At 38.4% G+C, this 72089-nt stretch overlaps 1 protein-coding gene across 1 annotated transcript; it reads left to right on the plus strand.

Annotated features, from left to right (window-relative positions):
- Positions 1-1585: 1585 nt before the first annotated feature.
- Positions 1586-53182, plus strand: Znf182 (zinc finger protein 182). The gene is made up of 4 exons (XM_059250371.1): positions 1586-1848; positions 42412-42538; positions 42715-42849; positions 50419-53182. Exons 1-4 carry the CDS (start codon positions 1810-1812, stop codon positions 52059-52061), a joined length of 1944 nt encoding a protein of 647 aa, XP_059106354.1. The 5' UTR covers positions 1586-1809; the 3' UTR covers positions 52062-53182.
- The last annotated feature ends 18907 nt before the right edge of the window (positions 53183-72089 follow it).

The following is a 72089-nucleotide window of genomic DNA, read 5'->3' on the forward strand; positions in this document are numbered from 1 at the left end:
AAGGTGCCTGTCGTCTTAGAAATGCTGATCTCTGCACACACACACACACACACACACACACACGCACACACGCGCGCACACACAAAGGTGCCTGTCGTCTTAGAAATGCTGATCTCTGCAAAATAAACACCAACTCTGCTACGGCGCCGGGGAGGGTAGTTGAGACAACGGATGCAGACCATTTTCTTCCGTCAGTTACGTCACCGACGCTGCCCGCTACACTCTGCGCCTGCGTAGGGCCTGCTCGTCTTCGCGGTGCCATGTTGACTATTGGCGGATGCGGTCTCAAGGCATCCCTGAGCATGCGTAGAACAAGCTGCCGTCCCAGCGGCAGGGACAGCTAGTAGGTCCCAGACGGAAGTGTTTTTCTGGGCCGTTCTCCTAACGGTCTACTCAACATCCCGCAGAAAATCTGGTTGAGTAAGGTTGAGGGTCTAGCACCTGGGGTCGTGAGCTGAATGGTGGGGAATTCTAAAGGATGAATGAAGGGAGGTTTGTGAGTGTCATTGATTTGAGAGACTGGGAGGTGGAATGATGGGGGTTTGAGAGAGCAGTTGAATCGGGGTCTGCAGACTTAATAGCGGACAAAGTTATGAAGCTAGTTAGGATTAAGTAAGCCTTATTAAACTTTGGCTTTTACACATTTTCCAGCACAGTGGTCTCCCCTCTTTAGGCGTGCCCCCACGTCTCTGTATGCCAGTGTAACCCTCGCGGGAGTTGCAGGGAAGGGTGCTGGATTGAATCAGTATCTAAAGACTTTTTTGCAGCGCCTGAACTAGAAGGCCCCAGTGAGGTGAGGGAAAAGAAAAAGCATCTATAGAGCCTTAGCAGGCTTTGGACAGTTTGAAGTCTGAGATGGATAGACAGGCATTAAAGTATGTGAATTGAGGTACCATTCAGCTAATAGGTAGTTTTTAGTGTCTAATAAGTGACATTTGAGTTATAAATTAATTGAAAAATAGAGGGGAAGAAAACAAGGACTAATTTTATCCCTCAAACAAATGTTCATTCTTAGACATACAAGAGCTATGTCTCACTTAATAGTTGACATTTATTTTGTACATTTAAAATATATTCCTGTGGTTTTATAAACCTTTTTCATTTAGAAATTTAATTGGACTTAAGTTATTTTTTCTATAACATTTATTAAACTTTGATTGAGCTTCATGTACCACAAAACATGTAGATAATAAGTGCACAGTTCCATATATTATTTGAACAACTATGTAGCATTTCATCCCGAAATTTCTACTTATTGTAATATTATAAGTCATATAGATAAAGGTTTCTTAAAGTTGGCATTATTAAATTCAGTTCTATGCATCTCAGTGGTAGAGTGCTGGCTTAGCATGCACAAGGCCCTAGGACTAGGTCTATCCTCAGTACTATAAGGATATATATATATATATATATATATATATATATATATATATATACATATATATACATATATATACATATATATACATATACATATATATGCCTTTTTGCTCAGAGTTCACATAATATAATGAAAAACTTGTTATTAAAACTTGTAATTGCTGCTGGACATGATGATGAACCCCTTTAATTCTAGCACTCAGGATGCAGAGGCAGGCAGATCTCTGTGAGTTCAAGGCCAGCCAGGCCTATATAAAGAGACCCTGTCATTAAAAATAAAGAACCTTATAATTGCCCATACTCTTCCCAAGAGTAGCCTTCTGGCCAGCTCATGTAAGGGGATTTCTGGGCAGGTGATTCTGAGCACTGTAAATCTAACGATGTCTACTCTAATAATCTACTCTGCTCATTCCAGCTCAACTTTCATATATGTTTTCCCAAGAAAAGAAGGAAATGGCCAAACCCCAGGTAAGTATGTTGTCTATCTGTTTCTAGATTTTATCATAGATGTGATGAGTTATATAGGAATCAGTACCACAAACTAGGAAACTATAAATTACTGGAATCAGAGAAAATGAGGAATAGCCACTTAAGGTCATTAGATCGTTGGTGCATTGAGTATTTAAAGGTAATAGATACAGATGCTTCTTAAGTTATGATGATGTTATGTCCTGGAGTTATGTCAACTCAAAGTTGAAAATTCATTTAATACCCCTATCCCACTAAACATCATGGCAACATGAACATGGTATACAGTGGTATGTATAGGTTGTTTCCTAGCAATGACATTGCTTACTGGGAGCTGTTGCTCAATGCTGCTGCCTCACATCATGAGAAATTAGAGTATCACTTATCTTTAGCCCAGGAGAAATCAAAATTCAAAGTATGGTTTCCATTTAATGTATACTATTTTTTCACCATTATAAAGTTTTTTTAAAAAAAGATTAATTCTTTAATTCTTTCATTAAGATTATCTGTGAATTTCCAGTTTATCTTTGAGCCTTCTGGCACTATATGAAATTGTAATGATAAATGATATTAAATATTTTTTCACATATCTATTGGCCATTTGTGTGTCTTTTGCAGACAGTGTCCCAGACTAGCATTGAACTTGCTATGTAGCTTAGACTTGACTCCCAAGTGCTGATTTTCAGGTGCATGTCACCATGCTTGCCTGTGTCTTTACCTTAGAAATATATGTTCAGATTACTTGCTCATTTTCAAATGGAGTTGTTTGCTTGCTATTGAGTTGAATTCCTTATTTTTTATTATTAATACCTTATCAGAAATAACTCCTTTTAAATAATTTAAATATAGTTTTAAATATTTTCCCCCAATCCACAGGTTTGCCTATTCACTCGGTTAACTATTTCTTTCCTAATAAAGAAGTTTTTTGTTTAATCCTACTTACCTATTATTATTTTTGTTGTTGAGCCTTAGGGGTCAAATCCCAAAGCAATTATTGCCCAGACTGATGTTGTGTAGTTTTACACCTGTGCTTCTTAATTTTTTTTTAATTTTTAAGGTCTTGATATGTAACCCAGTGTGGTAGTTTGAATGAAAATGGCCCCATAGGCTCATAGGGACTGGTACTATTAGGAGATGTGGCCTTGTTGGAGGAAATGTGGCCATCTTGGAGGAAGTGTGTCACTGAGGGCAGGCTTTGAGGTCTCAGAAACCCAAGCCAGGCCTAGTGTTTCTCAGTCTCTTCCTGATGCTTGTGGATACAAATGTAGAACTCTCAGCTCCTTCTCCAGCATCATGTCTGCCTGTATACAACCATGCTTCACACTATTATGATACTGGTCTATAAACCTCTGAAATTGCAAAGCATCCCCAGTTAATGAGTTTATGACAACTCCCTTATGAGTTGCCATGATTCATGTTATCTCTTCAGAGCAATAGAGACCCTGACTAAGACCCCCAGGTTGATCTGAAACTGACTGTATTGTCCTATCTGGCCAGAAATCTTGATCCTCCTGCCTCTCAGCATTTGAGTGTTGTGATGACAGACATGCACCACCAAGGCCAGTTCCTGTGTTTTCTTCTAAGAGTTGTTTGTCTATATTCTTCCGTTGATTTGTGTATCTGTCTTCCATTAGTACTATAGTGCCTTCATTAATGAAGCTTTATAATAATGTGAAGTCTCTAACTTTATTCTACCTTGCCAAAATTGTTTGGCTATGTGTGTTCCTTTCCTTTTGTCTTTATGCATAGATTTTAGGTTAATCTTGATATATGTTTTAAAATATCTTGCTAGGACTGTGATAGGAATTAAGTAACACTGAAAGTCATTTTAGGAGAATTGATATCCCTGAATACAGTATACCTCTCCATTTATTTGGATCTTTAATTATCTCATTGATGTTTTGTTGTTTTCAGCATACAGATCCTATGTATGTATTTTGATCTGCCTAGGCTATGATGAGAAGATACCACAGTTTAATAAAGGTATAGTTCAGTCATCAGTACCACTAAAAGTGATTAAAACAAAAACAAAACACCTCGTCTTGGGTGGCTTAAACAATATACACTTATCTTCTCACAGCTCTAGAGACTGGAAGTACAAGATCAGGTGCCAATATAGGTGTCTTCCTGACTTGTGGGTGGCTGCATTTTTGCTTGCCCTTAGATGGCCTTTCTTGTGTCTACACTCTAGAAGGAAATGAGGGCAGGGAACTTCATTTGCTGTCCTTCTGTGGGCTCACTCCTATCAGGTGAAAAACCTACCCTTCTGACTTCATTTTACCCTAATGATCACCTTAATCCACCCCCCAAACCCTATCAAGTTGGGGATTAGGAGTTAAATATATAATTTTTGAAGGATACAGTTTCAGTCCATAATGATGCTTCTTTTTATAGTTTTACTAGCACATATTATACATTGTAATGAATTTGATTATGATCTTTTCATATCTGTATATGATGTATTTTGATCATTTTCACTCTCCTTTGTCATCTCTTGTCCCCTTCCCACAATGCTCTTACTTTTGTCAGATAGTTCCCCCTATTTTGATGTCTTTTTTTTTTTTTTTTGGACACCCAATGAGTTTCATTAGGGTTATTTACAGGAGCGTAGGTGAGAGGTTATTTACTGCAGCATGATGAACACCTTACCAGTAGCTACCCCACGAAGAAAATACCTCTCCCTTCCCACCAGAAACCATTACCTGCCTACAGAGGAGTGGGTCTTATTAGTCCCTCCCCCTAGAAAACCATTTAAAAATTCTCAGAGAAGAATGACCACATGATTATGTCAGCAGATGAAGAAAAGGCTTTGAAAAATTCAAGAGTGTTTCATAATAAAAATCCTCAGAAAAATAGAAAAAGAAGAAATTTTCTGGGCTTGATTTAAGAAAAAAAATCTTTTAAATTTCTAGAGAAAATGTCACATTTCATGATCCAAACAGAGATTCAAACACAAGGCCCACATGTTTGCTACTAAACAGGCTAGGAAAGTGAGCCAGTGCAAATATGCAGGAAACAGAAATAAAAGGCATCATGACTAAAAAGAAAAAAAGAGCATCTCTATTCAAGGAAGACATGATTAGACTATGTTGAAAACTCCAAAGACTCTACCAAGGAAAAAAATCTAAGGCTAGTAAGGGTGCTCAGCCAAATCACAGGATATAAGGTTAAAAAACAAAAATCAATCACAATTCTATAGGCTGATGGTGACTACTAGAAACATTTAAAAACAAAACCATTACAATAACTTAAAACTGAAACACACACCTATATATCTAAGAAAACACATCATTATGTGGTATTATTAACCCACCCAAAAGCCTATGGCTGGGGATGTCATGGGCGTTGAAGGTAAACTGCAGCAATATTGCTAAATGAACTTGATATGTCTGTCAAATTGACTTCTAAATAGTTATGTTTATCTCCATAAATTAGTTCTGCTGTCAGTTTTGGTCAGAGATGCTTCTTTTTACAGTGGGCAACAATTGTATAATTCTACTGATTAAATTTTAAATATAGAACCATCTTTGGGTACCTGAAATGAATCCTACTTGGTTGTGGTATATTATTCTTTTTACATATTTTTAAGTCCAAATTGCTAATATTTTAATAGTCCCTGTTGTTCTCATGAGAGATGTGACATTGTTTTTTGTTTGTTTGTTCATTTTTGAAATAGGGCTTCTCTGTGTAGCCCTGGCTGTCCTGAAACTCTGAGCCATCTCTCCAACCCCTTACGCTTTAAAATTATCATCCTTTCTTTATTGATTTGTCTATGTTGTTTTTCTGTTTTAAATTTCATTTGTTTCCTTTTTTATTATTTATTACTACTTCTTCAGTTTGTTTTGGGTTAATGTCTTCTCTTTTTACTTTCTTAAGGAATAAGCTTAGATTATTGATTTAAATTTTTTTTCAAGGATGGGCTGGTAAAATGGCTCAGTGGGTATAGGCACCTCTTGCCAAGCCTGATAACTTGAGTTCAGTTCCTAAGACTTGCATAAGGGAAGTAGAGAACTGACTCAAATAATATTTTTAAGTATGAATTTTTTTTCAGGGTGCTGGAGATAGTTCAGTGTGGTAAGCCCTTCAGTGACAGACATCTCCCCAGCTCTGCTTCACACATTGTAAAGGTCTCTTAATAGACACATACACTTTCAGGAGCAGGGCTGGTGGTGGTATTTTTTTTGTTTTTTTGTTTTTTGTTTTGTTTTGTTTAGATAAGGTTTTACTATGTAACTTCAGCTAGCCTCACACTCTCTGTGTCCTTCAAGCAGGACATGATATCATAGTCCTTCTGCCTCTGCTTTCCTAGCACTAGGATTACAGGAATGTGCAAATACTTCTGCCTTTGGGAGTGATAGTTTTTTTTTTTGTTTGGTTAGTTGGTTGGTTGATTGGATTTTTATTTTGGGGGATTTTTTGGCCTTATTATCCTTATGTAGTGTCAGACACTCTCCTGAGTAATTCTTTTCTTTGTTTCTCAAAGTTTTAATTCGGCTGTTATGAATATGATCACTCTAATTTTTCTTTGATTAGTATTTCAATAATATACCTTTTTCCATCATTTTTATTTTATTCATTTACTTATTTTGTGTGTACAGATGTTTTATATGCATCTATGACTGTGCACCATGTGTGTACCTTGTGCCCATGGAGGCCAGAATAGGGCATCAGATTTCTTGGAAGTGGAGTTACAAATGGTTGTGTGTGTTGGGAATTTAACCCAGGTCCTCTTGAAGTGCAGGCCATGCTCTTAACTGCTGAGCCATCTCTTCAGATGTCATCATCCCTTTTTGTTGACATAGACTCTCTATATCCAGTCCTGTCTGACCTCAAACTCACTATTTAACCCAGGCTAGCCTCAAACTCAAAATCCTCCTGTCTCCAACAACCAAATACTGCAATTGTAGGTGTACACCACCTCACCAAACTCGTCCTTACTTTATATACAACTAGTATTATTACATTTGAAGTGTGTTCTTGTAGATAACATGTAGTTGGGTTCATTAGTCTGTTGGAGCTATCATAACAAAATACCACAGACTAGGTGGCTTAAACAACAAAAGTTTCTCTTTCAACAGGTCTAGAGACTAAGAATTCCAAGATAAAAGTTCTCCTGATTTATTGTTTGGTTAGGGCCTCCTTTCTACTTGCAGGTGGCCTACTTGTTGTGACCTTGCTCTTCTCTTCTTCACACTGTTCCTCTTCTTATAGCAGTTCTTTATTGGCTCTGCTTTCTTACCTTCCTTTAACTTTCTTTTCTACTTTTATGGCAGTGCTTGGGATTAAACCCAGGGCTTTGTGCCTGCTAGGTAAGCACTCTACCACTGCCCTGTAGCCCCAGCCCTTCATTTAATTACCTCTATAAATATCCTATCTCCAAAGAGAGTATATGAATTAGGCTCCAATATATGAACTGGGTAGGATACAGTTCAGTCCCTAATAATTGGTAATATTTTTAATCCATTTGGGAATTTTCATTTAATTGGTATATTTTAGTTTTTTAACCTTTAATGTAATTATTGATACCCTTGGGTTTAATTGTACCGTTTCATTATTCATTCACTGCTTTTTTCCATTTTATTTAGTAGTGGTTCTTCTTGCTGCCTTTAAAATTTTTTTAAACATTTTTTGTATTACATAGTTATTATCTATCTGTATGTGCTGAGAATTGAACCCAGAACTCTGGTATGCCAAACATACTTCACCACTGAGTACCCTGTGCTATTTTTTGAGTCAGGGTCTTACTATATAGCCCAGTGATTTCAATTATATTAAGTTTGCCAAAGCTTGTTTCCCAATTCATACATACTTAAAAAATGTATGCTCTGCTTTTTAGTGGGGTATTCTCTATATGTTAGCAAATAATTAGTTGGTAGTATTATTTAGTTTTATATTCTTTTGTTTGGTTGGTTAGGTTTTATTTATTTTGAGACAGTCTCACTATGTAGCCCTTGGTTGGCCTTGAACTCACAGAGATCTGCCTGCTCTGCTTCCTGGCTACTGGGATTAAAGTCCTGTGTTGATTTTCTATCTACTGATTCTTTGAATTTCAGGCTGTTTTGAAACTTGAGATACAGTCCAGGCTGACCTCAAGCTTGTGATCGATCCTCCTGCCTCCTCTGCTTCCTAAGCATTGAGATTGCAGCTAAGTACCACCACACCTGGCCCTTGGTTGTATGTTGGACTATGTCTATTTACCTAGTTTGTTTTGTGTTTGCTCTGAAGATTATTATGTGTACTTAACTTTATACAATACGATTAATGGGAATATTTTTACCTCTTTAGCTAGATGTGTGAACTTGGCTATTGTAGAAGTTGCCTTACCTGGTCCCCTTTCTGTTTTAGTTGTCATATATCTACATGTATTGAAAATTATACTGAACACTATTACATTGTTTTTGTCTCTTTGTTTGTTTGGGGGTGTTGTTTTTATGTAGATTTTCACTATGTTTCCTATCAGGTCCCAAATTCCTAGGTTCATTTGATTCTCCTGCCTCGGCCTCCTGAGTAGGCAACACAGACAAATGCTACTACATCTGTCTTTACATTGTTATAATTAGCACTTTCAATATCTTCATATTTTAGAAGACTGAAAAGAAATGATGTTTTTATATTTATCTTTTTAAAAAAACAAGTCTGGTGTTCTTCCTTCATTGTTGATAATTCAGATTTCCCTCTGTGATCAGTTGCCTGTCTGTAAACTGCTTTTAGTAATTATTTTCATATTTGGTCTACTGGCAATGTATTTTTTCTTTATTTGAATATCTTTATTTCACTTTTATTTCTAGAGGAAATTTCCACATAACATATATATTTTTCAGTATACCATCATTTCTCATATTTATTTATGTTTTTGCTTGTGCATACATTGTGCTTGTGGAGGCCAGAACACAACTTACAGAAGTTAGTCCTCTCTTTCTACCATGTAGGTTTCAGGGGTTGAAACTCAGGCTGTCAGGCTTGGAGGCAAGCATGCTTACCTGCTGAGCCATCTCACTGTACTAAACTATCATTCTTTTTGGCACTTCAACAATGTTGTTCTACATCCCTCTGCACTCTGTGACTTCTGATGAGAAATAGAGTCATTAGAGTAGTTAATTCCCCTATATGTATTATTTTTCCTTTGTCTTTAGTTTACAGGAGTTTTATGATAATGTTTCTGGGTTTGGAATCCTTTGTTTTTTTATCCTGTTTCAGATTTGCTCTACCTCCTGAACCTACAGACCCCTGTCTTTTGTCACGTTTGAGACATAATGAGGAATTATTTCTTCAAATACTTTTCTGAATTACCCCCTTTCTCCTCTGCTTCTGGAACTCTGATAATCTGAAATTAGTACTGTCCTTCAGGGTCCTAGAGATGCTGTTCTTTCCTTTGCCCACCCTGGTGCTTCCTCCCCATTTTCCGCATTGGACAATTTCTATTTACCTGGAAGCTTTGTTACTCTTCTCTGTTTTCTACTGTCTTCATTGTACTATTGTGTCCTTCCAGTGGGAGCTTACTTTAGTTGTTGTCCTTTTCCATTTTCAAATGTCTATTTTGTTTTTCATTAGATCTTTTGTTTCTTTGGTGAGACCCTGGTGGCTCCTTGAGCATTTATCTTTCTTAGATGTTTTTAATAATAGATGCTATAAAGACTTTTTCAAATAATTTTAACGGCTGGGCGGTGGTGGCGCACGCCTTTAATCCCAGCACTCGGGAGGCAAAGGCAGGTGGATCTCTGTGAGTTTGAGGCCAGCCTGGTTTCCAAAGCAAGTTCCAGGAAAGGCGCAAAGCTACACAGAGAAACCCTGTCTCAAAAAACCAAAAATAATAATAATAATAATAATAATAATAATAATAATAATAATAATTTTAACATCTACATTAATTCCACATTGGAGTCAGTTCTTTGTCTTCTCATGTGAGTTAAGATTTTCCTGGTTCCTTGTATATGTACTATGTAATTTGGGGTTGTGTTCATGAGTTTTATGAAATACCAGGGTTTTTGTGAATCCTAAGGAGAATGTTGATTTTTCTGTTTATGATAGGCAGTTAACACAATTGAGTTCAGACTGCAAGTTGTAATCTGCCCTCTGTGGTTCAGTTTTCAAACCTTAGCAATTTCATTTGTACCTGTCATGTATGCCTAATAGCCTATTCTGGCATGTGGCTGTTCCTTCTTAGTTCAGTTCTCAAAATGTTTGTTTTTCTGTTTCAGATTAGCTGCACACAAGCACAGCTTGATGGTGAACCCAGGAGCTGATAGTGATTTTATAGGGTTATGTTCCTAAATTCCTTCTCTCTGTAATTTCCCATGTTCTTTTTAGTCCCTTGCAGCACCTCTTTACTATCTTCTGTGGAACAATGGGAACTCTCTGGCACTGTAGTATCTCCAGAGAGGGAGATTCTCTTCCCTCTTTTACATTTAGTTGGGGTGAAGGGAGAAGCACATGTGCCATGGCACTTGTGCCAAGGTAAGAGGACAACTTGTAGGAATCTCTTCTCTTCTTAAATCGTGTAGTACTGGGCTTGAATTCAAGTTGTCAGGCAAGTGCCTTTTCCTGCTGAGCCATCTTACTGGCTCCTTCTCTGGGTTTTTAGGTGACTATGCCAGATTCCACTGCTGCTGTGTGTTCTGTTTTTTGCAAGTGAAACTGCTGGGTTTTCTGCTATTTGATGTATGAGAAAAAGGATGGAGAGAAATGAATGGATGAACATTAAATGTTCCCTTCTCTTAAAGCCAGACAAGAAGATCACTTTTAGAGATCTTTGTTTGTGTCCATACCATCTTCTTGGCTATGCTACCTTTATCCTGGGCCAGAGAATACCAGAGAAAAGTGGAAAGTCACAATCCCCTGAGTTCTGGCCTTTCCCGTAATCTTCCTGGTACATATTTACTTTTAAATTTTCTAACTGCTGTTTCCTGCCTTCTGTCCAGGTTTCATGCCTGTACTAAGTGGGAGACACAGTGGGAATATGCTCACTCCATCTTACTTGGAAGCACAGATCCCAGTGTTATGCTGCACTGGGCTGTCCACTGTTCCTGGGTACATACTTATATATTTCAAGTGCATAAATCAACCAGATGGGACTTTGTCATGTACCATCCTCAGCTGTTGTGTTGCTGAGCTGCTAGGCAGATGTGGAAAGGGGTGGGAGTATTTGTATTGTCTGTTTCATTCTAATTTCAGTTGTGAGAGATCTCTGATCCTAGGCATTTTCTCTTTAAAAGAGATAGAAATCTTTGTCATTATAAATGCAAGAGAAGAACCATACAAAAAAAATCTAAACTACTCAGGAAAGCAAAAGGGAGGTGAATATCAAAAGGCATGATTGATAAAATTACCCTCTAGAGAAGCCTTCTCTTCCTGGTTTGGACAATGTCTCTAACGAAGTTTGTTCTTGATATGTATAACCTTGTTCATTGCTCTCCATCCACCTGTATTTCCTCTCATTTTCCTCCTCTGTATTTGTATCTAGTCAGTCATCTTTCTGATCTGTTCACTGTTGTTCTTCCTGGTGTTCTACAAACACTCCTACAGCCTTTGTGTTTAAAGAACTTCCATTAGATTTTGTTTTATTTTTAGTTGGAGGTCTCACCATGTTTCCCAGGCTGGCCTTTAAACTTGTGGCCTAAATGATCCTCCTGCACTGGCCTTCCAAGTTGCTGGAATTACAAGTATGTTCTCCCAAGCCTGGTTTTGGCTCCCCACCCCATAGGTCTTCCGGTAACATTTTTTTGGTTTTCCTCATCTGAAATATTTTAATTTCCTTTTTCTTTGCTGAAGAAGAACAATTTGTGGGTGAGATTTTTTGTTTCTTTTAACATTTGAAAAGTATTAGGGCTACTTCTTTTTGACTTCCTTCCATGAGAAATCTCTCATATAAATTCTGTCCTCTTGTAGGTAATGCAGTCTTTCTGTCTGGCTGCTTTCAAGATTTCTTTGTCTATACTTCTTAAGAAGTTTAAGCCGGGCGGTGGTGGCGCACGCCTTTAATCCCAGCACTCGGGAGGCAGAGCCAGGCGGATCTCTGTGAGTTCGAGGCCAGCCTGGACTACCAAGTGAGTTCCAGTAAAGGCGCAAAGCTACACAGAGAAACCCTGTCTCGAAAAACCAAAAAAAAAAAAAAAAAAAAAAAGAAGTTTAATTTTAGCCGGGCGGTGGTGGCACATGCCTTTAATCCCAGCACTCGGGAGGCAGAGCCAGGTGGGTCTCTGTGAGTTCGAGGCCAGCCTGAGCTACCAAGTGAGTTCCAGGAAAGGCGCAAAGCTACGCAGAGAAACCCTGTCTCGAAAAAAACAAAAAAAAAGAAGTTTAATTTTTTATATATCTTGGCATGAAATGTTCAGCTGTTATTGCTTTGAATATGAATTTTATTGTTTAGTTTTGATTTTTTATTTTGAGACTGAGTCTTACTATGTAGCTTAGGTTGGCCTCATATTTATGATCCTCCTGCTTCAGTTCCTAAGTACTAGGAATATAGGCATGTACTACCATGCTTGGCTTGCTTTGAACATTCTTTTAGCTGCACTGTTCTATTTTTGTGGGATATCATTAATATTAATATTGGAATTTCTGTTAAAGTCCCATGGGCCCCTGAAATTCTGTTCCTTTTTAAAAATCTGTTTTCTACATAATCTTTGCAGTACTTGGTATTCTACCCATAACCTCATTATGTTAGGCAGGTACTCTACCTCTGAGCTACACTCTCAGCTTCCAGTCTATTTTTTTTATTGTTTTTAAGATTAAATAAATTCTGTTGATATATATCTTCAGGGTCACTGACTCCATCTTTTTTTATTATCACTAAACTAGTCAAGTTTTTGTCTTGTTTAGTTTTGTTTTTGTGAGAATATGGGGAAATAAGCCAGGGCCTTGTGCATTATAGGCAAGTTCTCTCCTACCTACTTAGTATGTTTATTTGTTTATTGCATTTTTCAGTTCTGTAATCTCTGATTCTTTCATTATAATGTCTGTTTCTTTGCCGAGTTTTCCTATTTTGTTTGTTTTGGAAGGAATTTTAATTATTGAATCTTTTTTTGTTAACTGCTTTAAATTTTTATAGTGTTTTTGACTGATTTGTATCCCCCAATACATTTGTTTACACCAGCATTAAGACAGACCCAGTAGTCCCACAAAGTTGTTTGACTTCAGACACCAGCCAAAACTTAAGTGCCTAGGCTATCTATACCTCTGCCTACACCCCGTTACAATTTGGAGGTATATTATATAGTTTTCTCATTGCTGTGTCCAGATACCTGACAGATAAGAAACTCATGGTTTTAGGGTATATTCCATCCTAGAGGGAAAGTCATAGAGTGTGAAGACTGCTTGCTCACAGATCAGAAAATATAGAAGGGTAATTAATACTGGTGCTCACTTCAGCTTGACTTTTTCCTTTGTTCCCTTTCTGTTCAATCTGGCATCTCAGCCCTTGAATGGTGCTGCCCATATTTGGGGTGATGCTTTCCTCCTCAGTTAATCCACTCTGGAATTGCCTTCATGGACATACCAAAGGTGTGTCTCACTAATGAGCTAAACATTTCAAGTAGAGAAGCCAAAGTAATCATCATAGGGCTGGAAGGGCTCCCCCACAACCCATCCTATACAAGTTCACAATCTACTTGAATAACTCAGAGAAGTCAGGAAGGCATGGCCTGTGGGCGTGCCTGTGGGACAGTTTTCTTGGTTACTGATTGATGTGGAAGGAACCATCTCATTGTGGACAATGCTACTCCTGGGCTTTGATTCCTGCTCCTGGTTGACTTCCTGCCCTGACTTCCTCAAAGATTGACTGTGATCAGGATGTGTAAGACAAATAAACCCTTTCCTCCCTAAGTTGCTTTTGATCATAGTGTTTGTCACAGCAAAAGAACAAACTAGAACAGAACAACAAGAACTGAACTAGAACAAGGGTACAATTTAGCAACAACCAAATGAAAGACATATAGAGCAAGGGATGTAAAGATGAAGAGCTTCCTTCCACAGCTTCTGAGTATGCCACCCACTGAGTACTTCAATGCTGACTCAGCCAGAAGTTCCATGACTTTAATTCCTATCACTTAGGGTTGTTACAAGGGTACAATTGGCTAAATCCCTAGCCATTGATAACCAACCCAGTTTCTAGCCCTTCTCTAGAGACCTGAGCCAGGGTTGAAAATCCTTACCCTCAGTAATCATGTGTTGGTTTCTGTGGTGACCAGAGGCCCCATTCTGAAGTTGTTAAGACATCCATGAGTCTTCTCATTACAACCAGTAAATTCTAAGATTAGGGAGGATACAAATACATTTTTCTATTATTATGCCACAGGATGTTATACTTTTGGGTTTTTTTTTCTGATTTTAACTTGAGTTCTTTCTCACAAGAGTGGTTGTAAATCCCAGTACTGTTGTGAGCAGGTCCCGGGGGATATGGTAGTGGATGATTAAGATGCGCCCTTCATAAAGTGCTATTTTACCCTGGTGCATGGCTTAGTATTCAAGTTTCTGCTCTTAGCCAGTGGCTCTCACCCAGGAAACTTGTTCATACTGGTAGGCACCCTGTGGCTCTTATCTGACCTATGTAGTGTATTTCCACTAAGATATCCTTGAGAATGGGAAAAGTTATATTCAAGTCTGCAAGTCAGGTGAGATCCAAAGAAGATAGTTAAGCAAAATCCCAATGGCATAACAGAAGTGGAACTTAGAAGAAGGCATTATAATACCTCACAGCATCAACAAGAAAGAGAAAGCCATCTGGGTTATAACTCAGGTGCAGTGCAAGATAAAGTGGGGATCCTGTGGGTTAAAGCCTTTCCTAGGGTCCAGGACATTATCTAGTTAGGTTTTGCTCAAAAGGAGTTTCAATCTGGAGGTTTAGAGCAAACAGGAACAAGGTTCCTGGAGTCACATTGTGACTGAGAGGCAGTGACATTGTGACAGCATATCTGAAGTCTATGAATTATGTGTGGATTAGTGGACTGTGTCCAGTAGGTTATACCTAGCTGTGCTACTGAGGGGTAGTCACTAAAAACTAAGGTAGGTAAGGTATAAGGTATACGGTGTTGCTAGCCTTGAGAAACTCAGAGGAGGTAGAGAACTAGAAACTGTATGGAAAGTGACTGAGCCCTGCTTCTGTTGTAAGAAGATCAAAATGGATATCCAAATAACATAAAATTATAGGAATTTTCTACTCAGAAGAAAATAACCATTCAGAGGCTTAATATTATGTATAACTGCTCGGCCATTAGCTCAGGCTTATTAGTGACTAGCTCTTACACTTAAATTAACCCATAATTCTTATCTATGTTTAGCCACATGACTTGGTATCTTTTCTCAGTTCTGCCTTGTCATCTTGCTCCTCTGTGTCTGGCTGGCAAATCCTGACTCAACCCTTCCTCTTCCCAGAATTCTTCTCATCTGCTTGCCCTGCCTATGCTCCCTGTCTGGCTTCTGGCCAATCAGTGTTTTATTAAACCAGTGTACAACAGCATTATTCCACAGCATTCTAGGCTAGGCCTCTCTTATGCAGATTTACTTCTGCAGGATTTATGCCTAGTCACAATAGGAGATGGGGTTCTTGGCCAGCAGGAATGAAGAGTATTTCCCATCTGGGTGCTTGTTGTGTGGGTCTCCCATGAAGTCTTGCCAGTTTGCCAGCAAAGACAGTCTCAGTGAAAAACAAAAGCACTTTCTCTGCTGCAGGCTCTCCTCTGCTGGTGTTTTCTTCATGTCTGAAGTTGTTGGAGAGCCACCTGTTGATCTGGGGAAAGGCTGACACACCTACACAGCTTTCTGTTAGTAGATTGGAGGTTTAGAGACACTGGACCTATGTGCTTTTTGTTTCTTGTTGGGGGTGGGCAGTCATAATGCACTCTGGCACTTTTGAGAGCTCCTTGGATCCCTAACCAGACTGCTTTCCATTTTTCCTCCTTTGAGAGTCATTTTTTGAGTGCCTTGTGTACTTTCAGGGCTTATAGCTATACTTAATGTAGTTATTGAGTGACTAGCATGAAGCCATCTTTCCACATCACACTGGAGAACTACCTTTTCCTTCTTAACTGCACATGATTAGCAAACAGACTGAACATCCCTAACCAAAACTCTGACTCTGAAATGCTCCAAAATCTAACATTTTTTTTGAATGCCAGTATTACAGAAGTAGAAAATTTTACAACTCATCTCATGTGATATAATGGCTCAAAGTCAAAAAGCATATACACTAAAAATATAGCAGAAATATATTTTCAGGCTTATTAAGACATATATGTATATGTTGCTAAAATTCCTTCTCTGGCAGAAGATGTAAATCAACATCTACTCTTCCTTCCAACATCACAACAAACCCAGGAACAATTCCAAGTTCACTCTTGGGGAACCAAGAAATTTATTGAGCTTACTTACAGAGCATAGGGGAGGTGTTACTTCCCCCTATTGGCCACGCTTGGAAAATCTTGCTCAACAAGGATGAGGTAGGCTAGGTAGATATATAGATAGCTGTAGTCTTCCCCTTCTATATACTCTACCCCTTCCTCCAGGCCCTGGGCAGAGTCCTCAGGTAATAGGGTCAAGAATCTCTCTCATGCCCTCCTCTGTACCTCTTTGGGGAAGTATAAGCATCAAACAGTCTGCCTGGGACTATTTGGCTCTGAGGACAGTTAATTATAACACATTGTGTGTGTGTGTGTGTGTGTGTGTGTGTGTGTGTGTGTGTGTGTGTGCGTGCGCGCGCGCGTGTGTGTGCATATGTGTGTGTGTGTGTGTGTGTGTGTGTGTGTGTGTGTGTGTGTGTTTCATAAATGAATTTTATACTTGGGCTCAGGTCTCATCCTTAGGATATCATTATGTATGTGAAAATATTCTAAGATATCCAAAACATAAAAATCTAAAACTCTTGTTATCCCAGTCATTTCCTGTAAGGGCATTCAACCTGTATTAGTTCAAGCTGTAATAACAGACTACCACAGATTGTGGACTCAATAGCAATTTATTTTTTCACAATTCTGGAGACTAGAAGTCCCAAATCAAGCTGCCATCAGGGTTGTTTTCAGGTGAGGCCTCTCTCCTTGGCTGCTAATGTCTGCTGTCTTGCTGTCTTCACACAATCTGCACACTACTAATAATAATAACAATAAATAAATAAAAATTTAAGAATTTTAATTAAATTATAGCTAATGTAAATATAATATTATTATGCAACATGTAATCTTTCTATTTTAATTTTGTAGGTTAAATGCCTGAGCATTTCTTTGTCTTTCATGTCTGGATTTTTTTCTTTTATTGAAAATTTGATTGTAATTTTATTATTTATAAGAATTGTTCTTATTCTTTTCTCATGTATTATATCCCAACTGCAGTTTCCCTGTCCCTCTCCTCCTTCAGTCTCTCCCCTTCCCACATCCCCATGTCTGAACATTTTTAAAGTACACAGGTTGTTTGATGTATTTTTTAAAAGACAAAATTATAGAAAAAGACAATTGTCACTATTCTTCCATCTCTTCTGTTCCATTTTCACTCTGCCTTTGAGACACCCAGTTTTGTTAATTTTCAGTTATTGTTTATAATGTTTCTTTTGGTTTTTGTTTTTAAGTATCTGGAGAGACAGCTTGATAGATAAAGTGTTTGCTTCATAAACATAAGGACCTGATCCCCAGCACCCATATAAAAGCTAGGCATTGTGATGCATATCTGTAACCCCAGTATCAGGAAAATAGACAGATACTCAGAAGTTTGCTGGCCAGAGGAATCACAAGCTCCAGGTTCAGTGAGAGGCTCTGTCAATATGAGGCTTGGAGCTACAGAGTTGGTTCAGCAATGTGTAGTTTATGGTTACTGGCCTGTCTGTTTTGTGTGTCTTATCTGTCTGTCCCTGTTGCATCTGTCCCCAACAAAGGACTTTACTCAGTATTTATTGGACAGCACAGAAAATGTGGTATGGAAAAGGAACGAGGAATTCTTTATGGAAATCTTTAACAGAGGTTTACAAAGAGAGTAAGTAGTTAATTTACTACTCCAGCTAACCCCAGATAGCATTCAACACTACAGACAGACATTACCAACCTATACCCATACATTGTTTTCAACCTTTACAGCTTCCAACCTGATGGCTTTGTTTTTACCACAACATACACATACACACATAAATTATTCTGAGTCGGGGCATGGAAGAGTATATAACTTAAGACTGAAACTATGCATTTATCTTAAGTTGTAAAAGCTAACTGCATGGGAAATCCAAGGCACAGTAAGATTGGTTACATTGTTCTTATAAAGGCAAGTTAAACTTAAAACAGGCTGAGTACACAGTGAGATAATCGATTCAGTACATAGTCTCAAATTATCTCAAGGCACACTTTTAACTTGACTATAAAGTCAAAACAGTCATTTTGTAGTCAAGAGATACTTTCATAAAAATGTATCAACATAGACATACAAATAAATAAACATTAAAACATGAGATGGATAGAAATTGAGGAAGAAACCCAAAGTTGGTCTCTCACTTCTACGCACACATGCTCATGTACACATGCTTGTATACCATGCACATGGATGCACACAAACACACATACACACACACAGAAAGCAGATAGGAGGAATGGATATTACTGTGAGTAGAGTGCTTGGCTATTATCCACAAAGACCTGAGTTCAATCCCAGCACCAGATAAAACTGACCATGATGGCACATCTCAGCACTTGGGAGGTAGAGGCAGGAGGATCAGGAGTTCAAGGCAAGCCTCAGCTACACAGTGAGTTTAAGGCCAGAGTGGGGTGTATTAAGACACTATGTATTGGCTAGTTTTATGTCAATTTGAGAGTTGGGTGTATTAAGACACTATGTATTCACTAGTTTTATGTCAATTTGACACAAGCTAGAGTTATCTGAAAGGAGGGAACCTCAGTTGAGAAAATTCCTCCATAAGATCCAGCTGTAAGGCATTTTCTTAATTAGTAATTGATTGGGGAGGTCCTAGCCCATTGTAGGTGATGCTATTCCTGGGCTGGTGGTCCTCGGTTCTATAAGAAAGAAGGTTGAGCAAGCCAGTAAGTAGCACTCCTCCATGGCCTCTTCATCTGCTCCTGCCTCTAGGTTCCTGCATTACTTGAGTTCCTGTCCTGAATTCTTTCAATTGATGAAGTACTATGTGGAAGTACTTTCTTTTCCTCCCCAACTTGCTTTTTGATCATAGTGTTTCAACCCAGCAATAGAAACCCTAACTGGAACACCCTGCCTCCAAGAAGCAGTTACATTTAATTGCATTTTTGTTACACAACATGTAGTATACTTGTACTTTGTATTATGTAGGTTATTTTATACTTTGTATTTTCTCTTTAATATTATACCCATGGATGTATTTTCTCTTTAATATTATACCCATGGGTGCTTACATATGTCTGTCTTACGTTTATAGCTACATAGTACTGTATTAGTGGATGTACCCATTTGTTTAAATACTATATGAGAGAATTTAAATTGTTTCCAATATTTTTCAATTAAGAGTAGTTTTACAATAAATCACCTTGTGCATATGCTTGTGTTGCCTTTTTGTGCAGGTGTATCTTCTATATAATTTCCTTTAAGTGACAATGCTGGCTGGCAAATAAGTTCGTTGTTTGGTGAGCTATTGTCACATTCCTTTCTATTAGTGATTACCCTGTTTTCCATTATCAACAACAATGCATGATAGTGTCACTGCTGCATCAACACAGTACATTGTCCACTTGTAATTAATTTTCATAGGCACAAAATGACATGATTCTGAGTGAAGCTGAGTATCTTTTTTTTTTTGTATGAGTATTCTGTCTACATATATGCCTGCATTCCAGAAGAGGGCACCAGATCTCATTAGAGATGGTTGTGAGCCACCATGTGGTTGCTGGGAATTGAACTCATGTCCTCTGGAAGAGCAGCCAGTGCTCTTAACCACTGAGCCATCTCTCCAGCCCACGAAATATCTTTTTGAATATTTATGAACTCTTAAAAGATTTTTTATTTTTATTTTTTTGACCAGACACGATGACACATGCCTTTAGTCCAAGCACTTGGAAAGCAGAGGCAGGAGGATCTCTGTGAGTTCAAAGCCAGCCTGGTCTACGTAGTGAGTTCCCAGGACATCCAGAGCTACATAGTTAAACCCTGTCTAAAAATAAAACAAAAAAAATTCTATCAGTTATCTGGTCTTTTTTTTCTTGATCTTTAAGAATTCCTTATACATGAAAGATATTGACTTTTTAAAAATTATTGACTTAGTTTATTTAGTGTACACATGTGCCTGTGTGTATGTATGTGGGCATTTGCACTACAACATACATGTGGATATCAAAGGACAACTTATGGGAGTCACTTCACTCCTTGTACAGTGTGGGTTCCAGGGATCAAACTCAGGTTACCAGGCTCGGTGGGAAACACCTTTACCTGCTGAGCCATCTTAGTGGCTGGATGTAAACTTTTTGCCTATGATATATGCTGCGGCAATTTTTCTCCTAATTTGTTATTTATCTTTGGACTTAAGTCTTTGGAAGGGACTTGAAAATTTTTTGTAGTTATATTTAGTCAATCCTTTATTACCGCTGGATTTTTATTCATGGTTAAAAAGTCTGTACATAAACTCAGGTCATAGGTGCACTAACCTATATTCTCTTCAATACTTTTGTATGATTTTATTTTTTTATATTTTTCTTGAACATAGAATGATGTATAGATCTAATTTAACTTTTTCTAAATGATTCTCCAATTCTAGAACCGTTTATTAAAAAGTGAGTTTTATGTGCTGGGCAGAGTGGTCCATACTTATAAATCCCTAGTACTCAGACAGCTGAGGCAGGTATATAGGGACTTCATGGCTAGTCTGGGCTACATAACAGGACCCTGTCTCCAAAACAATGTCGGTTTTTAAAATAATTTATTTATTTTTATTTTGTGTACATTGGTGTTTTGCCTGCATTTATGTTTGTATGAGGGTGTCAAGTCCCCTGTAACTGAAAGTACAGACAGTTATGAGCTGCCATGTGTATGCTGGGAATTGAACCCAGGTCCTCTGGAAGAACAGCCAGTGCTGTTAACCACTGAGACATCTCTCCAGACCCCAGTTTTGGGTTTTTAGTCAGTGATTTAGGATTGGTCATTTTATTTTTGTTCCAATATTTTTCTAACTAGTCTTATACAATTTACTTTCTGTTCCAGTATTTTTTAACTAGTCTTATTCAATTTATTTTTGTTTTCTTGAGACAGAGTCTGTGTATCCTAGTCTGGCCTCATATGTGCCACATATGTAGCCTAGGCTGCCTGGAACTCATTATCCTCCTGCCTTTGCCTCTCAGATGCTGAGGCTGTGATGCATACCACCATACTGAGCTTTGACCTTATTTTTATACACTTTTTTGGTTTTTAAAGACATGGTTTCTTTGTGTAGCCCTGGCTGTCCTAGAACTAGCTCTGTACACCAGGCTAGCCTCAAACTCACAGAGATCCACCTGCCTCTATCTCGCGGGTGCTGGGGATTAAAGGTGTGTACCACCACCACCCAGCACACTTTTATATTTTGTATATGACTTAAAGCTTGTTTATTTGGTCCTCATTACATGTATAAATTACCTTAGGGATAACTACATTTTTGTGACTTTGTGTCATTCTGTGATGTGTTTCTCAGTCATGATGTTAGAGGATATAATTCCTGTAAGAGACTACCCTCACTTCTCAAACTGAAAGTTAAGGAGTACCAAAACCACTGTTGGATTTGATGATTCACTGGGTATGTCAGAACTCACAGAAAGCTGTTACATGCACAGTACTGACTTAATGTATGAAAGCTTACTAATTGGAATCAGCTATGGCAAGAAGCACTTAGGGCAGGGTCTAAAGAAGTACCACATGCAGAGGTCCTATTTTCTTCTCCTTGTCGAGTCAGAACACTACTTTTGACAGCACTATATAATAGCACTCGGGAAGTATTGCCCATTAGGAAAGCTTGGCTGTGTTTCAGGGTTCAGAATCTTTATTATGCCTTCATTAGGTAGGCATACTTGATTGTTCCTGTGGCTGGTCCCTACCTCCAGCCCCTTTGGTAATGACCCAAAGCCTCCAGCCTAATACAAACAAAGACACTCCTATGGTCATGAAATCTTAAAAATTACCTCCATAAATCCAGGGACCAAAGCCAAACAGCATTTTGAAAAGATTAAATTATTTTTACTATGTACTATTTAAAAAGTAATGTCATCATCATTTGTGTTTAGATATCTAAAGTGTTTTTCAAGTTTTCATCATACAAATTTTTCACATTTCTTTGAAATATCTCTGAATATTTTTCCTTCCTTGTTGCTGTTTTTCTTCTGCTAATATAATTTAACTAGCATTTCTTTGCATATATGAAAATTATTGATTATACTTACATGGTGTTTTTCTAAATTTTTCAAATAATTGTTTAGTTTTACTATTGATTCTTCATTTTTCAGATATCCTCTCATACTGGTTGCAAGTAGAGTTTTATTTATTTTTACTTCTACTCTTTTTTGTTTTCTCATACTTAATTGCATTAGCTAATCCCCACAATACCATGTGTCATAGCAATGGTGACTGTGTATTTTGCTTTGTCTAGACATCAGTGGAGATAACTCTAGAATTTTCCCATTAAATATAATAGTGACATCAGGATTGACTTATAGCTTTAACTGTCTACCTTTCTTGAAAAGTCATAGATTGAATGTTGTCTTAGGGCTTATATTGCTGTGATAAAATACCATGACCAAAAGCAATTTAGGGAGGAAAGGGTTTTTTGCATCTTATACTTCCATATCACTCTATCATCAAAGGGAAATCAGAGCAGAAATTCAAGACAGGAACCTCGAGGCATGAACTGAAGCAGAGGCTTTATAGGAGTGCTGTTTACTGGCTTGTTCCTCATGGCTTGCTCAGCCTGCTTTCTTATAGCACCCAGGACCAGCCCAAGGATGGCACTACCCACAATGGTCTGGGCCCTCCCCCATCAGTCATCAAGTATCAAACAAGAAAATACCCACAGGCTTGCCTACAGGCCAGTCTTATGGAAGCATTTTCTCAATTGAGATTCCTTCTTCCCAGATGATTGTAGCTTGTGACAAGTGGACATGAAACTAGCTAATACACATGTAAATAACCCTTGGTTATAGTAAGTAAATTACCCTAAATTCTAATATTTTGAGGGGTGTTTTTAAAATAGGAAATGGCTGTTAAATTCATTTCAGTGTTTTCTTTTTTAAAAAGAAGGGTGGCAGGGGTGGGAGGCTGGAGAGATTGCTCAGTGGTTAAGAGCACTGGCCACTCTGATCATTCTTCCAGGGGACCTGGATTCAATCCTCAGCACCCACATGGAAATTAACAACTGTAACTCTAGTTCTAGGGGATGTGGATTCCTCACACACACATGTAGGCAAAACTCTAATGTACTTTAAAACAAAACAAAAGACTTTAAGGGGCTGGAGAGATGGCTCAGTGGTTAAGAGCACTGGCTGCTTTTCCAGAGGTCCTGAGTTCACATGGTGGCTTACAACCATCTGTAGTGAGATCTGGTGCCCCCTTCTGGCATAAAGTTGTACATGCAGATAGAGCACATATACATAAAATAAACAAATCTTTAAAAAAAAAGATGGGGTATGGGATGTATACATGCCATAGCATGTGTTTAGAGGTCAGAGGAAAAATTGTGGGGGTTGGTTCTCTCCTTCTCCAATGTGGTTTCTAAGGCTAAAGTCAGATCATCAGTCTTGATGGAAAGAGCCTTTATCCACTGAGCCATCTTATCTTTTCATTTCTTAAAAAAGTTAAGAATTACTATTATGGGAGGAGGCATATGTCACAGCACACATGGAAAGGTGAGAGGACAACTTTTAGAGTCAACTCCCTCCTACCTTTATATGGGTTCCAGGGATTGAACTCAGGTCACCAGGTTTCTGTGGCAAAGATGTTACTCTCTAAGCCCATTTCAGCATTTTTTGTACTAATATTTTAAAATTAATCTTACAAATTTTCTCTTATCTATTTGTGATGGTGAGGATCAAACCCAGTGCTTTGCACATGTTGTCTTAGTCAGTATTCTGTTGTTATGAAGAACACCATAGCCATGGCAACTCATATAAAGGAAAGCATTTAATAAGTTTCAGAAGTTTAGTTTATTGCCATCATGGTGGGAAGCATGGTAGCACACAGGCAGAAATGGTGCTGGAGAGGTAGCTGAGAGGTCTATATCTGGATCCACAGACAGCAGGAAGAGACACTGGGCCTTGCTTAGGCTTTTGAAACCTCAAAGCCCACTCCCAGTGGCACACTTCCTCCAACAAGGCCACACTCCTATTCCATTTCAAGTAGTGCCACTCCCTAATGACCAAGAATTTCTATGGGGGCCATTTTTATTTAAACCACATTCATGCTAAGCAAGTATTCTACCATAGAGCTATACTTTCAGACACTTCTCATTTAAATGGTGAATTATACTAATGAATTTTTCTTTTATTGGGCCATCATTGTAGTCCTAGAATAAATTTCATTTGGTCATGTGGAGGTTCCACCGATGATATTAACAGCTTAGATGCAAGAATGTAGAACATTGGGTAGCGAACTTCTGCCCTCCGGGATTCCTCCATTGTGCTGTAAGCCTGGATTTAAGATTTCCTCCCACTTTCAATAAACGGCATTCGGCATTCTGCTGAGACAAATGACCCACTGTCTCTTGTCTCTGTTTTTTGATCCATAGCCCCTCGCTCGGACATGGTGAACAGGTGGTGGTAGCACGGGCTCTACCGCAACAGTCATGTTGAGTTATTGTGTTAATGTGGTTTATGTTTATTTAGAAGTTTCACAAGTGAAATTGGTCTGCTTTTTTTTTTTGTTTAGTACAACCTCCAACCATTTGCATACCAATTTGTTTGATTCATGTCAAAATGCAGAAGCTTTTCATTGTCCTTTCTCAGGAAAAATTTTTCCTGAGTGTTAGTGTTAGAATTGTCTTTGAAGGTTGGGTAAGATTCCTGTGTGAGACCTTTGTAGGTTAGTTCCTTAATAACTTTATAAGAGAGTCTAATCTTCATAAGCTGAATTTCTTTGCCCGGATGAATTTTGTTCATTTGTATTTTTTAAAATATCTATTTCATCTAGATTTTCAAATTTATATACACTAAAATATGAGTGAAGATTTTTTAAATTTTTTCTATTTTGGCTTTTAGGCTTTAATTCTGATGTCAGGATCTCTCTCTGTAAGACAGATTGCTAAATGCTCTTATTAATAAAAAACCCAGAGCCAGATATTGGGGTAAAAACTGAAAGAACAGAGGAATAGGACAAGCCACAGCCAACCTCACCTTACCAACTCCTCAACCTCCAGAGAGAACTACTTCCTGTATACCCATACGTATATCCTTTCTGTCCATCTCACTTCCTCTTTGTGCCCAGCTACATCACTTCCTCTTTCTGCCCAGCTCTATCACTTCCTGTCTGTCTGTACAGACCTCCAGACCTCTATGGTTAACTAGTGCTGGGAATTTAAGGTATGTGCCACCATGCCTGGCTCTGTTCCCAGTGTGGCCTTGAACTCAAGAGATATAGATGAATCTCTCCCAAACACCAGGATTAAAAGCATGTGCTACCACTGTCTGACTTCTATGTTTAATGTGATGACTGGCTTTTTTCCTCTGATCTCCATGCAAGCTTTATTGGGGTGCACAAATAAAATATCACCACATCTCTCTCTCTCTCTTTTGTGTATGCATGCACACACACACACACAAGATCTAGCCTCAAACTCTAAATGTCACTGAGGATAACATTGATTATAGGCATACCCTGCCATACCTGGTTTATGCAGTGCTGAGAATTGAAACCAGGACCTTGTCCATGACACCATCAGCATTATAGCTTCAACCCTTGTTTTTCTTTTTCTTTTCTTTTCTTTTCTTTTTTTTTTTGTAAAAAAAAGACCATTTCTCTGTGTAACAGCCCTGGCTGTTCTGGAAATTGCTTTGTAGACCAGGCTGGCCTCAAACTCCCAGAGATCCACCTGCCTCTGCTACCTGAGTGCTGGGATTAAAGGCATGCACCACTACTACCCAACTGTCTCTTTTTAATTTTCTGGGTTTTTTTTTAGAATTTCACGTATGTTTACTGTATCAACATCATTTCCCTACTTCATCTCCTCCCTCCAACCCCTCCCATACCCCTTCACTCCCTCTCAAATTCATGGCCTTTTATTCTTTAATTAGTGTTGGTACATGTTATATATGTATAATATATAGTGATAACATACATCTAAATTTTAAAATGCAACCTGATGAGTCTCTTTAGTGTTCGTATGTTTGTTTAGGACTGGCCATTTGGGATTGGATAATCTATCAGGGCACTTGTCCCTGGAGAAGACTGATTTTCCCTCTCTCAGCAGCCATTAATTGCCTATAGCTCTTCATTTAGAGATAGGGTTTGTGAAATTTCCCCTAACTACATTGCCGTACCAACTAGTATTCTATTTGGGGGATATGTTTAGGCAGCCATATTGTTGAGATTTCACAAGTGTAGTTTCTGTCATATATGGAAGACACTGTCTCACAGTAGACATCCTGGTCTTCTGGCTCTTACAATCTTGCCCCTTCTTCTGAGATGTTCCCTGAGCCTTAAGTATAGATGTTGTGTTGTATATTTATTGATTGGGAATGGGCACCTCATGGTTGGTTGTTCTCTCATTGTGGCTTTCTGTAATGGTCTCTATCTTTTGCAAAAAGAAGCTTCTTTTATGAGGAATGAGAGGCTATACTTATCTGTGGGTAGAAGAGTAAATATTTATAATGCAGTTAGGGATTATACTGGTTTAGAGAAGTAACTAGGTTTTCCTCTGCAGTCCATGGCCTCACCAGCCACAAGTAGTGAGCCAGGTTTACAGAACCAGGTATGAATTCCCTCTTTTTGAGCGAGCCTTAAGTCCAATTGAGTGGCTGTTAGTTATTCCCAGGATATTAGTGCCACTATTGTACCTTTAGGGATGTCTTGCTCTCCTGATCATTGTTGTGGTATGTAGGTATTACAGCTAGAATGCATGTTTTCCTTTGGCAGCTTGCATAGCTCCTTCCAGTATTAGGAGAGTTAGCCCTCAGGAAGGAGGTTTCCAGACAAAATCCAGCTCTATTCTTTCAAGTCCTGTATGGTATCTTTAGCAATAGAGTCTAATTTTAATTTCTGGGAGACAATCAAGGACAAAGACAGTAGCCTATATTATTTTAGAGGTCTCTTAAACTTCTCTGACCAACAACTTGGAAACTCCCTTGCCTGGCACTGGGATTTTTGTTAGTCTATTACTTTTAGGGAGAGCGTTGTCACCCCAAGTGGCATAACTTTATTTAAACTGTGTACGTATTTTTAAACTATATATATATATATATACACATATATGCATACTTACACATATTATCGATATGTAATTTTAGGTAAATAGAAAATGATTCCCTGTGGCTTTTTCAAAATTACTTAGTGGTATGTATCTTTGCTCCTTCCTTCTCCCTCTGTATTGCCCTCCCTCCCACCTCCCCTGTTGAAATGCCCTCCCCCATTTTTCTCATTTCACTCTTCATAGCACAAGTGTCCCCTCCTACTTTCCTGTCTAGAGCTTCTACTCCCCTAACTGCCTTGTACTTTCTTACTTTCCTGTTATCTAGATTAATTCTAGGTTATATACTCACATCTAAAGATTGGGAACTATGGTCCACAACTAAGAGAGAACATGAGGTGCTTCTCTACCTGGGTCTATGTTACCTCACTCTATATATTTTCTAGTTCCATCCATTTACCTGCAATTTTATGGTTTCATTTTTATTACATGTGAATAGTACACACACACACACACACACACACATATCACATCAAAATTCATTTATCTGTTGAAGAACATTTATGTTGTTTTCATTTCCCAAATATTGTGAATAGAGGCACAGCTGAGCAAGTATCTGTGGAGTAGGATGTCAAGTGCTTCGGACATATGCCAAAGAGTAGTATAGCTGGGGCATATTATAGATTTATTTTTAGCTTTTTTAGAATTCTCCACACTGATTTCCAGAGTGACTACACCAGTTTACAATCCCACCAACAGTGAATTAGGATTCTCTTTCTGCCACATCCTTGCCAGCATTTGTTGTCAATTTTTTTCTTGATCTTACACATTCTGACTATGGTAAGGTGAAATCTCAATGTACTTTTAATTTGTATTTCCATAATTGCTAAGGATGTTAAATGCTTGAGAAATTTCTTAGCCATATTTATTTCTTCTGTTGGGAACTCTGTTTAGATTCATAGGGCATTTTCTTTTAAATTTTCCATGTGTTTCTTAACTTTTGTTTTAGTTCTTTATATATTTTGATACTAATCTTGTCAGATATTTAACTGGTAAAGTTTCATTCCCACTCCGTGGGCTTCCTCTTTACTTGATTGTTTCCATTAATATACAGAAGCAATTTAGTTTTATGAGGTCCCACCTGTCAGTTGTTGACCTTAATTTGGGGGCAAATTGAGTCCTATTCAGAAAGTCCTTTACTACACCTATATCTTCTAGGCCACTGCCTATATTATCTTCTAGGAGCTTCAGCATTTCAGGTTTCATATTGAGATCTTTGGTCCATTTGCAGTTGATTTTTTGAAGGATGATAGTTGTAAATCTAATTTCATTTTCTACACTGGACTTCTAGATTTTCCAACACTATTTGTTATCTTTTGTCCAGTATGTATTTTTGGCATCTTTGTCAAATATCAAGTGGCTATAGTTACATGCACTCATGTTTGGGTCTTCTGTTTTGTTCCATTGATCTTCGTGTCTATTTTTGTGCCAGTACAATGCTGTTTTTATTAGTAAAGCTCTGTAATGTATCTGGAAATCTGGAATGGTAATCTCTCCAGAATTGTTTTTTGTTGCTTTATGGTTGTGTTCTCCCACCCCTCAGAATTGTTTTGGCTATCCTGGATCTTTGGTGGCTCCATATTTTAGGACTTTTATTTCTGCGAAGAATGTTGTGGGGTATTTTGATTTGGAATAGCATTGAATCTGTAAATTGCTTTTGGTAGAATGGTCATTTTTACATAATTCTACTAACTCATGAGCATGGTAGGTCTTTCTATCTTCTAGTTCCTTCCTCAGTCTGTTTCTTCAGAGATTTGAAGTTTTCATTGTAGTGGTTTTTAATCTCTTTAGTTAGGTTAATTCCTAGATATTTTTGAGGCTAGTATGAATGGGAGTGTGTCCATGATCACTTTCTCACTGTTGTTGGTATGTAGAAAGGCTTCTGAATTTTGTAAATTGATTTTGTACTCTGCCACTTAGCTGACATTGTTGAACATTTCTAGATGTTTTCTAGCAGAATTTTTGGGATCTCTTATGTATATCATCTTACTTATACATCATCTGCAAATAGGGATAATTTGATTTCTCCTTCCCTATTCATATCCTTTTAATTTACTTCTCTTGGTTTATTCCTCCAACTAGTGCATTGAGTACTATATTGAAAAGCAGTAGAGATAGTGGACAGCCTTGTCTCATTCCTTATTTAAATGGAATTGCTTCGTGTTTTTCTCCATTTGGGATAATGTTGGCTGTGGTTTTGTTTTATATATATAGCCTTGATTATGTGAAATTATGTTCCTTTAAGTTCTACTCTCCTAGGACTTTTATCATGAAAAAATGCTGGGTTTTGTCAATGGCCTTTTCTGTATCTATTGTGTTGTTCATGTGATTTTTGTCAATTCCATTTATTGACCTGGAACTCACTATGTAGGCCAGGCTAACCTTGACCTCAGAGATCAGCCTGCTTCTAGCTCCTATGTGCTGGGATTAAAGGTGTGCACCACCATGCCTGGCACAAAAGGCTTTTATTTCTTATGGGTCTGCTTAGTTGTTGGTCTCTATTTGGTCTGACTTTGGCTTAGATTAATCTAGAAATTTGTCCATTTCTTTTAGATTGTCTAAAGACAGTGAGTTTTTTTTAATATTCTCTTATAATACTCATCTATGCCTATTCGAAGATTTGGCCTATTCACAGTGCCCCATAGTTTTAGTTTCTTGTGTTATTATTATTATTATTATTATTATTATTATTATTACTAATATGTAGTTTGATCCTGTTGTGGATGGGAGTTATTTGGATGAATTTCATCTTTTTAAATGTATTTAGACTTATTTTGTGTTGTAAAATACCTGAAAAATGTTCCATGTGGCTCAGCTAACATAATACAAGAAACTCTTACAAGGACTTTCTGCTAAAATTTCAGAACTCTGGCATTATTTTTTTTGTAATCAGATTGGAGACTACCCTAATTGTCATCATAGTGCCTTCATCCAGTGACTGATGGAAACAGATGCAGAGATCCACAGCTAGGCACTGGGCAGAGCTCTGAGAGTCCAGTCAAAGAGAAGGAGGAGGGATTGTATGAGCAGGGGGTGGGGGTGGGATATGTGGGGGCAGTTTTCAAGATCATGATGGGGAAATCCACAGAGGCAGCTGACCCGACCTAGTGGGAGCTCATGGACTCTGGACTGATGGCTGGAGACCTGCATGGGATTGAACTAGGCCCTCTGAATGTAGATCACAGTTATGTGGCATGGTCTGTTTGTAGTCCCTTGGCAGTGGGACCAGGATTTATCCTTGGTGCATGAACCAGCGTTTTGGAGCCCATTCCCTTTGGTGGGATACCTTGCTCAGCTTTGATACAGGGGGCAAGGGCTTGGTCCAGCCTCAATTTGATGTGCCAGAATTTGTTGACTCCATGGGAGGCCTTATCCTCTTTGAGGAGTGGATGGGGGTGGGGTAGAGGGTAGGTGGGGGGGAGTGGGAGGAGGGGAAGGAGGGGGAACTGTGTTTGGTATTTAAATTTTAAAAAATTAAAAAGGAATCGCTTTCCGAGTCCTGTTCTTATGACTAATGAAAGCAGCATTTGAAATGAATTTCTGAAAAAAAAAAAAAGACGAGAGTATAAGGCAAATTAATAACTTGAAGAAAGGGTGTGGGACAGAAGATGACATCCAAACATATAACATATAACCGAATGCCTATAGCCAGAGGGAAACAGTTTGAAGTGAGGATATTCAAAAACATCCATGTACAGAGAATCTAGAAAGCCAATATGGCCAGGACTAGACATATACAAGTCTAATCTCTTACCTCAGGCTAGCTCACAGAATCAGTACAAGTATAGCTGAATGTTATAGTAGCATCCTAGTGCAGAAGCAATCTGTAAAACTACCAGAGGTGGTTTGGTTTTGGTTTGTTGCCTTCTTGGTTTGTTGTTGTTGTTGTTGTCATTGTTTTTATTGTTTTCTTAATGTTCAAGAAACTAGTATCTAGTCCAAAGGCATAAACAGGATAAAAGTGAAAGGATGAAAAAACATGTTCCATGGAAGTAGATAACCTAAAAGATAACTGAGATGGCTATATTGAATACCAGACAAAAGAGACTTTAAGTCAAATACTTCCAAAGAGACAAATATATTGATAAATGGTCAATTAATTATGAAGATAAAAATACATCTAAGCATATATAAAACAAACACTGTATCCCCAAATATATAAAGCAAAATAGTTGAACAAGTGTCCTTATGGTATGATTGATCGCTGGGTCTTGAGGTAGATTGATTACCAATTTTCTGAGAAACCTCCATACTGATTTCCAAAGTGACTGTACAAGTTTGCACTCCCACCAGCAGTGGAGGAGTGTTCCCCTTACTCCACATCTTCTCCAACATAAGTTGTCATTAGTGTTTTCGATCTTAGCCATTCTAACAGGTGTAAGATGGTATCTCAAAGTCATTTTGATTTGCATTTCCCTGATGACTAAGGATGTTGAGCAATTCCTTAAGTGTCTTTTGGCCATTTGAGATTCTCCTTTTGAGAATTCTCTGTTTAGATCTGCACCTAATTTTTTTATTGGATTATTTGGCATTTTGATGTCTAGTTTCTTGAGTTCTTTATATATTCCGGAGATCAGCCCTCTGTCAAATGTGGGGTTGGTGACGATGTTTTCCCATTCTGTAGGCTTCTGTTTTTGTAAGAAAATTTGTTGCAACTCTGTGGCTTTGGTCCCGGGTTTCAGCACCAAAATGTGAGTTTTGCAACTCTGGGAAAAGGTGTCCTGATTACCTGAGGAGTCAGAGAACACCTTGAGCTGCTTAGGATGGCTCTGAAGGCTGGAGCGGCAAAGAGACAGCTCAGCCCTGGAGGGCAAGGTATCCTGGACACCTCAAGCCACTCAGAACAGCTCTGCCCTGGAGGTTTCCCAGACACCTGGAGCTGTTTAGCACAGCTCTGATGGCTGGAACTGCAAAGAGACAGTTCAGCCCTGGAAGAGAAGTTTTTCTGACTGCTCAGGAGAGTCATGCCTGGAACTGCTTCAGCAGGAAAGGGTATCCTGACAATTCGGGAATGGAACTGCTTCAGCAGGGAAAGGTATCCTGACTGTTCGGGAAAGTCAGGCAATACCTGGTATGATGGGGGATGTTTTCCCTGCAGGATATAGCAATCCTGCTCCTCTCCTGGAGAGCCGCTAGAGCTGAGGTTGCTCAGCCCCCACATAAGGGGGCTTCCTAGCAGAGTTCTGCTTCTCCAGCCTGAGAAATTGCAAAAATGTAGCAATCTCCTCTGGCTCAGGAGAAAAGTGTTACTTTTTCAGCTCTTTCTTGCTCTGTCCACTGAGGGATCTCAGCAAGGTTCTTCTGTTCAGCTCCCCCTTGCTCAGTCCACTACGAGACAACTCAGCAAGGTTCTTCTGTGTGCCAGTGAATGAAGGTCTTCACAACCAAAACTTTTGAGAGATTTATTTGAGAAGGAGGAGTCCTGCCTCAACCAGGGTGGAGAGAACAGCTCTCAACTGACCAGGCAGGATGGTTTATATAGGATGTCTTGGGGGTGGAGTCAACCAGTGATTGGTTAGTTTTTTACTGCCCAGGGATTGGCCAGTTTTGTGGACTAGGGACAGAGGTGGCCCTGATTTCAGGGCCAAACTGTTTCTTTCACTGGCCTTATTTAGCTTTTTAACACTACCTCTAAGACCAGGGCACATTTCTTTTTTATGTATAAAGAAGTGGATTTATTAGAATGTCTCACAAACTGTGGTTAAGGTAGTCCATCAATGGCACACCATTGGAAATTTGAAGAATTCAGTAGCTCTTTCATTCATGAAGCTGTATATCTCTGCTGGTCTTCAGTATACACCACACGTCTAAGTAGGCTCTAATGCTGGTAAAGGAATGAACTTGGTAACCAGAGCTAGAGCAAGCAGGCAAAGGGGAAGCTTTCACCTTCAGTGTCCTTTATATATGTAGGCTTCCACCAGAAGTTATTATGTTCAAGATTAAAGGTGGAGCTTATACTTTTTTTGATTTTTTTATGTTTTTGAAACTTGATTTATCTATGTAGCCCTGGAACTCATTCTGTAGACCAGGCTGGGCTCAAAGTCAGAAACCCCAAGTGATTCTGCCTCCTCAGTGCTGGGCTTAAAAGTGTGCACAGACACCAAGCAGCTAAAGGTGGATATCACATCAAATGATCTAGATTAAAGATGGGTCTTTAATTTCAAAACCTTTCAAAAATCCCTCACAGATGTACCGAACTATTTTGGTTTTAGTTAATTGTAGAGGTAGTCAGTTTGACTACCAAGAATAGCCATCACAATATCCAAGACAGAAGAAAGGAGAAAAATTTCCTACCTGCAGGAGGATGGTAGAGTATGGAATGCTTTTCCAGTGCTTTTTCTAAGCAAGGGAAGCATGTAGATTTTACATCGGGAATCTGGACATAGTCATATAGAGTTCTCCATATTCCTAAGCAGGTTAGGTTAACCAATCCATTTCTGAACATGATCACAATTTAACAGTGGAGACACTTAGAGGAATTTATACATAAAATCATGCAGAGCCATATATAAATTATAAAAAAAATGATGGAAAAGAATGCCTCTGGGTTATTTATATTGTACCATAAGGCAGGGCACATTTCTTTCACTGACTCTGATTCTGGGAACCAAGAGTGTTATTTTGGCACTAGTTTCAGAGTCAGGGCATGTTTCCTGGGTTCTGGATTTGGGAATAAAGTGTTCATTTCTATGGTTCAGGTCCCAAACCCAGGCTGTGTTTCTTTCCCTGATCCTGGACCCCAGGGCCAGGATTCTACTGTCCTGCTCTGTGATTGGTTGGTTTCACAAGTCAGTTGGCCAGGAGCAGAGATGGCTCTGATTTGAACGAAACTGTTTCTTTCACTGGCCTTATCTGAGCCATCTTTCCCAAGTTCTGGGCTCCAGGGTCAGGGTGGGTTTCTTTAGCCAGCATCTTTTCCCTACAGTTTTGTCTTCTTGACCATGTCCTTTGACTTACAGAAGTTTCTCCGTTTCAGATGGTCCCATTTGTTAATTGTTACTCTCAGTGTCTGTGCTACTGGTGCTGTATTTAGGAAGTGGTCTCCTGTGCTAATGCATTCAAGGCTACTTTCGCACTTTCTCTTCTATCAGGTTCAGTATAACTGGATTTATGTTGAGTCTTTGATCCACTTGGACTTGAGTTTTATGTATGGCAATAGATAGGGATCTGTTTGCATTCTTCTACTTGTCAACATCCAGTTATATAAAGGGTAATGTTTCTCTGATTTCTTTCTTAGCCTACTTATCTAATTTGTATATAGGAGGACTACTGATTTTTTTTTTTTGAGTCAATCTTGTATCCTGCCACATTACTGAAGGTGTATATCAGTGGTAGGAGTTCCTTGGTAGAATTTTTGGGGTCACTTAATGTATACTATCATATCATCTGCAAAAAGCAAAAGTTTGACATCTTCCTTTCTGATTTGTATCCCCTTGATCTCCTATTGTTATCTTACTGCTCTAGCTAGAACTTTGAGTACTATATTGAGTAAATATGGAGAGAGTGGACAGCCTTGTCTTGTTCCTGATTTTAGCGAAATAGCTTTTGAGTTTCTCTGCATTTAGTTTGATGTTGGATGTCAGCTTGCTATATATTGCTTTTATTATATTTAGGTATGTTCCTTGTATGCCTGGTCTCTCCAAGACCTTTATCATGAAGGGATGTTGGATTTTGTCAAAGGGTTTTTCAGCATCTAATGAGATGATCATGTGATTTTTTTTTTCTTTCAGGTTGTTTATATGGTGGATTACATTGACAGATTTTTGTATGTTGAACCATCCCTGCATCTCTGGGATGAAGCAAGCCTACTTGATCATGGTGGATGATTTTTTAAGGTGTTCTTGGATTCGATTTGCTAGTATTTTATTGAGTATTTTGCATCAATGTTCATGAGGGAGATTGGTCTGTAATTCTCTTTCTTAGTTACATCTTTGTGTGGTTGGGATATCAGGATAACTATAGTCTCATAAAAAGTTTGGCAATATTCCTTCTGTTTCTATTGTGTGAAACAATTTAAGGAGTGTTGGTATTAGCTCTTCCTTGAAATTCTGGTAGACTTCAGTGCTGAAACCATCTGGCCTGGGGCTTTTTTTGGTTGGAAGTATTTTAATGACTACTTCTGCTTCCTTAGGGGTTATAGGTTTATTTAAGTTATTTATCTGGTCTTGATTTAATTTTGGTATATGGTACCTATCCAGAAAATTGTCCATTTCTTTTAGATTTTCCAATTTTGTGGAGTACAGGTTTTTGAAGTATGACCTGATGATTCTCTGGGTTGCCTCAGTGTCTGTTGTTATGTTCCCCTTTTCATTTTTGATTTTATTAATTTGGATATTCCCTCTCTGCCTTTTGGTTAGTTTGGATAAGGATTTGTCTATCTTGTTGATTTTGTCAAAGAACCAACTGTTTGTTTCATTGATTCTTTGTATTGTTCTCTTTGTTTCTATTTTGATTTCAGCCCTCAATTTGATTATTTCCTGGTATCAATTCCTCCTGGGGAATTTACTTCTTTTTGTTCTAGAGCTTTCAAGTGTACTGTTAAGTCATTACTGTGAGATTTCTCCAAATTCTTTTTTTTTTTTTTTTTTTTTTTTTGGTTTTTCGAGACAGGGTTTCTCTGTGTAGCTTTGCGCCTTTCCTGGAACTCACTTGGTAGCCCAGGCTGGCCTCAAACTCACAGAGATCCGCCTGCCTCTGCCCCCCGAGTGCTGGGATTAAAGGCGTGCGCCACCACCGCCCGGCTTCCAAATTCTTTATGTGGGTATTTAGTGCTATGAACTTTCCTCTTACTACTGCTTTCATGGTGTCCCATACATTTGGGTATGCTGTGCATTCATTTTTCATTGAACTCTAGGAAGTCTTTAGTTTCTTTATATCTTCCTTGACCCAGTGGTGATTCATTTGAGCATTATTCAGTTTTCATCAGTGTGTAAGCTTTCTGTAATTTGTGTTGTTGTTGAATTCTGACTTTTAAGGCCTGGTGGTCTGATAAAATACAGGAGGTTATTCCAATTTTTTGTATCTGTTGAGATTTGCTTTGTTGCCGAGTATGTGGTCAATTTTAGAGAAGGTTCTGTGGGTTGCTGAGAAGAAGGTATATTCTTTTTGTTTTGTTTTGTTTTGTTTCTGTTTTGTTGTTGTTGTTGTTTTTCAAGACAGGGTTTCTCTGTGTAGCTTTGGCACCTTTCCTGGAAATCACTCTGTAGCCCAGGCTGGCCTCAAACTCACAGAGATTGGCCGAGTGCTGGGATTAAAGGCATGCACCACCACCACCCGGCAATATATTCTTTTGTGTTTGGGTGGAATGTTCTGTAGATGTCTATTAAGTCCATTTGAGTCACAATGTCTGTTAGTACCCTTATTTCTCTGTTAAGTTTCTGTCTGGCTGACCTGTCCATTGGTGAGAGTGGAGTGTTGAAGTCTTCCACTATTAGTGTGTGGGGTTTGATGTGCGATTTAAGCTTTAGAAACCACATATGTTTCTTTTACATATGTGGGTGCCTTTGTATTTGGAGCATAAATGTTCAGAATTGAGACTTCATTTGGTTTATTTTCCTGTGATGAATATGAAATGTCCTTCTCCATCTTTTGATTAATTTCAGTTTGACGTCTATTTTGTTAGATATTAGTATAGCTACACCAGCTTGCTTCTTAGGTCCATTTGATTGGAAAATCTTTTCCCAACCCTTTACTCTGAGGTGATATCTGTCTTTGAAGTTGGGTGCAACAGAAGGATGGATCCTATTTTCATACCCATTCTGTTAGCCTGTGTCTTTTTATAGGCAAGTTGAGTCCACTGATATTAAGAGATATTAATGACCAGTGATGGTTAATTCCTGTTATTTTTTTTGTTTGGGTGGTGGTGGTGGTGATAGTGTGTGTGTGTGTGTGTGTGTGTGTGTGTGTGTGTGTGTGTGTGTGTGTGTGTTTCCCTTCTTTGGGATTTGCTGGTGTGAGATTATCTATTGCCTGTGTTTTTGTGGGTGCAGCTAACTTCTTCGGGTTAGAGTTTTTCTTCTAGTACTTTCTGTAGGGCTGGATTTGTGGATATGTATTGTTTAAATCTGGTTTTTGTCATAGAATATCTTGTTTTCTCTGTCTATGATTATTGTCTGCAAAACGTCTGTCCATGACCTTCTGGCTTTCAGACTCTCCTTTGAGAAGTTGAGTATAATTCTGATAGGTCTGCCTTTATATATTACTTGGCCTTTTCTCTTTGCAGCTCTTAATATTCTTTCTTTATTCTGTATGTTTAGTGTTTTGATTATTATATGTCAAGAGGACTTTTTTTTTTGGTCCAGTCTATTTGGTGTTTTGTAAGCTTCTTGTACCTTCATAGGCATGTTCTTTTTTAGGTTGGGAAAGTTTTCTTCTATGATTTTGTTGAATGTATTTTCTTTCCTTTGAGCTGGAATTCTTCTCCTTCTATCCCTTAGGTTTGGTCTTTTCATGGTGTCCCAGGTTTCCTGGATGTTTTGTGTTAAGAATTTGTTGGATTTAACATTTTCTTTGACTTACGAATCTATTTCTGCTATTGTATCTTCAATGCCTGTAATTCTCTCTTCCATCTCTTGTATCCTGTTGGTTATCCTTGCATCTGTAGTTCCTGTTCATTTACCCAGACTTTCCTTTTCCAGATCTACCTCAGTTTGTGTTTTCTTTATTGCCTCTATTTTAATTTTCAAGTCTTAAACTGTTTCCTTCACCTGTTTGATTATTTTTTCTTGAGTTCTTGCCTTTCTTTAAGGGATTTATTGATTTCTTCCAATTTTTGTTTGTCTTTTCCTCCATTTCTTTAAGGGAATTTTTTCATTTTCTCTCTAAGGGCCTTTATCATCTTCATAAAGTTATTTTTAAGGTTGTTTTCTTCTGCTTCATCTGCATTGGGATGTTCAGATCTTGCTGTTGTAGAACCACCAGGTTCTAGTCGTGCCATATTGTTCTTTATGTTGTTGAATGTATTCTTACACTGTTGTCTACCCATCTGAATTGGGGTAACTCTAGGTACAGGTGTTGATTCTTCCTCCAATCAGTGCAGGTGGTATCTGTGCCTCCAGGGGTTGCTGATGCCACAGGGGATGGTTGGTGGGAGTGGAGGGGAGGATAATGGGTTCCATGGATTTAGGGGGTGGAGTGGGATTTGTAGGTTACAGGGTCCAATGGGTGGCAGGGGTGGTAGAGCGGCCTTGCCTCAGGAATCTTACCTGCTGACACGCACTACTTTTTCACTTGGGTTCTAGAGATTCAAGCACCTTACCCACTTAACCATCTCCCTACCCTACCCTGTAGTCTTTTAGAGTATTGCCCACTACTTTTCTACTCTGAATCAAAGTTAGGCAAAACAGAGACAACCACCTGGCACCAATTCTTCTGGTAGCCCCTAAATAGGTTAGGAATGGACACATTTATTAATAATGTCTTCTCTGCTCCCTCTAACACCTGGGACTTGGTAAGCACAGGCTACTACTACTAGTAGTCATCAATAGGGGTAGAACAAGGACAAAGGTGAGCAAACTATGCTGTAAAGCTTTCCCAAGCCTTTGTGTTGCTTTTTTCTTTGTACCATCTTTGTGTGGTTGCTGCAAACCTGTCACTTTTGCCAGGGTTATATTTGGTTTGGTCTCTTCTTATTTTTAAAAATTTAATGCATTTATTTATTTATTCAGAGAGAGAGAGAGAGAGAGAGAGATAGAGAGAGAGAGAGAGAGAGAGAGAGAGAGAGAGAGAGAGAGAGAGAGAGAACCACCCCCTACCCAGGCATGGAGGTACGAGGACAACTTATGGGAGTCAGCTCTCTTCTTCCACCTTCTTCCACCATATGAGTGGGTCCTGGGATGGAACTCATACTGTTAGTCTTGGTTGTAAGGGCCTTTACCTGCTGAGCCTTTAACTGTCCTCTTGTTTGTTTTTGTTTGTTTGTTTGTTTCTGTGAGAATGAGATCTTAGAGTTACCTACTTTTTTGTTTTGATGTCATCATTGTGGGGTGAATTTTTTGTCACCTGGAATGTTTTTAGAGAGGTTCAGTGCTGGGGATTGAACTTAGGTTTCAACTACTGAGCTATATCCCTAGCTTGGTCACAAAATATTGTCTTATTTTCCATTGTTCTTAAGAAAGTTTTGAGTGGATAGCCACTGTTTTTGTTGATTTGTAAGGAGATCCTAGGATTCAAGTGGTCTCCATAATGTTTAGTTCAAAACCTGACAGAGAAGTCCAATGCAGTAGCTTCAGTGAATGACTTTTGCTTTGGGTACTACTGAGAGGGATTTTGTATATACTAACTTAGTTTTGTTTTATCCCTTTCTTCCTCTCACATTGCATTCATTATTTTTCTTGTTGCTGTGACAAAATACCTGGCAAAAGCAGCTTAATATATAAGGCTTTGTTCTGGGTCATAGTTTCAGAGTGTCAAAGTCCACAGTGGAGTTTATTTGCGATATGGGTGTGTGCTAGAGGCAGCCAGAGCAGGGGGTGGAGAACACAGGCCAGCACCAGAACTGGAAGCAGATATTAACCTTCAGAGCCCTACCTTCTAATAACCTTCCACAAATACCATTTCCTAAAGGCTCCACAACCTCCTAAAACAGTGCCACCAGCTAAGGAACAAAAGCATTGTGGGTTACATTTTTATTTGAACCATAGCATGCATGACCTTAATTTCCCCCTTGTTTTTTTCCTGCCACTACCACATCTTCAAATGCTTCTTCATTCCTTTGTTTACATTTTTACCTTCAGAAGTAATGCTTTTCATTGTCACCTTGGGTTCTGCATATTTTTCCTACAGCTAGCAGTTCTTTGATATAGCAGATCAGTCTTTCGGTACTTTTATGCACATAGATGGCAAGGCACTGGGCATCTTTCTAAACATGATCATTTTACCCATTCTGCTCTGGCTTTTCAGACCCCTCTTGTATTTCTGAACATTCATGGCAAGAGTTTGAAAAACAACTGGGATAGATGTTTGTTTTTTGTTTGTTTGTTAGTTTTGGGTTTGTAGGTGATTAGAGCATTCTACAGTACTCTCTAATTTGTATTATACATTATACTGAAAGTATTGGTTATGAGTCGTCCTATGTGCTGTGTTGAGCAGTAAAGTTTATTAGGAAGTTTATGGAGAGATTTGAGGGATTTTTGGTAAGTTGGGTTTTTTCCAAATGCTGAAGATTCAGCCCAAGCCTTTGTATGTACTAGACAGGTGCTCTGCTAAAGAGCTGCATCCCAAGCCCCTATGTGGAAAGATTTGGATTTATACAAATGTATTTATTTTAGACTACTTGAAAGCTCCTTATTTTTAATTGTAAGAAGCTAAGATATCATTTACCTACAGGAAAATGGATCTTTTTAGTGTATAGTTATGTTAACCCATAGCTGTAAACCACCACCACAGTGGAGGCAAGAGTTCTGTTACTCCCTTTGTAGTCAGCCCCTGCTGCACCTGGTCCTCTAACTCCTGGTATATTTTCTGTCTCTGCAGTTTTTAACTTTCCCATTAGTTACATAAGTAGAACTATACAACAGATAGCTGCTTGAGCTTGGCTTCTTTCATTTAGCACAGTACATTTACTATAGGTATTATCATCTATGTCATTAATTCCTTCATTTTTATTATTGAATAGTATGGCATTATGTGGATTCAAGTTTGTTCATTTGCTGACGAAAAGTGCTTAGGTTATTTCATGTTTGGGTGAATAAAAAAAATAAATGTTCATTTGTAAGCTTTTGGAGGCTGTGTGACTTTCATTTCCCTGGGATAAATACACCTAGGAACATTATTACTGGGTTGTTCAATAATATTCCTAACTTCACAAACACTTGGAAAACTGTTTCCAAAGGCCTGTGCTCTTTCTGCCTTCATGTCTGTGACAACAGAGCTGCTCCGTATCTACACTACTTTATTGTGAGGTCTCCTATTCTCACAGATGTGTGATGGTATCTCATTCATTGTGGTTTTAATTTGCAGTTCCCTGATGACTAATGATGATGAACATTTTTTATATATTTATTTGCCATTTATATGTCTTGTTTGGTGATATATTCCCCTTTTTTGTTTTAATAGTTGTTTTTATATTTTCAGATAGTTCTTATTTGAGTTTTATACTCTCCAATAGTCTAATAGTACTTTTTATGTTATCAGATATTTGATCTGTAATATTTACTTCTATTCTGTGACTTGTCTTTTCATTATCTTTAAGAGTGAGTATCAGAAATTTTTGTGTTACTTGGTTCATCAGGATATAAGGGACTTTATCCCATACTTTTCCCCTACAAATACTATGGGTTTAGATACTACATTTAAGTCAGTGATGCATTTTGAGATGTATTTTTTTATGCTGCAGTTATTTTAGAATCACTTGTTGGGATAATTTTCAGGAAAGTGGAGGGAGGAACTGAAGCAGAGACTATGGGAAGAGTGCTCCTCATATGAAGCTTGCTCTTCCTGCCTTGCTCAGCTATCTTTCTCATACACCCAGGCCCACCTGCCTAAGGATGTTGCTGCCACAGTGGACTGGGCCCTCCCACATCAATTAACAATTAAGAAAATGTACCACAGATATACCTGTAGGTCAAATCTGATGGATGTAATTATTCAATTGAGGTTCCTTTCCCTAGGTGACTCTAGTTTGTATCTAGTTGGCAAAACCTAACCAACACACACGTATTATAGTATATTAGTTGGCGTAATTTTAACTTTTCTGGCAGACACATAGTGATGTCTCATTGTGGCTTAAATTTTCACTTACCTGAATATGGCTTGCCTTTTCACTCTTATACTTAAAATATAAGACATGAGTATGTCTGTGTGTGCCATGTATGTGAAGGTACCCATGGAGGCCACAAGAGGGCATAGCTAGAGTTATAGGCTGTTGGGAGCCACTTAATGTATGTGCTAAGAACCAAACTTCAGTCTTCTGGAAGAGCAACAAGCACTCTTAACCATTGAGCCATCTCTGTAGCCCCTATACATACTTAGATTCTGTTTTTCTCCTAGATACCTGTCCTTATGATAATATCATATCATTTTAAATATTTTATCACTTAATGCAATTGTTTTCTTTCATGATTTGTGATTCTCCTTCAAAGTAGGCTATTAGTGTGTTGTGAAGAAGACATCTTGATGAACTGGGAGCACAATTAGAAGTTTCCTCATATATCCTTACCACTCAGTGGTCAGCATTTTAGAGTAAAAGAAGCTTTCTGTTACAGGAACTAGTGACATTTGAGGATGTAGCTGTGGATTTCACCCAGGAGGAATGGCAATACCTGAACCCTCCACAGAGGACCCTGTACAGAGATGTGATGCTTGAGACCTACAGCAACCTTGTTTCTGTGGGTAAGATGGCTTCCTCAAATAATTTTTAATGGTTATTGTATCCAGTATGGGGAGGGCCTTGGCTTGATTGATTTCATATTTTTCTTTCATTAAAGGAAACACAAAATACTGGTTAAATTGTTTGTGTCAAGTGATAGATCCCCTGTGCTGATCACAAACTGCAACTTCTGTTTCAGGCTCCAAAGACCAAGGAGGTATCTATCATTTATCATCTTCAGAACAGCAGGTTACTAAACCAGATCTCATTATCAAGCTGGAGGTAAAAGAACCAGAGCCAGAAGATGGGGAGATTTCAGTTTGGAGCTTTCCAGGTAGTATCTTAATGTAGCCCTCTGTCCTGTTTTTCTTGTAAGGTAGATCAGATTTAGGACGGGCTTTCCTCTCTTTTTCCTTCCTAAGTATTTCCATCAAGAGGTTTGTTATGCACAGTTGTCTCTGTTTTATGCTATTATTTGCTGGTAATTGCTTGATTAGGCAAGTTAATTCACTAATAGCTGCAAAATGGTGAGTTTTTAATTGTTTATTCTTGAAAATTTCATACATGCATACAATGAAGTATGATCACACTTACCCTACCATTTCCCACCTCCTGTTCCTCCCATAGTCCCCTCAATAGATCTTCCTCACAATTTCATGTCTTTTTTTTCTTACAAATATGTCCAGTTAGTGCTGTCCATATGTTCATGGATGTGGAAAAACATCACAAGATCAAGCCAGCCCAAATTGCAGCAGAGGGGAGATTATTACCAAACCTCACCCCTTACCAATGAACTATTGGCTGGAAGAGGGAGAGTCACTCTTCTTTGAGGATATGGCCATTCGTAGGACTCCCATGATCCAATGATGAGATTTTAATTCTGTTATTCATTCATTATCTAGCTAGACTACTTCTATGAAAACAAATTGTGAATGTCTGGCATGGTGGCACATGCCTTTAATCCCAGCACTCAGGAGGCACAGACAGGAAGATCTCTTGTGAGTTCTAGACCAGCCTAGTCTACATAATGAGACCCTGTCTCAAAAAAAGAGTGGGAGAAATTGTCTCTCAATTATTATTTGGTTACTAGGAGTTACATATTCTATAGAAAAGAGACGAAAAGTGATTGAGGTTTTGTTTATCATTATTCAAAATAATTTTTAGTTGGGCTGAAGAGATGGATCAGCAGTTAATACCACTTGCTACTCTTCCAGAAGACTTGAGTTTGGTTCCTAACACTCATGTCAGTAGATTTACAAACACCTATAACTCCAGCTTCAGTGGGTCCAAAACCCTCTTTTTGTTTCTGTGTGCACTCACACTCATGTGCACATACCCACATATGAACACATAAACACAAAAATAAATAATTTTTAAAAACAATAATAATATTTTTTCCCAAGGTAGGTTTTATCTGTGTAGCCCTGGCCATCCTGGAACTCTCTCTGTAGACCAGGCTGGCCTCAAACTCAGACATTTGCCTGTCTCTGCCTCCTGAGTGCTGGGATTAAAAGCATGTACCACCATTGCCTAGCAAAAAAAAATCAGTAATTTTAAAAATGGTTTTAGCAACATCTGAAGGTGACCAATTTTTTAATTAAAATTTTAATTAAAATTTTCATGCAAGTATATATTGTATATTAAGCATATTTCCCTTCTATCTTAGAGTTACTGTTGCTGTGATAAAACTTCATGACAAAAGCAAATTGGGGAGAGAAAGGTTTATTTGGCTTATACTTACACATCACTGTTCATCAGTGGAAGAAGTCAAGGCATGAACTCAAACAGGGCAGGAACCTGGAGGCAAGAACTGAAGCAGAGGCCATAGAGGTGTACTGCATACTCGCTCAGTCCCCATAGCTTGCTCAGTCTGATTTCTTACAGAACCCGGGATCACCTATCCAGGTGATAATACCACCACAATGAGCTGAGACTTCTAACATTAATAACTAATTAAAATTAAAATCACTTTATTAAAAATGTTCTACAGGCTTGCCAGCAGCATGATCTAATGGAGCCATTTTCTCAATCAAGGTTCTCACCTCTCAGATAACTATTGCTTGTGTCAAGTTGACATAAAGCTAGCCAGCTCATTTTCAAACCAGTCCACTTTCCCTTCTCTTACCCATTCATCTCCCATTATGTCACTTGTTCCCCTAGACAGTTTTATATCTACTTTCACATTGTGTGTGTGTGTGTGTGTGTGTGTGTACACACATATGGTTTTATGTATATACACAAAAATCTAGGAACCACAAATGAAAGAAGATGCTTATATTTTAGAGACTGGCTTAATTCACTTAATATGATTATCTCTAGTTGCATCCATTTTTCCTGCAAATAACATGATTCCATTGTTTATAACTGAAAAAAATCTATTGTGCATATGTAGCATTATTTTCTTTACCCAATTCTCTGTTGGACAAGATAGGTTTTCCTTAATTTAACTATTAATTTAAATTAAAACTTAATTTAACTATAGTGAGTAGTGCTACACTAGACATTGATGTGCAAGGATCTCTGTAGGTGGAATTTTTCTGTCCCAATAGTCAGTTCCCAAATAACCACACAGAGACTATTATTAATTATAAATTCTTGGTCAATAGCTCAGTTTATCACTAACTAGCTCTTATAACTTAAATTAACCTATATTTCTTATCTATGCTCTGCCACATGACTCAGTATCTTTTCTCAATATGGCAAGTTCATCTCCTACTTCTTCTGCATCTCCATGTGACTCCCGATACTCTTCCCTTCCTCTTCTTCTTCCCAGCATTCTCTTAGTCTGATTCTCCCACCTAACCTTATCCTGCCTAGCTATAGGCCAGTCAGCTTTTTTATTAAACCAGTCACAGTGACATATATTCATACAGTATAAAGGAATATTCCACAGATCTCTGTGATATCTGTGATATGTTGATTTGGAATTCTTTGGGTAAATACCTAAGAATTGTGTAGCTGTGTCAATTTATATCCTTTTCTGTGTAGCATTTATAGCTTTACAGATATAAGCATTCTTAAGTCCTTTTTTGGGGGCAGGTACTCAATGTTTTGCCCAGGCTAGCTTCAAACTTATAATCTCCTGCCTCAGCCCCAACAGTACTGAGATTGCAGGTATGACTCACCATGACAGGCAAAACATTTTTGTCATAAGCAATTGCCTTGGTATTCTTATGAGTCAAACTATCCTACCTTTGGTTAGCGGAAACCCTTTAAGTTGGCCACGAAGCTCCACATCACCCATCCCAAGTGGTAATACACAAAGACAGATCAGACTCATAAGACAAGACATAAACAACAAAGCAGACAGTAGCAATTGCTGTCACACAGAAGTTTTACCAGTCTGAACAAAGAGAATTTAAATGATAAGAGGCTGTTTTAGTTGCCTCCTTACACAACCTCTGGACTGCCTGATGTCCCCACATTGGGCTTTTCCAAACTCTAAGTTTGGCCCTCAATGTCCTGTAAGGCTTTGTTATACAGCTTCGGCTTTGGAACCCAGCTGACAGCGCCAAGGTACTGGGCCACCGCAAGTTTGACTCAGTCCCCAGTGTCATCAGGACATGAAATCAGAGATCCAAGGCAGGTCAGAAAGCAACTGTTGTATTTTGTTTGAATCTTAAATGGTCTTATAATAAAAAACCCATGTGCCAGATATTGGGGTGAAAGCTGAAAGAACAGAGAAGCAGAGCAAGCCACAGCCACCACCTCTTACCTCATCAACTCCTCAGACTGAAAGAGCTCAGCCAATAGGCCTCTAACCGAGTGAACTTCCTCAGCCAAAAAGGCTTTAGTTCCTGTCTCCTCATGCTTTATACACCTTTCTCTACGCAGCCATCACTTCCTGGGATTAAAGGCATGTGTGCTTCCCAATACTGAGGAATACCAATGCCAAATACCAAAAGGTATGTGTCACCACTGCCTTGCTCTGTTTTCACTCCTAGACTGAGTCAATCTCATGTAGTCCAGGGTGGCTTTGAGCTCACAGAGATCCAGATGGATCTCTGCCTCCCAAGTGCTAAAATTAAAGATGTGTGCCACCACTGCCTAGCCTCTGTGTTTAATCTAGTGGCTTGTTCTGTTCTCTGATCTTCAGACAAATTTTATTAGGGTACACAATATATCACCACACTGGTGGCTCTAGTCCAGTTAACCAGAATAACCAGAGGGCCATGGGGCATCTCCCTGTGCCTTAGACAAAGGATTTTGGGATCTCATTAGATCCCCTTCATCCCCAGTAGGATACTCCCAAACCAGAATCTAGAAACCAGACAGAATAGTGTCCAGAGCTAAAAAAAAAAAAAAAAAAAGCTTCTGGGAGGTCTCTATAAAAATGCATGCTACTTTTTTTTCCAAGCTGCAGGAAAACTGTTCTCTGTGTAATAGCCCTGGTTGCCTTAGAACTCTCTTTGTAAACCAATCTGGCCTCAAACACAGAGATTGCCTGTAAAGATGTGGACCATCATACCAGGCCCTATCCTGGGTGTTTTTGTGTTTCTGTATGAAGCAGAAGGTTATTCTTTTAAAATCTGTAAAGAATTGTGTTGGCATTTTGATGGGGATTGGATTGAATCTGTAGATTGCTTTTGGTAGGATGCCCATTTTACTATGTTAATCTTAATGGTCCATGAGCATTGGAGATATTTCCATCTTCTGATATCTTCTTCGATTTCTTAACATTTTTATTACTTTCACTTGCTTGGTTAGAGTTACCCCAAGACGTTTTATATTATTTGAGGCTATTACAAAAGATGCCACAACTTGAATCATATAAAGTCACTTTTAGACAGTTTCATTCCTAAAGGTTAGAGAGTATGTTTAAAATTCTTTAAAGAAAAAATCCTCATGTCTTCAAATTGATACTTCTAAATCAAATTCTAGAATTTTATTTTTGGTACATTTGTGTGTGTGTGTGTGTGTGTGTGTGTGTGTGTGTGTGTGTGTGTGTGTGTTAGACACATATGCATGTAATAGCGTTTGTGTGAAGGTCAGAAGAAAATTTACAAGAGTGGGTTCCCTTGTTATATCCAGTAGGTCCCTAGAATTAAATTAAGGTCATAAATATCTTTGCCTGCTGAATCATCTCACTAGCCCTAATTCTTTTGATTAATTTTTCATCTGTTATGTACATGTGGTGCATTGAAGTGATTGAGGTAATGATGTTGGTACCTCTGAGAACTCAGACTTCTTACTAGAAAATAGAAATGACAAAGTATCTACCATTATTCATTTTTACTGATGGTTATATAAAATATTACAAAAATGTTTATGTGGTTCTGAAGTGAAATCTAGGAAACAAGATTATTAAGAGCAGCAGCTCAGGGCTGGGGAAATGGCTCAGTGGATAAAATGTTTGGTGCCAAGTCTGATTACCTCAATTCAATTCCTGAAACCAACAGGGAAGAGGGCAAGAAAGAACTGACTTCTGCAAGTTGTCCTCAGGCCACTGCATATATGCTGTGGCATCTGTGCCCCCTAACATACATACATACATACATACATACATACATACATACATACATACATAAATAAATGTAAATTTTAAAAAGAGCAGTCCAATTCTTTCCCTTTCTACCATACTCTCTTCTGTTCCTCACAGGTAACCTTTAGTGGAATTTAGTTTATCTTCACATTGTTTTCTTACAACAATGACCCTATATGGATATACTTAAACATTTATCTATTCCTTATAATTATACCCTACAGTATACAGGGTGTTTTTTGGTTTGGTGTGGTGTGGTTTTTAAGACAGGGTCCAATTGTTTAACCCTGGCTGGCCTGGGATTCATTGTGTAGACCAGGCTGGCTTCGAACTCAGAAATCTCCTGCATATGCCTTCCAAGTACTGAGATAAAGATGTGCACCATTGCACCTTGCCCCTATGCACAGTTTAATTTGCCCCTTTTCACTTAGTTTTTGAGAACACATCAAATACATACTTGTGTGTGTATATGAACTCGTTATTTCTTTTATGATAATATAGTGTGGCTATATGTAACTCATAATATCAGTAGAAGTTTGGTTCAGTAAACATTTTAATTATTTCATTATTGCCATATAAGCTCTATTGTAAGTATTTAATTCCCCTAAATATCCATTTTGGTGAGCACTGTTTTATAGGTGGGAAAATTATACAAATAGATTAGATCAAGTAAAAAGCTGAGTCAGAATTCACTCCTGATCCAAATATTCCACATGACCTAAACCACAGGAGCATACTACTTATGATCACCTAAGGAGGTTAAGATTTAGCAGATCCTAGATGTAGTTTGACTCCTTCTAAATGCAACTTGTGAGACCCCTTCCTGTGATTCAGTGTCTTTCACTTGCTAAGAACTTGTGCTCTTCTATTTAGAGAAAGGAAATCACAGGGAGGGAAACTACAACCATGCGACCTATTTTAAAATTCATTGCTACTGTAGTAAATCCTAGTACTATAAAATCTAAGAAACTTAAATAATAGTTGTACTCTACTTGTTTCAACATTTCTCCATGCTTGAAGGTTTTCATATACCATCTTAGAAATTACAGAGGCTGGAGATGTAGCTCAGTGCTTAAGAGCACTTGTGTTGTTCTTTCACAGGACCTGGGTTCAGTTCCTGGTACTCACATGGTGATTCAAACCATCAATAACTCCAGTTCCAGGAGATCCGACTCCTTCTTCTGACCTCTGTGGGCAGAAGGCACACACATTGTACACATACATGTAGGCAAAACACTTATACATATAAAATAAATAAGTCTAAAAATTTTAAGTAAACTGTGAAACATAATTTATGTATATTGCAAAAAATATCTGCTAAATTTTGTTGAATTTAGGATACTATTGATTTTAAGATGTGCCACTAAGAAATAAATATTGCCACTAATTAAGTTATGGCATGTTGTTAGCATTGATTTTTAAGGTATGTTTGGATTCAGAGATGTTAAAATGTGAAATATTTTATAGATTATAAAATATTAAATTAAAGGCAGAGTTGCAATTTAACTGTTAAATGAGTGGTAGAGATTATTAAATATATTAGATATTAATCAAAATTTAAAATATATAGGAAGGACAAAGTAAACTTTTGTAAAATGATAAAACTGCCTCTTAAAAGTTATCTAGATTCTGAATATAGCAAAATATAGAAGACAGGAGGGTAATATAAGGAAACATCACAAGTCATAGAGTTAAAGTATGCACAGATTTTAAGTGAAGTAGAGTGGTCACTAGCAGAGACAGTGGTGTTGAAAAACTGTGTATGTGTTGAGGGAGATCATACTTGTGAGCTCCAATTGAGAATAGTTTTGTTTTGTTGAGCTCATTATTCTAGATTTTCTGTCATAGGGATCAGAATTATTAATATTAAGTTTAGGAAGTACAATGCTACATTTTCCCTAGGTGGAAGTAATATATGTTAGGTGTAGCCAGAAGTTCATATAATTATGCCAGCTGTATTGGCACATGCCTTTAACTCCAGCACTCAGGAGGCTGAGGCAGGTGGATCTCTATGAGTTCGGGGTTAGTCTAAGTCTACATAGTGAGTTCCAGGACCCCCAGGTCTACATAGAGAAACCCTACCCAAAAAAGTTCATATAACTAAGAAAATTAAGGGTGAGAGATGTTATGGGAAGTTTTTCTTGATCAAAAAAAAAGACAGTACATGAGAATTTACTAAAAGGTCTTCTGTCTCTCCCTTGGGACTCTGATAAAATGATGTGATAGTTTCATCTGGATCACAGGGAAAGCTCTTATAAGATGCCCTTAGAGGGAGCCAAGCCCAACCTTGGATCTGCTAGATCTGCATCTCAGGTGGTCAGTAGCTGTATGGCAGTAACAGTTGAGGTCATGGCATTTCTGAAAAAAGGCCTACTCCCCATAATGACAAGTATACACATGATTTACTGTGCTTTTTTTTAGAAGTCTGCCAAATTAATGAACAGTTTGAGAGGCAACATCAGGATAACCAAGATAAGTATCTGTTGATGCAATTTGGATTCCCTGATGACAAAATAATTACCAAGAGTGACCAGAACTATGCTGAATTTGAAAACACATTTCATCTGAGCACAAGCCTTGTTGTCCCAATGCAAAGATCTCACAAATTTGAATCATTTGGAAATAATATGGTGGACAATTTAAGCTTGCTTAGTAGAAGCTCTACAGAAAATAAACATGATACTGGGTGTGCAAAGTTATTCTTCCATACAGAATATGAAAAACCTAATTTCATAGTGAAACCCTGTGGATATAAAGAATATGACAAAACCCTCAGGCGAAAGAAAGGTCTTAGCCTTCATCAGAGAATTAAAAATGGAGAGAAGCCTTTTGAATGTACTGCATGTCAGAAAACCTTCAGCAAAAAGTCACACCTCATTGTACATTGGAGAACTCATACAGGAGAGAAACCATTTGAGTGTACTGAATGTGGGAAAGCTTTTAGCCAAAAGTCCCAGCTCATTATACACCTCAGAACTCATACAGGAGAAAGACCCTTTGCATGTCCAGAATGTGGCAAAGCCTTCAGAGAAAAGTCAACTGTCATCATACATTATAGAACACATACAGGAGAGAAACCTTATGAATGTAATGAATGTGGGAAAGCCTTCACTCAGAAGTCAAACCTCATTGTCCATAAAAAAACCCACACAGGAGAGAAAACCTATGAGTGTACCAAGTGTGGGGAATCTTTCATCCAGAAACTTGACCTAATTATACACCATAGTACTCACACAGGAAAGAAGCCTCATGAATGTAATGAGTGTAAGAAAACATTCAGTGATAAGTCAACCCTCGTTATACATCAGAGAACTCACACTGGAGAGAAACCTCATAAATGTACTGAATGTGGGAAGTCTTTCAATGAGAAGTCAACCCTCATTGTGCACCAAAGAACTCATACTGGTGAGAAGCCCTATGAATGTGATGTGTGTGGGAAAACTTTCACTCAAAAGTCAAATCTAGGTGTGCATCAACGAACTCACTCAGGAGAGAAACCATTTGAGTGTAATGAATGTGAGAAAGCCTTCTCTCAGAAATCCTATCTCATGCTACATCAGCGAGGCCACACTGGAGAGAAGCCCTATGAATGTAATGAATGTGAAAAGGCGTTTTCTCAGAAGTCCTATCTCATTATACATCAAAGAACTCATACAGAAGAAAAACCCTATAAATGTAATGAGTGTGGAAAGGCATTCCGAGAAAAGTCAAAACTCATTATCCATCAGAGGATCCACACAGGAGAGAAACCCTATGAATGCCTTGTGTGCTGGAAAGCTTTTAGCCAGAAGTCACAGCTCATCATCCATCAGAGAACACACACAGGAGAAAAGCCCTATGAATGCACAGAATGTGGTAAAGCATTCAGGGAAAAATCCACATTCACAGTACATCAAAGAACTCACACTGGAGAGAAGCCCTATAAGTGTGCAGAATGTGGCAAAGCCTTTACCCAGAAATCCAACCTTATTGTACATCAGAGGACCCATACAGGAAAGAAGGCCCATGGAAGAGGCCACACCTGCAAGGCAAAACTCACTACAAAATATGGAACAAAGCAGTAGTGTCTTTCATATACCCAAAAGGAAAGATGTGTTGATTTAATGTTGGAAAAGAATGACCTGAATTCTAGTCTAATCACTGGGATAAAGTCAGCATTTCTTTTCATCTATTTTCACCCTAATGCAGGTTGAAATAGAAGCAGATGTGTAATTTCTTTGGAAACCACTGCAACCATAGGGCTGTCAGTCTAAATGGCAATCAAACACTAGTGCATGAGATTTCACGGCTTCAGAAGTGAGACAGCATAGCTAAGGACTCTCCTCTGAGGGTTGAGATACACTGTAAGGTGCATGACAAAGACCATGTGAGGCCTGAGGAGAAACAGGCAGACAGACCTTATATTTATAGAAAGTAATCAGACAGATTTGAGGAAGAGCTGGAGGTGGGAAGCTGGGGCAAAGAAAGGGATATAGTTGGTCTTGTTTACTGGTTTGGGGAAAGTAAAGTGTGAAAGAACTAACAGAAGGTAAGGGGTGTCTCATTTGTTTGAAAAACTGATCTGTCTAGAATGTGGCCCTGGCATCTTCCTCCACAAGAACCTCAGGCAAACAGCAAGTCCAGGAGCAACTCTTCTCATTCAAAGAAAAGCATGTAAAAGTAATCAAAATCACAAATACATTTATAGTTCTAGGAATACATATACTCATATGTGTACAAAATGATCAAAACAGGTATTTGTTGATGCAGTGTTTAAAAAAAAAGATTAGAAGCTTTCCAAATGGCATCACCTGGATTCTTCTTCCTAAAACTGATATATATATTCATACAGCAAACTCGAGACAAAAATGAGCAAAAAGAATGTGGATATCATTTCTGTAATGATTTGGGGTAGTCTCCAAGTTACATCATTAGATAGGAAAAGCAAGGTGCAGCACAGTGAGTATAATGTGCTACCATTTGTATATAAAAAGGAGGAAATGGTAAGTACAGAGTTCATTGTATGCATAATCTGTTTCTGGAAAGGAATGTAAGAATCTGATTATCATTATTTTACAGAAGGGAAGGGGGCAGTACGTGACTAGGGAGATGAAACCTCAAGACACCTGTGCATTCTCTCATAGCTTTGGAAAGTTGTACAGTGTGGATATATAACCTTTTTGACAAATAAATCTTTAAAACCATATTTCATTCCTTTAATAGTTAACTCTAGATACATAATTTATAACATTTAACGTATATAAGCTGAGTAGAGTTTATTTTCAGTGAAATAATTTGAATTATTTCAGTGAAATAAATTGAACCACCATAGTTAACTCTAGATACATAATTTATAACATTTAACGTATATAAGCTGAGTAGAGTTTATTTTCAGTGAAATAATTTGAATTATTTCAGTGAAATAAATTGAACTACCGGCAAACAGGAGCAAATATTCAACCAATTCCTAAAATATGTAGGCATTTTTTTCTAAGCATGAAGTAAAGTAATTCTAAGGTCATCTGGGACCATATTACATAAGCCTAAAATAACTGAAACTAGAACATATTTCATATTTAGGGTGCACAGTGACACTTGTGAGAAGTTACTTTATTAAAATTCATTGATATCTTTTCAAATCTTAAAATGATTTAAATGACTACATATGCATACACTGTTTTTACAAGAAGCATAAAGCACCAATTCAATGGGAGGCAGAATAACTAGCTCCAAATATTACACAAGTGCTAATGACATGGATTTCCCAAGATCACAAATGAAATCGAGACCCATGAGAACAATAAAACAACATTTGCTGTAGAACAAGAGATCTTATCTGTGAATTACTCTATTTGTAGCCCTCTTGATAATATGGCTATTCATTGAGTCTGTGTCTAGCATTATTAGGCAACCCAAGCTATGTACAACCTAGAGGTCATTGGAGTTTATACTCATCAGAACAGATGAATTAGACTTGAGTCTGTACCTTTCTAGACCACCTTGTTTAAGACTCTGTGTGTGCATGTGCATGTGCTCAATGAGGCCAGAGAGTCACTCCCAGCGTATTTTTGTCTATTTGTGTCCATATTTATTTTCTAGAGTCAGATCCTAAACGTTAAATTGCTTTGATATTGATTTCTAAATTGCATTTAGAAAGTTTAATACACTGCTCTCAATAATCTTCTTTCAAACTCCATAGCCCCAGTCAAACACTAATGTATAAAATTTGCTGAACTTGGGTCCTCTGTAAGAGCTCACTTAAACACTGGGCCATCTTTCCAGCATCTTTTTTTATTCTTTATTTCTGAGGGGGGCAGTGAGCAGTAGGCTCAGGTTGGGATGGGGGGATGTTATTTCAGTGCTGGAGCTCAAACATGGGGCTTTGCAAATGTGAAGTGCTCTCACACTCTGTTCCATCCTCACCCTCATTTTATTTTTGAGTTCTGTAAATCACATATGTCCAATTCCAAGTACAGGAAATGTAGGGTCAACTAGATTGTTCCTGGTGCAGTCTACAGAAAAGATGCCCAAGGGAACTGAAAGTAGATATTTGATTATTTTACCAATAGAAAATCACCTCAATTAAGTTATTCTGCATTAAGGTGAGAGCTCAGCTTGTACCTTTTCCTGCGAATCTTGTACACTTTCCTATGCCACAGATGGCAACTTGCTCCAGCTACATTTAAGCAAATTGAAGTAAGAGAGTCATAGACTGAAGAGGAAGGGATGAGGATGAACTGCAGGATGCAAATGTGCTGATGTTAGAGGGAAAGAGAGGAGGGTAATGAAGAACCAAGTGTGGCTAAATGGGGCCAGTAAAAGGCAGAATTGGGGACTGTTTCTAGTGGTCCAAGTTGGTGTCATCCCTGGGGATTCCTAGAATCTTCCCTAACACCCGGTTTCTCTCTATCCCCATGATGTGTCCCTCTATCATGGTATCTATTTCACTGTTTTCCCACTCCATCCTGTTCTAACTCGACTCTCCATTTCCTTATGTTCTCATTCTCCACCCCCTACCCTCCATTCCATCCCATATACCTATGCTCATAGTGCCTGTAATTACCCAAGGTCCTGTGACTATAAATTTTGACACCACAGATCCTTGTTACCTACGAGTATCCATCATTCTTTCACTCCAACTGTCCATCCATTTTGATGGCCCATCCCTTTTCCTCTGTTCACTCACTTGCACTTCTCTCCACTCAACTGCTTCTAGCAGAAACATTTGCTAAACCTTGCCTTCCCTCACTTCCAGTGTAACTACTTACCAGTTCACTCTCAAATACTACCCATGCCATGGGCAGTTGGTGAGGACCAAGAAGAGAACCCCACTATGAGCATAGGTATATGAGGTGGAAACAACTTGTACTCCAGACTCAGTGAAGGTAAACTCTGTGCTCCATGTCCTTGTTGGTATTTATACTTAGCATGTCTGAGACCATCATATATCAAAAAAAGTAGCTGGGAATAAAATTTTATCTCTGAAGATGAGGAAACCCAAAGGATCTATAAATTATTACAATAAAATAAATGAAAGCTTAGCAAGGTTGCTAAATACTATTTCAAAGTTTAGAAATTACTTTTCTTTGTACCATCAATGACCAGAACAAGGATCATTAATTCAGTGTGGAGGAACAGAAATGTAACAAGGCCATTCATTGAGACTCTTGAGTTGAATGAGGATTAATCTATAAATGTCTAGAATGCATTAGGAAAGGAGTAGAGAGCAGGAGGGAAAGTGAAAAGGCCATGTATCTGATCATGGAGGTGAGGTGAACTAAGACCCACTCTCAAACCTAAGCAAAGGATGGGGCAGTGAACTGTGAAGATGTCCCGTCACTGAAGGAGTTGGCTTCCATGTGTTAAAACCACCAGAGGCCAGTGTCCTTTAAGAAAACATCATGGCAAAGGATTTGACACACACTCACCAGCTGGATCTTTCTTCTACTCACCATCCCAGTGTTTTAAGTGCTCACCTCCCTGTGCAACTTTAGATTTTTCTCCCATCCAGGGCTCTTCATCAACATGAAGATTATAACTGCTTTGAGAACTTGTCACCCTTACAGAGACATGATTAAAGCTTGGGGTCTTGTCATGGCTAAGAACGGGACAGCTTCATGGGCTACATAACACAGACATCCATTTCTGTGTAGGCCAAGTCAGGCCATTCTGCATCCTCCAGGGACCACAGAAATGGGGAATACAAACACACACACACACACACACACACACACACACACACACACACACACACACACACGCAAAAAACAAGCTACATGTGTGGGCCCATGTATCGGCTCCTCTGCTGAGGTTCTGACTAGTATAGACCTGTCCTCAGCATCCAAGATAAGTGGAATGTCTTAACTATGAGAATGCAAGGCAGGAAAAATGGAGAAAGATAAACATGCAAAGATGAATTCAAGAAAGTAGGTGTGTCTATGCTATAACAGGATACAGTAGTTCCCTTTTACCAAGGCTGTTTTTTCTTTAATTTCAGTCAACTCTGTTCTGAAAATATTAAATGGAAAAAATTCCAAAAATACTGTTTTAAATTGAGTGCCATTCTGAGAAGCATCAGATTTTATTCCATCCTATAAATCTCCTTATCAAGCATTTTCATGCTGTTAGTGATTCAGTAGCCCTCTTGGTTTTTGGATTGACTGTCACTGTATCACAGGGTTTGTATTCAAATGCTTCTTTTACTTAGTAATGACCCTGAAGCATAAGAGCTGTGATGCAAAGTTTTTGATATACCTTAGAGAATCCTTTCATTGAAAAAGTGAAAGGTCTGAACTTAATAAGAAAAAATATATAACTTGATGTTGCCTAAGCCTATAACTGAGAATGAATCTTTGGAGCCAGGTGTGGTGGTACATCTGTAATCCCAGCACTAAGGAGGCAGAGACAGGAAAATCACAAATTCAAGGACATCCTGGGATACATAGTAAAACCCTGTCAAAGAAGAAAGGATACAAGGTGATGGAAGCAGGAAGAGAAAAATCTTCTGTCCATGAGCTTGTGGGGGAAAAAAAAACTTTCCTGCTAATTTTGCTGTTGTACCTCAAAATGCAAATGTTACAGCCACAGTGCTCATTAAAGTCATAAGTATGATAAGCAAGGCATTAAATTACAGGATTAGCTACTTTCCATGGTTTTAGGACTTTACCAGTGTCTTTGAATATACTCCCTGCAGATGAAGGACACTCTGACTCACAGATTGGATGCCTTAAACAATAAACACAGTTCTGGACATGGGGAAGTCCATGATCAAGGCACTCAAAAAACCTGTGTCTGGTGAGGCCTGGCTTCCTGGTTTGCAGATGGCATCTTGAATCTGCAGAAAGAAACTCCTTTTCAATTAAGATACTAATCCTATCATAGGGGCTCTGCTATCATGACTTCATCTAATTCCAATTAATAGAGAAAAGCCCCACATCCTAACCCTATCCAATTGAAGGTTAGGGTTTTTACATAGAAGCTTGGGGGCACAGTGAGTGGTGAGTGCAAGCATGCAGTCTGCAACAGTAGCCAAGTACTTCAATGTATTTCGGTTCAAAAATTTCATAATTCTGAAAATAATTTTGAATGTAAACTACAAATTAGAAAACTGCTAACAAAATAAGAACTGGTTATAAAATTTGAAGGGAAAAACATTAACCAGGATGAAGAAATATATCTTGTATCAATAAAAGAAATTGTTTGTCAACAGATATGATAATTGTGGATGTGTCTCATTTACAACATAGGTTTAAAGTCTATGAAGCAATCCAAAAGAAGTGGTAAATCTTGAATTATACAGAAATAGAAATTAACCCTCCTTTCAGTGCAAACAAAGAAAAATAATGACTTACTTGATTAACATTTACTAAGCTTGCTGCATGATGAAACAGAGACATAAATGAAATGTATATACATGTATATGGGAGAAACATTTACAAATAGTATAAGTAGATGATCATAAAGGCCCAGGAGACCATGAGTGGTGGCATGTGCCTTTAATCCCAACACTAGGAAGTAGGGGCAGGCAGATCTCTGTGAGTTTGAGGCTAGCCTATACTATGTAGTCAGTTCTAGGACAGATATGTACAGAGACCCTTTCTCAAAAGAAAAAAAGAAAAACAAAAGCCCAGCAAGTCACCGGCACATGTTTGTCTAGTTCCAATGCAATAAAATCAACCTGCTATCCTAAATAACTCTTGTATTAAAATTTTAATTAAGTTATGAACATATTAGAAATAGATGAGTATACAGATCAGGGACATCTGAATAAAACTAGAAAAACCACTGCCTGTTGTGTAATACTGGTATCTCAAGATCATATCTCTTCATTGACAAGCTAGAAATCCTCAAACTCACTGGACACTGCAGTAAGGATGTTTTGTTTTGAATTTTTCACTAGTTCTATAAGAATTTTGTACAATATGTTTTGATCATATTCACCTCTTCCCCGCAACTCCTCTCAGATCCATACCCCCTTCTCTACATACCTGTACTGGCTGCTTTTGTGTCAACTTGGCACAAACTAGAGTCATCAAAGAGGAAGGAGACTTGGTTGATGAAATACCTCCATGAGATCCAGCCATAAGGCATTTTTTTCAATTAGTGATCAATGGGGGCGTGCCCAGCCCATTGTGGGTGGTGTTATCCCCAGCCTGGTGGTCCTGGGTTCTATAAGAAAGAAGGCTGAGCAAGTCAGGGGAAGTAAACCAGTAAGCAGCTCTCCTCTATGGCCTCTGCATCAGCTCCTGCCTCCAGGATCCTGCCCTGTTTGAGTTCTTGTCCTGACTTCCTTCAATAATGAACAGAAATGTGGAAGTGTAAGCCAAATAAACCCTTTTCTCCCCAACTTTCTTTTTGGTCATAGTGTTTCATCACAGCAATAGAAACCCAAACTAAGGCACCACTCAACTTTGTATCATTTAAACACTGTTCAAGTCCAATTCGTGCTACCCATATATTGTTGGATGCATGGCCTTCCATTGAAGCATGAGCCATGGATGACGACAAGGAAGCAGTGTCTTCTAGACACAGCAAGGCGGTTGCACATATGAACTTATAGTGGTTGTGACAGCATATGTAAGACTAAATTCCAACATGAAGAGAGAGCATGATGTCCCAACCCTAGCTGAGGAGCTATTGGTAATTGTTAGCTACTGAAAGAGGAAGAGTCCATTTTCTTTAAGAATGTAGCCCCTGATAAGTTGATTATATGCCAGCGGAAGGCCACGCATAAAAGGGTGAGCTTTCTGGTGGCACAAGATCTACAAAATTTGATGGTATGGTGGCACACACATTTAATCCCAGCACTTGTTAGGCAGAGGCAGGAAGATCTCTGAGTTCAAGGACAGCCTGGTCTGGAAAGTGAGTTCCAGGATACATAGAGAAATCCTGTCTCGGGAAAAAAAAAAAAACAATAAATCTACATAGTTAATCAGATAGCTGGCAAGTTTATCATAGAAAGCCTCAAAAGGTAGTAGAATCAAGAATGCTACTGCCACAGTTTGGCATGGCATTGTTCTGTACCATGTTGCACTCCACTTTTATGGACTCCCCCTGTGTATCACTAGAATGGCCAAACAGTTACACCACCAGTATGTGGGTGAAAACACTTGATGAAGATTGACTTCAAGGTATCTGAGTTATCCATCTACGTAGGAAAGGTCAGCCACCTACTTGGTTTCCACTACACGGATTCTGTACCCTGTGATGCCACACCAACTCCAGTGTCGTCTGTGTGACATGAATAATTATGTCAATAATAGCAGACGGGAGATACGTGTTCCACTGGACTAAGCTCCCTGGAGGTCCCTGGCACAGTGCCCGCGTTATGCTTCCTTCTCAAAGAAGACATGCTTCATGGATCATGAGCTCCCTGGACTATGGGTTCTGTGTAACTGCTTTTCTGATAATGTTCTAATTAATCTATGAAGCACAGCCAAAATTAATGAATGCTTGGGTTGTGAACTATGGAGGAGAGGGGAAGCTGGACATGGATCTTAATCAGATATAGCAGAATGAGCTATTTCTTAAAGACCCCAAGCCGCTAGATAAAGTATAATAGTTCAGGCACTTCTAGGGAATGAACACTCACCCACTAGGAATCCTTTAGGAATCCCAAGTAAAGTGATTTATGGTAGAAAACATTATCTCATAGGAAGCAGATGGTGAGCCCCTCCGTTAAGGAAGTTCAGGACAACAGCAGAACCGCTTCCCCTTACAGGCATAAAAGTACAAGAGTCCATATTCTAGCAGGTAAAAAGGTTTTATATTAAAGAGATATGTGGTGGAGAACTGAAGAAAGACTTAGAGAGGGTCTGCAGCATCCAAATTGGCTAAGTGGGTCATGAGAACCAGAAAAATAGAAGTGCATAATAAACTAGAAAGCTGCTGAGATAAGATGAAGGACACAGCTGCAACTGCAAGAAGTCTACACAAGTCTAGGGACTGTATTAAGTTTAGAAATCACAGACTGCTCTTTGGGTCATAAAGTTCTTGTGGGTGAAGGGATATGTCTAGTGCCAATTAATAATTGTGTGCTTGCTGTTTCTTAAAGATGATGTAATTGAATTATTGCCAAGCTCTTGTTGTTCCTTGTATGACTTGACAGTTTTCTTTTCTGTATATAAACTACTGATTTGCAGAAGTAAAATTGCAGCAGATTCAAACCACTTCTGAGTGTGTTGTCTGTCTGCCACTCGCCAAATCCTTGCCTTCCTGACTACCCAAGCCCTGGTTCTCCTACAGTTGTGGTACCCCCAATGGGCCAGTCCGTGGCACTGTAAGACCTGTGAACAAGAGAACAACATGCCACCCAGACTATAATTGGAATTGTTCTATGTGTGGGTTACTGATTTGGAGGACTCAGAGAAGAAAGAAAATATCCCTAAGAACCCTAATGGCAGGCAGGTGAGCTGCTAAGGCAGAGATGTTAGACTAAGGGCTGGCCTCAACACACCCAGCCACAGTTATTATAGCATTCAGTTAGTTGTTGAAGATGTCAAGTTTCAAGTCCCTCCCTGTAGGAATATCAAGATTACACACTTGGGTTATGCAACTAAAGAATTAGACTAGATTCAAGGGATCTTATACTCCTTCCCATTCAAGGACTCAGGGAGGTGGTTGTCCTATTAAATTTAACTAGGAGATGGATGCTGGGCCTTAGTACTGCCTAAGAAGGCCACCCAGAGAGGAAGTTGGTGCCCAGCCTCCTTCAGAGACCAGACAGCTGCCACAATGTGGATAGGGACAATAGTATCCACACTGCTGTGTTTGGGGCCATCTACAGAACTACCCCCATGAGGATTTGGACCATAGTCCACTCTGCCTTGTTAGTAGGAATTTCTATGACTTGAAAGGTGGTTATGAGGACTCATAAGTTCCTGTATAAACTCATAAGTTCTGTGTAAACAGAAAACACTAGCTGACACCAAAGATTCCAACCAACCACTAGTGGAATATCAGAGTGAGCACCCAAAGTGACAGGTGGCATGCACCATAATGACTTAGTCCAGAGTCCACAAAGCTATTTCTCAGGGAGCTCTGGACTAGTGCTAGTCCTGGCTAACTGTCCATGGTGGGAAATATTATCAGTTTCATCACATAGAGCAATATTGACTCCCATTTAAATTATGACTAGCTCATGATTATGCTGATTGGTGCAATCAAATTAAAAACCTTAAGCTAAAAATAAGTTAAATTGAAAACAGAATAAGGATAATAAGAGGTTGAAAAGGAGGTGGATTTGATAAATGCATGCTATGTGCATGAATATAAATAATAAATGAACTCTGTTATCATGTACAATTAATACATGGTAGTAAAATGTTTTCAACAGGGGCCAGCAAGATGGCTCACTGGGTAAAAGCTCAGTACACAAGCCTTACAATTTGATCCCTGGAACTCAAGTGGTAGAAGCAAAGAACAGACTCCTGCAAGTTATTCTCTAACCTCCACAAGTGTGTACCCTAGCATGCATGCACCTATACACAATTAATTAATTAATTTTAAAATGAATCCAATTGCATATCAAATTGTCCAAATACACAGAGCACCTGCAGCAGCCCCCCTACTGCATCTCTAGTGGATGCTACATATCTTCCCTTCATAGGCTTCCCCCCACTCTTTTATTTACCCCCTCAACTCCAGCAAGCACTCCCCACAAACAGGCTACTCCAGCCAGGGAAACAGGTAAGCTAACTACAAATGCATCTCTCCTTCTGCTCCTCAAAATAAAATCCCCCAGTCCCATTCCCAGCTCTGCAACAGAACATCTGTTTTAGCCTCAGTTCCCTTCCTGAACCAATCTTCAACTGATCCCACAGATCTTGCACTCCTAATCTCCCTCCCCCAGTACTTGCTTTATTCCAGCCCCCAACTCCAGCAGGCATTTCCTGGGTACCCACAGGGAAGCAAGTAGTATAACAAGAGATCCTCATCTCTCTTTTTGCTCCTCCAAATCCAATCCCAGCTTTCTAAGAGATCTATTTGCCTTCTCCTCTCCTTACCCCCATTCTTAGGGGACTACCTAAGCAGATCCCTGTGGCTGCATTCCTGCTGAGCTCCTGGCCTGGTTCCAGAGAGTAGCACCTAGCCCTAATCCTTCTATTGTTTAACCACACCTTTTGTTTCTCTTACCTTTTGTTTCTCTTATTGCCCTATGTGAATCTTGTCTGAGAGTCTCCTAAGGATCAAAGGCCTATGCAAAACTTGTTTCAGGAAACCTGGAAAACTGTGGTGCCTGAGAAATCAAGTAATTTGCACTTGGCATTTTATCACTGGGAGCTCTTTTCAGGTTGCTTTGAAGGTACAGAAATTAACTGCCTAAACTGTAATTAGAGAGAAATAAAAATGCCCTAGGTGAAGGGAAGATGCTTCAGTCCTTTGAGGCTGGACCCCCCTGCAGCCATTAAAGGCTATATTCATTCTTAAGATGCCTCTGAGTCTTCTTTACATGGACCTACGTGAACCCACACACTCCTGTCATGACAAACAGTGACAGATCTCCATGGAACATTCAGCTTTCTTCCTCTTTGCAAAGCCCCACCACCATCCCCAGCACATCCTAATACTTAAGTCTCAGGCCCCAATACCCAGAAAAACATTTTTTTTCTGGAATCTCCCATGCCCACAAAGGCACTGAAAGATTTCCTACAGGCAACACACAGCCACCACACTCTCTTTTAAACAGATTGTTCTCTACGAACTGCCAATTCCTGAATAACCACTCAGAGGCTTTATATTACTTACAAATGCTCAGCCGCTAGCTCAGGCTTATTACTAACTAGCTCTTACACTTAAATTAACCCATAATTCTTATCTATGTTTAGGTGCATGGTTTGGTACCTTTTTTCAGTACGACATTCTCATCTTGCTTCCTCTGCATCTGACTGGCTGCTCTCCTGACTCTGACCTTCCTCTTCCCAGAATTCCTAGTTTGATTGCCCTACCTATACTTCCTGCCAGGCTACTGGCCAATCAGCATTTTATTAAATCAATTTGAGTGACAAATCTTTACAGTCCACAGCATTTTCCCCCTTTTGTCTAATTAAAAAGGAAAGTTTAAACTTTAACATAGTAAAATTATATACATCAAAAATAGTTATTAAGTAAGAATTACAGTAACACTATACTATCTAACCATTTGCATTTGGAAAAATTAGAGAATATACTTATTATCTATCTTGGTGAGTCTAAAGTTTTGTATTTAACTTACTTTCTTTTATAATTAAGGAAAACTATAATTATAACTATTTAGTCTTCAACTCTATCAAAGACCACAAAAGGGTGAAATGTTACCTAATGACAGGGATCTCAAGCTGCCTAGACAATCACCCAAAATTCTTCTGTAGTGTTGGAGCATCCATCTTCAGCCTACAGACTTAGAGTATCTGGCAGACTTTTCAGTGAAGCAGGAAATTTGAAGGCCTGTCCTGCCTTGTATTGGCAAAGGTCATTGATTGCTTTCCTCTGTGTCCTGCAGAATGTCTGGCAACTTCTTCTGTGAAGCAGGAACCTGAAGGACCATCATGCCTTGTTTTGGTAAAGTTTAGCAGTCACTTTCCTGTGGGTTCTACATGTCCAGTTTATACAGCATACTGCCAAGCAATCCAGGCAAGGGCAATTTCTTGCCCAAATGACTAACCTTACCACATTGAAAGCAAACTCCAATGCTCATCATCCTCTTTGACGTAATTGGTGCTGCCAGGAACAGACATGTCTCACTGTTGAGAAAAGTCTAAGTTCTTAAAACATTTTAAATGCCATATTCTGTAGGTCTTTGAAGTGTTTGAAGATTACCTACCTGTCTGAAATATATCTCTGTATGATCTTGAAAACATATCTAACATGACTATAAGTTTGCTATTATAGATGACTATTAATCTGTATTTCTTAATTATATATTATAATTTTTAAATGAGTTACATAAACATAATATATTAAACAAGAGTAGAAATATACATTCAGTATAACAAAACTAACTTTAAATTTGTATCAATAAAACAATATCAATACAAATGTAAAATATGTAAGATTAATAGCTGCTTTCTGGATTAAAGTAATCTACTCATTTTTCCCATCATTATAATCTACCCTTTTTCCTATCCTTTCTATATAATATCCCCCTTTCTTCTTTTAGAAAGATATTGACTATGACTAATAATTTGTAACTAACTCCCCTTAAATGAAAACAAACATTTATAACCAATATTTTGGGTATGTGGGCATAGTTCTCTAGACTACATCTTGTTAATTGTGGGCACTGGTAATCTTTGGGGGACCCTGAGAAAATTTAGGATTATGGTCAAGTCCTGACTGGAATATTCTATGAGGCTGGCTCATGTCAGCCAGCAGCCCTGAAGCTATTCTGGATGCAATCTCAGAGGAAACTGCAACAGAGGCACTCTGAAACACTGGGTTATCTGGGCCATCTGTTCCCATTGGAGATTTTTCAGGGGGTCTTCCTTGATCAAACTTGATTTTTCTTAACCCAGAATGAATCCACGGTCTCTCATTTCTTGTGGAAATAAAAACACAATTTCTCCCCCAAAGTGGCATATATTTTGACTTAAATTCTGGATTCAAGATATTTTTTAAATATATAGGTTGGTTTAACATAGCAGTCCCCAAAATCAAATGTCTCTCAGCAGTTATCATCATTAGCCATCAAAAAATTTAAATACAACACAATAACATACAGTATCCAGACTCTCCATGTATTTTCCATCCTTCTGTGGCTCATTATACTTTTACTACTCTATTTTTTAAGGAACTTTACTATTTCTCTCAAGCCCACACACATTTTTTAAACATACTGTGACCCGTTTAGAGGCCTTTTTGTCTGATCTGTTTGTACTATGTATTTCTACCCTTTTCTGTCTGCATGAGCAAAAGCTCTAAATCTGCCATGCAGTGCATGGCTGATTAGCCTTTCTGTACTGTGGCCCATGTGAGAGACTGTGGAAACCTGCCAAGACACTTAGCTCATGACAGCTGGCAGCAGCTCCATCTCACAGGCAGCTTGTCTCTGTACTGCTGCTGGAATGAGACTGTGAGACTAGGAATCCCAGTGCAGCTCCATTTCTGTGTGTTTAGAACCATGTTTAAGCTTTCTCAGGTCTTATGTGGAAATTCTTGTCCTGTGTTTGGCCACCATATTTGTGGCAGAACTTTCTATCCTGATCACCCGGTCCCAAATAAACATACAGAAATAATCTAAATGTAAGAGCCAGTTAGTAATAAGCCTGAACTATAGGCCAAACATTCTGTAATCAATATTAAGCCTCTGAGTGATTATTTAAAAGTAGCTGCAGGACAGAGAAAAGCCTCTGTTTACATATGGTGCCCATCATCGGGCATGGATCCACATGAGACCTAAAAAAAGTCTTTAAAAGGTTCTAAGTTTGAAGAAACAGAGCCACATTGGGCTTCCTAGTCTCTCATGCCAGCCATGGTACAGAGATACATCTCCAGACAACTGCCTGGGAGATGGAGTCAGCCCACCAACAGCCATGAGCTAAGCCACACGGCTGGTTCCCACAGCCTCTTATACTGGCTGCAGTAAAGAGGCTTGTCTGAGCCCCTATCTGAGGGCCTTAGAACACAGCTGTGCACTGCATGGCAATTTAAGGTTTTGTTCATACAGACAAAAAACAGTTAGATATACACAATAAGGACAGATTCAGATTCATACAGTCACAGTATGTTTTAAAAATGTGTGTAGGCTTGAGAGAGAGAAGAGAAAGACTGTATATAGCCTTAGATTTAAAATAATAAAATAAAATCTTTAAAAAGAGAGTGAAATAATATAAAGAAAAAATACACATAGAAAAGGGAAATACACAGGGAGTCTGGATTCTGTATGCTATTGGGTTGATTTTGAATTTTTTGATTGTTGAGAAGCAAATGACAGCTGCTAAGAGCCATGGGAATTAAAGAGGGACTGATGAAATAAACCAGTCCTAGGTATTTTAAGAATGACTTAACTTAAAAAAAGAAGTCAAAAACATATTTGTCAAATGAAAATCAAAAATGCTTTGGAGAAGAGGTTTTGCTTTTGTTTCCACAGGAAACATGAGGCTATGGATATGGATCAGGTTTGATCAAGGGAGATCTCTTGAACCTTGACAGATGATATCTATTAACAAAGATTATAGCTAGTGTTCCCACGACTTGGTCATTATTTCAAATCTTCTCTCTGGGACCCTAAAGATGCTTCATCCATAGACAGAATGAAGCAGCCTAGAATAAACAATGACCACATTCCCAAGAGTTGAGGGGTATTGGTGGTCTTTGTTTTTTTTTTGGTGGGTTATGGATGCTTGTTTTCATTTAGGACAATATAGGAATGAAAATAGAGTAGATTATTGAATCTACTTTAAACTAAAAAAAAACAACTATTAATCTCAAATATTTTGTATTGGTGTGGATTTTTGTATATTGATACAAATTTAAGGTTATTTTTTACAACATATTGTATATATTTCTACTCTTATTTAATATAAGGTAAAGTTCTAGTTTTTTTTTTTTTTTTTTTTTTTTTTTTTCGAGACAGGGTTTCTCTGTGTAGCTTTGCGCCTTTCCTGGAACTCACTTGGTAGCCCAGGCTGGCCTCGAACTCACAGAGATCCGCCTGGCTCTGCCTCCCGAGTGCTGGGATTAAAGGCGTGCGCCACCACCGCCCGGCAAGTTCTAGTTTTTTAATGCTATTATTATAAACTATTTAGGATAATCAAGAAACATAGGTTAGTAGTCATTTATAACAATCAAGTTTGTAGATAACATTAGGTATGTTTTTCAAGGTCATATAGAGATATATTTTAGATAGATAGATGGTCTTTAAACACTCAAAGACCTACAGAATATGGCATTTAAATGTTTTGTTAACTTAAGACTTTTCATGACAACAAGACATTTATGTTCCTGGCAACATTAATTTACTTCAGAGATGATGGGCATTGAAGAAACACCTTATGGAGTTTGCTTCATTGTGGCAAAGTTAACCACTGAGCAAAGAACTCCTTTTGCCTTTGACTGCTGACAATGTGCTGTGCAGACTGGACATGTAGGACACACAGGAAAAAGACTGTTGAACTTTGCCAAAACAAGGCAGGACAGTCCTTCAAAGTACCCATTTCACAGAAGAGTCTGCCAGATATTCTGCAGGACACAGAGGAAAATAACTGACCAACTTTGCCACTACAAGACAAGACAGTCCTTCAAATTTCCTGCTTCACTGAAAAATTTGCCAGATATTCTGGGCCTGAAGGCTGAAGATGGATGCCCCAACTTTGAAGAGAAACTTTGGATCCAGGCAGCAAAATGTCTCCATTGTTAGATAATATTACATCCTTCTCAGTCTTTTATAGAGTTGAAGACTAGATAGTTATAGTTGCAGTTTTTCTTAGTTATGATAGAAAGTAAACTAAATATAAAACTTCAGACTCACCAAGATAGGATAGATAATTGAATGTTTTCTCTGATTTTGTCAAAAACAAATAGACTAGATATTATAACTGTAATTCTTGCTTGATAACTCTTCTGTAATTTTATGATGTTAAAGTTTAAACCTTCCTTTTTGATTAGACAAAAAGGGAGAAATGCTGTGGGAGGATCCTTCTGTATGCTGTGAATATGTGTTGCTCTCATTGGTTGATAATAAAAGTTGATTTGGCCTATAGCCAGGCAGAATAAGGCTGGGCAGGAAAGCCAAATGGAGATACAGGGAGAAGGAAGGGCAGAGTCAGCAGATGAAACCCAGGTGCCCAAAGAACAAGATGTCAGAGAATTGGTAATCCATGGGCCACATGGTGATGCATAGATTAATAGCAATGAGTTAATCTAAATGTAAGAGCAAGTTAGTAATAAACCTTAACTCTAGGCCAAACATTCTATAATTAATATTAAGCCTCTGAGTGATTATTTATAAGTAGCTGAGGAACAGAGAAAAGCCTCCGTTTACACTCTCCTAAGAACCAGAGAGGAAACAGAAACCAAGGAACAAAACACCCATCCAACAAATGTAAGAGCAGATGTCAGCACCTAGAATTACAATCTTCCCAATCCAAGATGATGCCAACATAAAAACATAATGACAGCCAGTATAAGGTATCTCATCTAGAACTCAGCAACCCTATCACAGCAGGCCCTGAATATTCCAACATATTTGAAGCACAAATAAAAGACCTTAAAACAACCTTTATAAATATTTGTGGTGGTTTGAATGAAAAATGCCCCCCATAGGGTCATAGGGAATGGCACTATTTGAAAGGACTCGTGGCATTGTTGGAGTAGGTGTGGTCTTGTTGGAGGAAGTGTTTTACTGGGGAGTGGGCAAAGCAAGCTTTCTTGTCAAACTATCTTTGGACCACCAACCCAAAAATAATGACCAAAATACTTATTACTAATTATGAAATATTGGCCTTAGTGTAGGCTTTTCCCCAACTCTTATGACTTAACTAACCCACATTTTTAATATGAGTTCTGCCATGTGGCTCAGCCGCTTCTTAGTATGACACAAATGACTTGTTCTGAGTCTGCTGGCAAAATCTCAAGCCTAGATTCCTCCTTCCTGTTTCTCTCTCTCTCTCTCTCTCTCTCTCTCTCTCTCTCTCTCTCTCTCTCTCTGCCTATTCTCTCCTGCTTAGCTATTGGTCATTGACATCTCTCAACATCAGTGGTCTCAGTTCCTCAAGAAAAAGACAAAGACTAACAGAATGAATGGAAAAACAGGATCCATGCTTCTGCTGTATCCAAGAAATACACCTTAACAACAAAAGTTAAAGGTTGTTGACCTCAAGGTAAAAGGTTGTAAAAAAATATTCCAAGAAAATGGACCTAATAAATAAGCTGGTGTAGGCATATTAATATATGACAAAATAGACTTTAAACCAAAGCTAAGCAGAAAAGATAGGGGAGGACACTACATACTCAAAAAGAACATTGTCATTCTTAACATCTATGCCCAAAAATCATGTACACAAAGTTTGTAAGAAAAAAAACTATTACAACATAAATCACATAATGTACCTTCACACACTGATAGTGGGAGATTCCAATACCCTACTCAGACAGGTCATCCAGGAAAAAAACTAAACAGAGAAAGGCAGAAGCTATGAGACATTATAAACCAAATGGACCTAATATACTTACAGAACATTTCACCCAAACACAAAATAATATACCTTTTTCTCAGCACCTCATGGAACATTGTTCAACATTGACCATATGCTTGGATACAAAGGAAGTCTCAACAGATACAAGGAAATTGAAATAAATTTCTGCATCCTTTCAGACCACCATGGGTTAAAGCTGCATACCAAGAATAACAGAAACAACAGGAAGCTTACAAACTCATGGAAAATTACCAAAAACAATAAAGTTCAGCCTTTATTGTTTTCTCCCAGGGTCCATGGAAGAATCTAAAAACCAGCTGAGGATTCTAATCTGAGGGATATCAAATGAATCTAAGCACACTGAATTCTTTAGTCCATTCACTTTATTCTCCTAAATTCAATTCTATCTACACAGCTTCTTTTCTGTTCTCATACTTAGCTCCTCTCTGTCCCTTCTTCTGCTCTCTCATCATTCTACCTAGTTCTTTCCATCTCTGTCCTCATCTTTATTCTTCTAAATCAACTCCCTCTAGTGCTGTGGGGGCACCAGTATATATACACAAGCAGTAATTATTTTGCAAAGCTATGCGAGGCTTGAAGTTTTCAGGGTTGCAGAGAGAGGCGATAAGGATCTACACATAAAGCAATAATTGTCAACTTCCAATTACAACCCAAAAGGGGGAGTGAATTTACACAAGAAACAGAACTTGGCACCTGTCATCTGCCTGGCCTTGTAAGAAATCTCCTTTGGTGAGTGGGAAATAATTACCTTAACTCAGTAACTAGCAAGTGGCTAAAACATCATCCCAGAAATGTGAGCAGTAAGTCTCTTAAGTTAGGGTCTTGTGTAAATAGCCCAGGATAAAGGTAAAGAGTTGAGGATTTAATTGTTAATGGTTATTTTCTCTTATCTGTAAGTGAGATGAGCTAATGTTTAGCTATGTGCAGTTTTGTCCTCAGAAAAAAAAGTATCTTCGACGAAATACTTTTGTCCGGATAATAGCCCTGGCCAGATGTAAGCTAATGAAGAATAAACACAGCTGGAGAAATTATCCAACTACCCCAAATGTATAAGGAGATTTGTGCCCAAGATTGAGATGCAATCATGAGATTATATGTACACATAACATGGAAATATACAATATATGGGGAGAATCATAGCTGTTATTGCACAAGAAGTTTACAACAAGAAACAGCCAATTCATTCAAAAGGCAGTAATTCCATAACACCTTACATGATGGTTTCATCTAACAGAACCCTCAGTTCTGATAGGTTGACCTTCTGAACTCTAGTTGTCACCTGCTGTATACTCCCATGGTTTTTTGCTACCAGCAGCTCTCAATAGAAACTGAACAACTCTCTATTGAATGAAAAATTGGTCAAGACAGAAATAAAGAAATCAAAGACTTTCTAGAATTGAAGGAAAATTAATACACAACATGACAAAACTTATGAGACACAATGACTGCAATTCTAAGAGGCAAGTTGATAGCATTAAGTGCCTACATAAAAAATACTGGAGAGATCTCAAAAGAGCAGTTTAACAGCACACCTGAAAGCTCTAAGAAATCACATCCAAAAGGAATAGACAGCAAGAAATAATCACACTCAGGCCTGAAATCAATAAAAGAGAAACCAAGAGAATAATACAAAGAATTAATGAAACAAAGAGTTGGTTCTTTGAGAAAATTCATAAGATCAACAAACCCTTATCCAAGTTAACTAAAAGGCAGAGAAAGAATATCCAAATTAACAACATCAGTAATGAAAAGAGGGGCAAAACAACAAATACTGAGGAAATCTGGGGATCATAAGAACATACTTTAAAAACCTGCACTATACCAAATTGGGAAATTTAAAAGAAATAAATAATTTTCTCAATAGGTGCCACTCACCAAAGTTAAATCAATATCAGATAAGCAACTTAAAATACATATAACACCTATTGAAATAGAAGCAGTTACTAAGAGTCTCCCAACGAAAAAAGCGCAGGACCAAATGGTTTTAGAGCAAAATTCTGTCAGACTTTCAAGGAAGAGTTAATGCCAATACTCTTCAAACTATTCCATAAAAGAGAAACAGAAGGAACATTGCCTAATTCATTTCACAATGCCACAGTTACCCCAATACCCTAAACACATAAAGACCCAACCAAAAAGGAGAATTACAGAGCAATTTCCCCTATAAACATAGATGCAAAAATTATTCAATAAAGTGCATGCAAGCCAAATCCAAGAACACATAAAAAAGATCATCCACCATGACCCATCCCAGAAATAGAGGCAAGGTTCAAAAATACATAAATTGATAAATATAATCCACCATATAAGCAAACTAAAAGGAAAAAAATCACATAATCACCTCACTAAATGTAGGAAAGGCCTTTGACAAAATGCAACACCGTTTCATGATAAAAGTCCTGGAGAGACTAGGGATAAAAAGGGCATACCCAAACATAATAAAGACAGTGTTACAGCTAAATCATAGCCAACATAAAATTA

The sequence above is a fragment of the Peromyscus eremicus genome, chromosome X (assembly GCF_949786415.1).
Source record: "Peromyscus eremicus chromosome X, PerEre_H2_v1, whole genome shotgun sequence".
NCBI lineage: Eukaryota > Metazoa > Chordata > Mammalia > Rodentia > Cricetidae > Peromyscus > Peromyscus eremicus.

Excerpts from the sequence above, each read along its gene's own strand:
- Znf182 (XM_059250371.1), top strand. The coding sequence starts at position 1,810 with ATGTTTTCCCAAGAAAAGAAGGAAATGGCCAAACCCCAG. Across the intron at positions 1,849-42,411 it reads AGGAAATGGCCAAACCCCAG|GAACTAGTGACATTTGAGGA; the intron begins GTAAGTATGTTG and ends TTTCTGTTACAG. Across the intron at positions 42,539-42,714 it reads CAGCAACCTTGTTTCTGTGG|GCTCCAAAGACCAAGGAGGT; the intron begins GTAAGATGGCTT and ends CTTCTGTTTCAG.